Source organism: Mustelus asterias, chromosome 25, assembly GCF_964213995.1.
Source record: "Mustelus asterias chromosome 25, sMusAst1.hap1.1, whole genome shotgun sequence".
NCBI classification, from domain to species: Eukaryota; Metazoa; Chordata; class Chondrichthyes; order Carcharhiniformes; family Triakidae; genus Mustelus; species Mustelus asterias.
In genome coordinates this window covers 28542459-28614547 of record NC_135825.1, presented here as the reverse complement: position 1 = coordinate 28614547, position 72089 = coordinate 28542459, and the positions used below count along the sequence as shown (strand labels likewise).

Genomic DNA, 72089 nt, shown 5'->3' with positions numbered 1-72089 from the left:
TAAGGTGTCACCAATCTTTTGATTGCTTTGAACATCTGACTACTCACGAGCCAATGCCTCAAGGTCTGTACCTTGCAGCACTTTCTTTAACTGAGTGCCTCTCTTCACCCCTTACTTTAATTTCTCTTGACTTCACAGTCTTTCTGGGACTTTCCTGTGTCTCATTCCATAGTTCCTGGAACTTTCTGTGTTTTAGATTAGGACTGGCTTTCAGTCCCTGTGCATTTTCCTGCCTGTTCTAGCAGTTTCTGTGAGATGCTTGTTACCTCTGAGTTACCTGGTTCCAAATTGAAACTCAAGTGCTATCAGTGTGGGTGTTTGTTTGCTAAGCAACTGCTTAGTTTTTTTAAAAAAACCTTGCAATTGCTTTTACATCCTAAAACCTTTATTACAATGCAGATAAAAGCTAAAGTGAAACTAAGCCTAAAAACTTGCAGACGCCTTTGTTTAGCATGAAGCTAAATTGAAGTTTTAATCTTTTCTTAGCACGCAAATAGAGAAACACAAATTAAGCTTGCTTAAACGTATCCTTATTCCGAATACAAATATAATCTATCCCAAAGTGCGGTGGATGCTGGGATAGTGAGTAAATTTAAGGAGGAGTTTAACAGATTTTTAATTGGTAATGGGTTGAAGGATTAAGGGGAGAAGGCAGGAAAATGGGGATGAGGAGCATATCAGCCATGATCGGATGGTGGAGCGGACCTGATGGACCGAATGGCCCAATTCTACTCCTATATTTTATGAATTTAGGAACTATGAATTTATAAGTTACTTAAACTATTTTTTATTCCCTACACTATCTAAACCCTTTTACAAGTTAAAAGATTGGAATTTTGAAATAAATAACCAATTTCTCCAATTTTTATGCATTCGCCTAGGGAATTAACTCTGCATATATGGCAGTGCAAAAAAATACAATTTTAGAAAAATAATCTGGGACTTTACAACAGCATTAGATGAAGATAATTTGGGGATGATATCACTCCAGCAGCTGGAGCATAGTGAGTTGTTAATTTGATTCATTCAGAGAAACTATTAACGCATATTTTTAGAAGAGAGAATTTAAACTGCTAAAGGATGCAATGTACTCTGTAAAGTGCTAATGCTAATTTTAGCAGATCAGCAATGAGTTAAAAGCCATCTGAACGCACCAGGCTGTCATGAATTATGTACTCGGCATTGTTCTTTCAGCACCCACGAGCGATGGGATTATTTTGCATTGAATCAACTGTTCATAACTTTGAATATCTGCCCATGCAGGCAAAACAACTTTTACCTATTCTTGAGTTGTCAGGGCAAACAAATTGTCTCACAATTTGACAAAAAGTAATGGTGAATTCAAGATGCATGCTATTACCAGTGTGTAAAAATTCCAGAAACGTTGGTGAGGAAGAGGTGTGTCACAAGTTGCTGGATAAGTTGCACTGCTCTGCCAACAGCCTTGCAAAATTGGGAGCCCACCACCAACATCGCCACAAATATCAAGAAACTGTTGAATTAACACCATAAGTACAAATGAAACCTGCCACAGAGATGCCCGATTGCTAACTCATAATATAATGATCCCACTAATGGGGTGATCAATGGTCCCAACATGTGTCTCAAACTTGGAGGCCTGAAGCAATTGGAACTTGTAGAGCCTCATTGAATCATAGAATCCCTACAGTGCAGAAAGAGGCCATTTGGCCTATCGAGTCTGCACCGACCACAATCCCACCCAGGCCCTATCCCCATAATCCCACATATTTATCCTAACTAGCCCCCCTGACACTCAGGGGCAATTTTGCATGGCCAATCCACCTAATCCATACATCTTTGGACTGTGGGAGGAAACCGGAGCACCCGGAGGAAATTCACGCAAACATGGGGAGAATGTGCAAACTCCACACAGACAGTAACCCAAGCCGGGAATTGAACCCAGGTCTCTGGCGTGTGAGGCAGCAGTGCTACCCACTGTGCCACTGTGCCGCCCCATGAAGTTAGTAAATTGTTTTAATATTCTCATCTTTGATTTCAAATTCCTCCATGGTCTCTCCCCTCCATTCCTCTGTAATCTCCTACAGCCTTCCAACTCTCCATGAAACCTACCTTCTTCCAATTCTTTTGAGCACCCTGACTTTAATCACGCCACCATTAGAGGTCTGACCTTCAGCTGACAAGGCCCAAAAATCTGGAATTCCTCTCGGAATATCTCCACCTCGCTCCCCCTCTTTCTTTCTTTAAGATGCTCCTGATCCTTATCTCTAACCAAAGGTCATCAATCTAATATCTGTTTATATGGTTCAGTGTCAAATTTTGTTAAATAATACTTCTATGAAGCATCTTGGGACATTTCTCTACATTAAAGGCAGTATATAAATTTACATAGTTGTTAATTTTGTTCTTAGTTCTGCTTTTTATTTAATTTTTTCAACTTTTATTTTACTTTTCCTTTCTGCCTCTCTTCTTTCTCAGTTCAATATTTCTTTCCCTCCTTATTTCTCTTTCTGTACCTAATTTGACTCATTTCTTTCTTTAACATTTGCTCTGTTTCTTCCTCCATCTTTAAAATTTGATTGGTTAAAGAGCTTAAGGTCCATTAGTCCTGCCATTCACCAAGGTCTCAGCTGCACCATTGATTGCAATTAAATTTCCAGCAATTTGCCACTGTGAAGATACTGTGCCTTTAAGAAATGTATTTGTGTCATGTTTCTTGTGCAGGACTTGTTTTAGCAGTCAGTTGTATTACTGGTGCTGCTTTGTCTGTACCTGGCATCCTACATGTTGTTACTGCAAAAGCATAATTGATCTGAATTGCTAATACGTTTGTTTCAATCCTGGCTAATACTGCTCTGTTATTTTAGTGTTTTCCCCTGGGGTTTTTCAGAGTCGGGCTTGATTAGATTTATTGACAGGAGAAGTCATGTGACTGGGCAGGATTAGAAGCACAGAGAGAAAAACAAGCTCAGTTGCTGCTTGGGAACTGTAGAGAGAAGTGACTCTTTCTCTGAAGTTTGGAGACTGGGATCTGCCAGAAAATATGTCTCTTTTTCTGAATTTCTGCTGTTTGAAGTTAGATCTTCCTCTGGAGACTGCTGTATGGGAGTCAGAAGACAGGTGTCTGTCCAGAGGTGTTAAAAGGCTGGAAATCTAGCATCCATGAGGGCATATCTGTTTATGGTGCTGATTGATTCTGAAGAAGGATTTATGTCTGTGGGGATATTGCATAAATTGGAACAATAAGCTAGCTAGTGAAGAATTAGACCTTGTCAGATTGAAGTATCTCAATTGGTAAAAGTTATGCTAATGCCTTTTGTTGTACTTTAACTGTGTTCTTAGATAAAGTTTGTTTTGATAAAAGTTTCTGAGAGGGTCAATAGAATCACATCTGGAGTGAAACATCTTATGCTTGTACTAATGCCAAAATCAAGTAAAGCTGGGGAATAGGCTAACTTCATAAAATACCTTGGTCTGGCCCCTAACACCACGCAAAATAATTGGGGCTGAAGGGTGAAGAGGGAGAAAAGGACAGCTTTCACACCAGCAACTTTGTTTCTTTCTCTCCATAGATTCTGCCTGACCTGTCAACTGTTTCCAACATTTACTGTTTTCATTTAAGAATCTATTACCTGTCCGATTTTAAAGGTTGTCTTATCTGGCAATTGATGGTTTGAATGGCTTCATTGGTGTAAAAATGTAATGCTGTGGTAATCTTCACAGTTACAGAATGTCACAACTCTGTTCAGTCAGTTGATTGCAATAGCCCGAAGCAGAAAGTATAACATTGTTGACAGCCTCTCTATTGAAGAGAAGGTGATGAAAAAGGCTTTTGTCGGTGCTGAGCAGATAGGAATAGTTGGCTCTCTAAATGGAGGCCTGGCACAGACAGATAAATTTTTCACACCTACTCCCAGATGGATTGGATCGCCAGAGCACATTCCCAGGAAAATCTTCCCAACACCTCAGATATTATTCCACCTGCAGTTGCAGAGCTTTCGTGAACTTGTCTGTAAATCACAGCAAAAAGGAACCACAAAGAAGTTCTCCTGCTGAGCACTTTGCTTGCTGTAAGTTGTTTGGCATCAACAATACTCTGAGGAAGTGTACCTAATAAACAAAGTTAATATGCAAAAATAGTGCCATCCACAGGAAAAACAATTAAAGCAGGGTGCAGAGTGTAACTAAATATAAATGTCCTTCCCAAAGAAAAATCCCCATATCTCTTGAGCAAACTTTAGAAATGTTGACGCTAAACTGTGGACCTGCCTGCCCTCTGAGGTGGGTGTAAGGATCCCTCGGCATTATTTCTAAGAGGAGCAGGGGGGCTGTCTCTGATGTTCTGGACAATATTCTTGACAACAACATCATCACTGAAAGCAGACATTCAGGTATTTATCACAATGCAGTCTGTGGCACCTTGTGTGCACAAACTGGCCGCATACTTCCCATGTTATGACAGTGATGATACTTCAAGTGTACTGAATAGCCGTAAAGTGATTTGAGAGATATCCTCAGGTCATGAAAGACACTCAAGACACTGTGGGGGCGATTCTCCCATCCTGACACGCACGCCTTTTGGCGCATCGGGATGGGAGAATCCCGTGTCGGCCAATTTGCGGGATTTGCGCATGCTATCCCAATGCATGCGCGTCTCCCAGAGCCAGGGAACAGGCGCAGTCGGGACCGCACAGGAAACTGGCGGGAAGAGAAGTAAGTCCTTTAAATCTTTTTTTAATGCATTTTAAACCTCATTATTGGGCCCGGCATGGAATTCTCTGGGCCCAATAGCATCTCCCACCCTGCCAGGAGTATTTCACTTCAGTGAGGTTTAGAGTAGCTCCTGACTTGCAGGGAATTGGCCGCTGGACTGAAGGGGTGGGAATCAGGGCCCCCCCAGGGATCGAGTGGTGGGGGGGGTGGTGTCCCCTCGGCATGGGTACCCTGGCAATGCCCAAGGGGTAAAGTGTCCATGCCCAGGGGGCATCCTGGCACTGCTCATTGGAGATCGGGCAGTACCAAGAGGGCGTGGACAAAGGGGTGTGGCCTTGGTGGAGGGGTGGGGCCAAGGGGGCAGTGCCTGTGGGTGGAATCAAGGGGGTGCATCTATTGTGGGCGGGGCTTGGGGGCGATCATTGGGGGTGGGGCATCCTGCTGCCACTCTGCATTGGGCTCGGCCGAGGCTGGAAGGAGGCCAGCGATCGGGGCAGGCTGTGGTAGGAGGGTGGGGGGGGGGTTTTGCCCGGGGGTCTGCCTCCTGGAGCTGGGGGGGGGGAGTCAACGGGAGGGGGTCTGCCAGGGTGGGGGCATGGGGGAATTGCCACTGCTGGTTGGGGGGTGGCTGGAGATCGGGTCGCTCCGGGACGGGGTGGGGGGAGGGGGCAACCGGGCTGGCCCGGGAATGCTTGTGTGGGCCACGATCGGGCCACAATCGGGCCATGGAGGGGTGGCGGGGGAGCAGCACCGCGGGGGTCCTGTGCTGGCCAGCAAGCGGGGAGACTGCCAGATTGAGGCCACTGCGCATGCGCAGAGTTCAGGAACTGACAGACTCAAGTGTGAATAGGCCACGCCCCCAAGCTTTTAATGAGATTCACGATTGTGACCTCTGCATTGCACAGAGTGGGGAGATTCAGGTCTAAAGTTGCACTGAAAAAACAATCATGATTTGTACCAGTGTTCTCACCAATTCAGCACTTTCAGCAGAATCGTCCCTGTATTTCCTGTCTTTGCCACCAATATCCATCTTTCTCTTCTTTATTTTCAGGATGTGGTGAACAGCATGTGGTTGGTAAAGAATCCATAAATAGCTTTAATTTGCACTGTGGTTGGATGTTGCAGGAAAATACATACAGCAGCTTTCTTCCCATTCCTTTCCAAATCATTCATGCTGCTAACCCCTTCACTCCCATCATGTCCTGTACCTCCTCACCTCCCCAGCATCCAGCCCTCTTCCTAACACCAACTCAACCCAATTAACACACTCATTGCTTCATTAATTGCAACTATCTACCCAAAACCTGCATCCTCCCCGACCCCCTGCTCTGCTGTCGCCACTCCCACTCCCAATGGCTTCCTCAATTTGCGGTGTCGATGGTAGTCATGATGTGGAGATGCCGGTGTTGGATTGGGGTAAACACAGTAAGAGTTTTAACAACACCAGGTTAAAGTCCAACAGGTTTATTTGGTAGCAAATGCCATTAGCTTTCGGAGCGCTGCTCCTTCGTCAAATGGAGTGGAAATCTGCTCTCAACAGGGCACAGAGACACAAAATGTAACTTGATTTTGTGTCTCTGTGCCTGTTCCATCTGTTCCATCTTCATCTGGGACCTAGTCGAGAAGAAAAGGAAAGCATACAAAAGGTTCAGAGAGCTTGGCGAAGATAGGGATCTAGATGAGTATACGGCTTGTAGGAAGGGTCTAAAGAAGGAAATTAGGAGAGCCAGAAGGGGTCACGAGAACGCCTTGGCAGGTAGGATTAAGGAAAACCCTAAGGCGTTCTATAAATATGTGAAGAGTAAAAGGATGAGACGTGAAGGAATAGGGCCTATAAAAGGTGAAGGCAGGAAAATCTGTACGGAACCAGTAGAAATGGCAGAGGTGCTTAATGAGTATTTTGCCTCGGTTTTCACAGAGGAGAAGGACCTGGGTGGATGTACTGCAGGTTGCGGTGGACTGAAAAGATTGAGTATGTGGACTTTAACAAAGAGGTTGTGCTGGAATCTTTGAATGGCATCAAGATATATAAGTCGCCGGGTCCGGATGGGATATACCCCAGGTTACTGTGGGAGGCGAGGGAAGAGATTGCAGAGCCTCTGGCGATGATCTTTGCGTCGTCAATGGAGATGGGAGAGGTGCCGGAGGATTGGAGGATTGCGGATGTGGTTCCTATTTTCAAGAAGAGGAATAGGGATAGCCCAGGAAATTACCGATCGGTGAGTCTAACCTCAGTGGTTGGTAAGCTGATGGAAAAGATCCTGAGGGACAAGATTTATGAGCATTTAGAGGGGTTTAGTATGCTCAAGAATACTCAGCATGGCTTTGTCAAAGGCAGATCATGCCTTACGAGCCTAGTGGAGTTCTTCAAAAATGTGACTAAACACATTGACGAAGGGAAAGCGGTAGATGTGGTTTACATGGATTTTAGCAAGGCGTTCGATAAGGTCCCCCATGCAAGGCTTCTAGAAAAAGTGAGAGGGCATGGGATCCAAGGGGCTGCGGCCCTGTGGATCCGGAACTGGCTTGCCCAAAGGAGGCAGAGAGTGGGTATAGATGGGTCTTTTTCTAAATGGAGGTTGGTCACCAGTGGTGTGCCCCAAGGATCTGTTCTGGGACCCTTGCTGTTTGTCATTTTCATAAATGACCTGGATGAGGAAGTGGAGGGATGGGTTGGTCAGTTTGCCGATGACCCGAAGGTTGGTGGGGTTGTGGATAGTCTGGAGGGATGTCAGAAGTTACAGAGGGACATAGATAGGATGCAAGACTGGGCGGAGAAGTGGCAGATGGACTTCAACCCAGATAAATGCGTAGTGGTCCATTTTGACAGGTCAAATGGGATGAAGGAGTACAATATAAAGGGAAAGACTCTTAGTACTGTAGAGGATCAGAAGGACCTTGGGGTCCAGGCCCATAGGACTCTAAAATCGGCCTCGCAGGTGGAGGAGGTGGTTAAGAAGGCGTATGGTGTGCTGGCGTTTATCAATCGAGGGACTGAGTTTAGGAGTCCGGGGATAATGATGCAGCTATATAAGACCCTCGTCAGACCCCACTTGGAGTACTGTGCTCAGTTCTGGTCGCCTCATTACAGGAAGGATGTGGAAAAGATTGAAAAGGTGCAGAGGAGATTTACAAGGATGTTGCCTGGATTGAGTGACATGCCTTTTGAGGATAGGCTGAGAGAGCTCGGTCTTTTCTCCTTGGAGAGACGTAGGATGAGAGGAGACCTAATAGAGGTCTATAAGATGTTGAGAGGCATAGATCGGGTGGACTCTCAGAGGTTTTTTCCCAGGGTGGAAATGGCTGCTACGAGAGGACACAGGTTTAAGGTGCTGGGGGGTAGGTACAGGGGAGATGTTAGGGGGAAGTTTTTCACACAGGGTGGTGGGCGAGTGGAATCGGCTGCCGTCAGTGGTGGTGGAGGCAAACTCAATAGGGTCTTTTAAGAGACTCCTGGATGAGTACATGGGACTTAATAGGATGGAGGGTTATAGGTAGGCCTAAAAGGTAGGGATATGTTCGGCACAGCTTGTGGGGCCGAAGGGCCTGTTTTGTGCTGTAGTTTTTCTATGTTTCTATGTTTCTATCTCAGGAGGAAACCCATCTTGTTTGAGAGGTGGCCACTACTGGGGCTACAGCCAGAAACTGAAGAGGGGGATATGGAAGCCAAACTGAAGATGAGTCCAGAATATCAGCGGGGCCTGGCTTACAGACCCCACCGATCAAGCTGAGGGAGGTGGGTTCCCAAGTTTGAGAGGCCAGAGAGGATGTTAGGCGGGGACGGGGTATGGAGTTTAAAGGAGAGGGCAACGTCTGATCTTGGGGGAGGGGATGCCGCTGATGGGCATGAAATCTTCCAAAGAATGTCTCACCTTTCTTCCCCAACACTAGCTAAAACCTGCCATCTAGCCGCTTGGCTGAAGTCTTCCCCTGCTGTGGATAAAAGAGCAGTGAGGAAGGGGTTGAGACACTTAAGTAGCATTTAATTGGCCCCTTAAGTGCCTCAGTAGACCCAAGGGTGAGAGGTTCAGCCAATACCTCCACCGCCCATGATAAAACAAAAGACATGGGGCAGCATGGTGGCACAGTGGTTAGCACTGCTGCCTCACAGCGCCAGGGACCCAGGTTCAATTCCAGCCTCTGTCTGTGTGGAGTTTGCACATTCTCCACGTGTCTGCATGGGTTTCCTCCAGGTGCTCCGGTTTCCCCCCACAGTCCAAAGATGTGCAGGTTAGGTTGATTGACCATGCTAAATTGCCCCTTAGCGTCAGAGGGACTAGCAGGGTAAATATGTGGGGTTACGGGGATAGGGCCTGGATGAGAATGTGGTCAGTACAGACTCGATAGGCCAAATAGCCTCTTTCTGCACTATAGGGATTCTATGATTCTATGTTGGGGTGGGCAGGAGGGCAGTAGGCAGGCCATTCATTGCATTTTCTGAGCCCATCCTTCCTTCAGGAATGTGGGCGGAATACCATAAAATCTAACCCATAGATGCTAGAAATCAAAATCTCTGGCTCACAGTTTTAAGTGATTAGGACAGATGTTTTCAAACAAAACACAGGTGAGATAATTAACTGGGTCCATAATTCAATGGGTCTGTTTTTGGAAAACTGAAGTAACATTCAATAAAACCACATACATGTACATGTTCATTCCATGTACTCACTGGAGCCTCTTTCTCACTGACTCAGGCAGCTTAATACATTTTCTGCCGTTTATCCAAAATAAAAGCTACGACAATCAGAATAGTCAAGTTTTATTTCTCTCTCCCAAATGCACACCCATTTGATCTTTTTTTAAAGAAAATCGACATAAATGTTACCTCAGTAAAGCTTTTGATCATTGTCCCCATTTTCAAAATTATTTGAAAACATAACTTCAGAGTAAAAAAGTACAAAAAGTTATCGAAAAATACATCAGCGGTACAGTTAAAATACTGGGTAATCGATGTGGCTGTTGACGTCAAACCCTCAGTAAAGGTGCTCACCAGCACCAACTATGTTACTGAAGATTCACACAGGTGAGCAGGATGTTAAGCATCTTTATGTTCTGCATTAAGCTGCTCTTTTACAATCATCAAACTGTTTGACAAAATGAAGCATGCACATGCATAAACAAAATGCTTATTGCTTCCTGAAGTTGGGATTTATCCCACACATAGGGGGAACTACAGAATTATTCATTACATTCACAGAATCATAGAATCCCTACAGTGCAGGAGAGGTCACTCGGCCCATTGAGTCTGCACCGACTCTCTGGCAGAGTATCTTATCCAGGCCCTATTCCCTGCCCTATCTCTGTAACCCCACACATTTTCCATGGCAAATCCATTTACATAGAAACATAGAAGATAGGAGAAGGAGGAGGCCGTTTGGCCCTTTTGAGCCTGCTCCGCCATTGATTACGATCTTGGCTGATCAACCAACTCAATAGCCTAATCCTGCTTTTTCCCCATAACCTTTGATCCCATTCACCCCAGGTGCTATATCCAGCTGCCTCTTGAATATATTCAATGTTTTGGCATCAACTACTTCCTGTGGTAATGAATTCCACAGGTTCATCACTCTTTGGGTGAAGAAATGTCTCCTTACCTTCAAAGAAACATAGAAGATGATAGATACCCATAGTTATCCTACACATCTTGGGACACTAAGGCCAGAATTCTTCCATCCCTCCTGCCACTGGAATTCTAGTGGGCGGGGGGTTGGGGGGGCAGACCATGTAAAGGTCCATTGAAGTGGGGCGGTGTTGGTGAGCACTTTTACTGAGGGTTTGATGTCAGCAACCACATCGATTACCCAGGATTTTAACTGTACTGCTGATGTATTTTTCGATAACTTTTTATACTTTTTTACTCTGAAGTTATGTTTTCAAATAATTTCGAAAATGGGGACAATGATCAAAAGCTTTACTGAGGTAACATTTATGTTGATTTTCTTTAAAAAAAAAGATTGAATGGGTGTGTGTTTGGGAGAGAGAAATAAAACTTGACTAGTGGGTTTTCAGGCAAGCACGGCTGGGGAATCCTGCCCTCTGGGGGTAATTTAGTATGTCCAATCCGCCTAAAGTGCACATGTTTGAAATGTGGGAGGAAACCGGACCACCTAGCGGAAACTCACACAGACACTGGGAGAGTGTGAAAACTCCACACAGACAGTCACCCAAGGCTGGAATCGAACCTGTGTCCCTGTGAGGCAGCACTGCTAACCTCTGTGCCAACATGCCGCCTTGGCAAATAGCCGGTAATAAGTTGTTCCTACCCTTCCAAATCTAACAGAAAGTTCCACACAACACCTGCAAGCTTGAATCAAAAGTTAATACAATGATTATTATGCTGGCACGCACAATCTTTACTTGAATCCTGATAAACACAACTCAGCTGAAAATCTTTTGGCCACAATGAAGGCAATTAGATAAAAAATCACACCCACCACTGACCTTGCCAGAGCCTGCAGGGTCACTGGGAAATGTCTCATTTAAATGGTCCAAGGCAGGGCCCACACGATTAGAGGAATATCCCAGGTACTCACATAGCAAAAGAAGTCAGGAATCCCAGTAGTGAACAATGTCCTAGGACATTCATCCCTCAGAAATAGCACTAAAATGGTCAACCTTGTCCCAAAGGGATTCAGAAAGTTGTTCAAAAATATTTAATGCCTCTAATCATAACACCCAGGTAAACCAGCAGGCCTCTATTTGATTTGATTTATTATTGGCACATGTATTAATATAGAGTGAAACATATTGTTTCTTGCGCGCTATACAGACAAAGCGTACCATACATAGAGAAGGAAAGGAGAGGGTGCAGAATATAATGTTACAGTCATAGCAAGGGTGTAGAGAAAGATCAACTTAATATGAGGTAGATCCATTCAAGAGTCTGATGGCAGCAGGGAAGAAGCTGTTTTTGAGTCAGTTGGTACATGTCCTCAGACTTTTGTATCTTTTTCTCGATGGAAGAAGGTGGAAGCGAGTATGTCCTGGGTGTGCGGAGTCTTTAATTATGCTGGCTGCTTTTCCAAGGCAGCAGCAAGTGCAGACAGAGTCAATGGATGAAAGGCTGGTTTGCGTGATGGACTGGGCTTCGTTCAAGACCCTTTGTAATTTCTTACAGTCTTAGACAGAGGAGACGCCATACCAAGCTATGATACAACCAGAAAGAATACTTTCTATGGTTTGACAAAGGGTCATCTGGACTCAAAACGTCAGCTCTTTTTTCTCCTTACAGATGTTGCCAGACCTGTTGAGATTTTCCAGCATTTTCTCTTTTGCTTTCTATGGTGCCTCTGTAAAAATTGGTGAGAGTCATAGTGGACATGCCAAATTTCCTTAGCCTCCTGAGAAAGTCAAGGCGTTGGTGGGTTTGTTAACTATATCATTGGCATGGAGGGACCAGGACAGATTGTTGATGATCTGGACACCTAGAAATTGTCCACTACACTTCCTGAAGTCGATGACTATCTCCTATATGTTGCTGGATGTTCCACTCAAACCTTCTCTTAGACCAGTGAGTCTCTTTGCATTAGTGGACTGTTTATTGAGACTGCCAGAGGTGGAGCCAGTTAGCTCAGTTGACTAGATGGCTAGAATGTGATGCAGAATAACACCAATAGCGCAAATTCAATTTCTGCACTGGCTGAGGCAGTTTTTGAAGCCCGCGCCTCGCCTTGCCTCTTCGTGATATCACCTAAGTCATGATTAGCAACTCTTGGACAATGCAGATGCTACATGAAGAGGAACCAAACACAGACCTTTGAAATCCCAAGGTAACACAAGTACCGGGCCGACTCAAGTCTGGGCCTATTTTCAGGGCCCATCTACCACAATCCTCCTGGAGTTACAGCTCAAGTGCACTGAGATATTGGATCACTTTTAGCCCTGAACTATTTACCAAGCAATGTTGTAGAATCTATGCACAACACCAAACAATAGTGTGTCAGTGCCGTATTAGACCCTCATCTTCCCCATCCGTGTACCTAACCAGAATAGCTGGGAAAATGTGTTTTTTGTTATTTGGAGATTGCACCCCCTTTTCTTCCTGAGTCACATCAGTTATGTATATAATTATGCATAGATTATAACATCACATGCATAAGGGCTATACTGGAGCTTAAGTGTTTGTACAAGTAGACATGAGATAGCATAACATTTCAGTAACAGAAAGTCAGCTAGTCTCAGGGATATCTCTTAAGATTCCACACACTGACAGATGCTCCCCAGTGTTGCCTCACAGCATGAGATCAAATAGTGGGTCAGGACTGACAAGAACACCATCACAAGCACTGAACTTGCAGATGGCAACTTGCTATCATTAAAAGAGCATCTGTTACCAAGGGATTTGGGCTGTGTCAAAATATATTAAATTTCATTCTGCAGGCTACAATTAGCAGCCGACGAAAATCCACACAGTCATTTCCACAGGGCAAATACTGTAGGTTTTGACTTTTATACGTTAATGAGTAGTGTCATCCATCTGTTGGCATTTGTTGGAGGGACGAAGAAGTTAGTTTGAATATGATCTATAGCCAGATATAAGTCATAACGAATGCTTTGATCTGTCAATCATAATTGCTTAGAAAAGTTTGAAAGATAATATTAATTACCAGTAATGGGCTGCCAGTTAACACACTGCATTAGAGTTAGCTGAACTGTGAAGAAGTTACCTTGATTATATTAGTTAGTTGCCGAACTGTTATATCTTGGAGTAAAGTATTTCACTCCAAGGGCACCAAAAAGTGATGCTGTCCAACCATTGGCATTAGAATCATTACTCATGTGTCTGATCATGTAATGTAACGCTGACAGTGATGTTGCAATCGGTCTTAAAGGGAAAATTAAAGAAAAACTATGTAAATCTTTCTATTTATTTTGGGCAGCAAGATTTAAATTAATCAGAAAGTGGAAACTAACGTCACTTCTCCGTGGGAATTATAAAATGAATTTGACATTTCCAACATAATTGCTAGATTTTGGAGGTGAAATGCAACAGTCATTCATTTTCCAATGTAAATGACTAACTGGAAATGCTTAAACATTACAGAAAACCTCGGGATAAGGAACGTATAAAATTACACGGCATTGATAAAACATACGTTTCCACTCAGCATATTTGAATTTTTCAAACCTTCATTCACCAAAAAAGGATGCTTAATATTAAATTTGGCAAACAGTGCGTTGCACTGAGACACTTCGAATAAATGCCAGTATTCACACCTCATCTCAGTGTGGCACAGTGCTGCCGCACAATGCCAGGGGCCTGGGTTCGATTCCCGTCTTGAGTCACTGTCTGTGCGGAGTCTGGACATTCTCCCCATGTCTGCGTGGGCTTCCTCCAGATGCTCTGGTTTCCTCCCACGGTGCAAAAGATGTGCTGCTTAGGTGCATTGGAAATGCTAAATTCTCCCTCAGTGTTCCCAAACAGGTGCTGGAGTGTGGCAACTAGGGGATTTTCACAGTAACTTCATTGCAGTATTAGTGTAAGCCCACTTGTGGCCCTAATAAATAAACTTTTAAAATGTCATCAATATTTCGGAATTTCGACAACAAACGGTTCGGATTGAAACCTAGATTTACTATTTTTTATACATGTGCACTTTTTGCTTAGATTTTAAAGTTCTAAAGCAGGAACAGGTTACTTATTTGGATGATCAGCCATGAGCATAATGAATGGCGGAGCAGGCTCAAAGGGCCAAATGGCCTACTTCTGCTCCTATTTTCTATGTTCATTGAAACATATAAGGTACCCTGAGGGGGGCTTGGCAAAGTGGATACAAGGAAGGCATTTCCTCTTGTGGAGTGACTGAACACTATGGGACACTTTTTAAAATAAGAAGTTTTTTAAAATGGAGGTGAGGAGAATTTTCTTTCTCTGAAGGTCATAAGTCTATGGAATTCTCTTCCCCAAAAACTAGTTGTGGCTGGGTCATTGAATTTATTCAAGGCTGATCTAGGTAGATTGTTGGTAGACAAGGAACTCAAGAGTTATAAGGGTCAGACAGGAAACAGAAAATAGGAGCAAGAGTAGGCCATTTGGCCTATTGAGCCTGCTCTACCGTTCAATGTGATCATGACTGAATTTCTATCTCAATGCCATGCTCCCTTTATCCCCATATATCTTGATGCCTTTCGTGTCTCAAGATCTACCTATTTTGTTTCTTAAATACATTCAGTGACTTGGCCTCCACAGACTTTTGTGGTAGAGAATTCCACAGGTTCATCACCCTCTGACTGAAGAAATTTCTCCTCATCTCAGTCTTAAATATTCTGAGACTGTGACCCCTTGTGCTAGACACGTCCCCCCACCCCTCCCAACCAAGGGAAATATCATCCCTGCATCCAGTCTGTCCAGTCCTGTCAGAATTTTATATGTTTCAATGAGATTCCCTCATTCTTCTAAACTCATTAATACAGGCCCAGTCAACACAATTTCTCCTCATATTACAATCCTGCCACCCGAGGAATCAGTCTGATGAATATTTGCTGCATTCCCTCTGTAGGAAGTATAACTTTTTCTGAGGTAAGGAGACCAAAACTGCGCACAATACACCAGATGTGGTCTCACCAAGGCCCTAAACGACTGCAGTATGACATCCATGCTCCTGCATTCAAATCCTCTTGCAATGAAGGCCAACATAACATTTGCCTTCCTAATTGCTTGCATGCTTGCTTTCAATGACTGGTGTACAAGGAGACTCAGCTCCCTTTTTACATCATCATTTCCCAATCTATCACCATTTAAATAATACTCTGCCATTCTGTTTTTTCCTACTGAAGTGGATAACTTCACAGTTGTCCACATGCTGCATCTGCCATGTATGTTCCCATTCACTCGACTTGTCTACGTTGCCTTGAAGCTGCTTTACGTCCTCTTCACCACTCACAATTCTACTTAGTTTTGAATTGACAGCAAACTTAGAATATTTGATTCCCTCATCCAAATCATTCAAATATATTATCAATAGCTGAACCAGGCACTGAACCCTGTGGTACCCCACTAATTATTGCCTTCCACTCCAAAAAAGACCCATTTATTCCTATTCCCTGTTTCCTGTCTGCAAACTAATTTGAATCCATGCCAATATATTACCCCCAATCTAATGAAGATTAATTGTGCACACTAATCTCTTTTGTGGGACTTTACGACAACTTTCTGAAAACACAAATGCATCTTATCCACTGGTTCTCCCTTATCTGTTCTACTAGATACGTTCTCATAAAACTCCAGTATGCTTGTCAAGTATAATTTTCCTTTCATAAATCAATGTTGACTTTCTCTAATCCGTTTGATGTTTTCTCAATGTCCTGTTATCACATCCTTTAAGACAGATTCTAGCATTTTTCCTACTACTGATGTTGAGCTAACTGGTCTGTAATTCCCCATTTTTTCCCTCTCTCCCTCCTTTTATGAACACTGGGATTACCTTTACCAATCTCAAATCTGCTGTGACTGTTCCAGAATCTACAAAATGTTGAAAGGTGACAACCAACACATGCATTATTTCTATGGTCACCTCCTTTAGTATCCTGAAATGTAGATTATCAGTCCCTAGGGATTTATCAATTGTCAGCCCCATTCATTTTTTTAACGGATACTAATTTCCTTCAATTGCTCCTTCGCACTAAACCCTGCCTTCCTTAACATCTCTGGGAAGTTACTTGTGTCTTCCTCCACAAAGATGGAACTATCTTTTAGAACTATCTTTGTGGTGGCATGGTGGCACAGTGGTTAGCACTGTTACCTCACAGCACCAGGAACCCGGGTTTGATTCCCAGATTTGGTCACTATCTGTACGGAGTCTGCACATTCTCCTCCAGGTGCTCCGGTTTTCTCCCACAGTCCGAAAGATGTGCTAGTTAGATTCATTGGCCATGCTAAGTTATTCCTTAGTGTACCCGAACAGGCGCAGGAGTGTGGCGACTAGGAGTTTCATAGTAACTTAATTGTAGTGTTAACATAAACCTACTTGTGACACTCATAAATAAATAAAAAGCCGTTGTATAATTGCTCCGCCATTTCCTTATTTTCCATGATCAATTCTCCCATTTCGGACAGTAAGGGACCTACATTTGTCTTCACTAATTTTTTTTTTGTAGTTACATAGTTACATCAGTTTTTACAGTGCACTTTTATGTTTCTTGAAAGTTTATTCTTATACTGTATTGTTCCCCTTAAGCAATCTCCCAGTCCTCCTTTGCTGGATTCTAAACTGCTCCCCAACCTCAGATTTGCTACTTTTTCGACCAACGTTATATGACTGCCCTTTGGATCTAATATTAGCCTTAATTTACTTTCTTAGCCATCATTCATCCACTTTGCCGGTTGTGTTTTTGCTCCAGAAAGGAACGTACATGTGTTGCAATGCAAATATTCATTCCTTAAATATTAGCCATTGCCTATCCACTGTCATGCCTTTTAATGAAGTCACCTAATTATATGGCAGGACTGACATATGAAGAGGAACTGGATTGACTGGGCTTACACTCACTGGAATTTAAAAGAATGAGAGGGGATCTCATAGAAACATATAAAATCCTGATTGGACTGGACAGGCTAGATGCGGGAAGAATGTTCCCAATGCTGGGGAAGTCCAGAACCATGGGTCACAGTCTAAGAATAAGGGGTAAGCCATTCAGGACTGAGATGAGGAAGAACCTCTTCACTCAGAGAGTTGTGAGCCTGTGGAATTCTCTACCATAGAAAGCTGTTGGGGACAGTTCGTTAGATATGTTCAAGAGGGAGCTGGACGTGGCCCTTGTGGCTAAAGGGATTAAGGGGTATGGAGAGAAAGCAGGAGTGGGATACTGAAAGTGCATGATCAGCCATGGTCACATTGAATGGTGGTGCAGGCTCAAAGGGCCAATTAGCTTACTCCTGCACCTATTTTCTATGTTTCTAATCTATCACAGCCAACTCACAGCTCATACCTTCATAGTTTCCTTTGGTTAGATTTAGGATCCTACTTTTGGAAATTGGAGCTGAGACAACAGCCAGATTAGCTATGATTTTATCAAATGATAAAGCAGGCTCAAAGGGCTAAATGGCCTATTCTTGTTTCTAAGTCCCTATGTTCGTAGAGTCATAGAGGTTTACAGCATGGAAACAGGCCCTTCGGCCCAACTTATCCATGCTGCCTTTTTTTTCAAACCCCTAAGCTAATCCCAATTGCCCACATTTGGCCCATATCCCTCTATACCCATCTTACCCATGTAACTATCTAAATGCTTTTTAAAAGACAAAACTGTACCCGCCTCTACTACTACCTCTGGCAGCTTGTTCCAGACACTCACCACCCTCTGTGTGAAAAAATTGCCCCTCTGGACACTTTTGTATCTCTCCCCTCTCACCTTAAACCTATGCCCTCTAGTTTTAGACTCCCTTACCTTTGGGAAAAGATATTGACGATCTAGCTGATCTGTGCCCCTCATTATTTTATAGACCTCTATAAGACCATCCCTCAGCCTCCTACACTCTAGAGAAAAAAGTCCCAGTCTATCCAGCCTCTCCTTATAACTCAAACCATCAAGTCCCAGTAGCATCCTCGTAAATCTTTTCTGCACTCTTTCTAGTTTAATAATATCCTTTCTATAATAGGGTGACCAGAACTGTACACAATATTCCAATGAATTCCTCAGAGTTCCATTCCACTGCACCTGTGTCAGTGGAGTGGGCCCATCAGAAATATGGGCCAAGTATAACAACCCTTTTTATTTTTCATTCAATAAGATGAATTATTTGTACATGTGTACAATAATTCCATGGTAGGTTAAACTGTTAGGAAACAAAGGTAGCTTTAAGTAATCTATATTTGTATTTTTGCATATTAGAAATAAAGTAATAAATAAGTTTAATTTTTGTGGTTTTGTATTTGAAAGGATTAATAACTTTGGTTTTGGTTTAGATGCAGGTATGATAATGAGTTATGACATGAAAACCAATAGGGTTTAAAGAAAGATGAGGCTGTTGCTTAGAAACCAGGGGCCACCCTCTGTTGGAAAGAACTTTTGAGTTTAGTTTTAAGCTTGGCCCAGAAGAAGCTAGACAGACAAGGGAGCCACAGGGAGCCGACTTCCCAAAAAGAACAAAACAAAGTCAAGAAACCAGAGTTGGGACAAAAAGAACATCTCAAGAAGACAATTACATTAAAGGAACAAAGAAAAAGAAGTTGAACACGGTCCTAATGGGTGAAATTAAAGTAAAAAGCAGAGTAAGTACTCTGATTTAAGATACAGCTGCAAGACCAAGATTTAAAGTAAGAAGCTGGGCATCTGAAGTAATCCTATAATTCATGGCATCTTAATATAGCCTGTGAAGAAGTGGTGTTCTGTTGGCATTGTTAGGTAGCTGAGAGATTGCGTGGAAGCTTGAATGAACATGGCGATCCAAGGCAGAGGAATGCTCAATAGAGAGGTTGAAATCCTGGATGTGGATCATTGGTAAAAGCACCTGAGAGAAATCCTTGTGTAGGGGAAGATTTCCAAGTGCATTCTTTGAGAGTGGTGATTGGAAACCCCCATGTGGCAGTCAGAGTTCCAGTGAGACCAGATTGCTCACAGTGTGATAAACATCTAGGGGGAATTGATCAGAATTCCACAAAAGTTGAATTAGGTGGCATCTTGGTTTCAGAGTGTGGTGCCTGACCATATTTTGTCTATTGGTTTACATGACAGTGTACTTTTTCAGAACATTCGAGTGCAAGATATTTTGTAACTTGTATGAAGGTGTACTGGGAGTGAAGAAATAGTGAATTATAGCTAATCTTTTTGTTGAATAAATGTATTACTCTTTTGTTAAAAATTAATCAATAGTCCTGTTCATCTATATCTCTAAACAAAAAATAAAAGTTTGAGCCAGGTTGAGTCGGGGATCTGACTTTCCAGTAATAATATCAGTTTGGATCATAACCAAAGTGGGGGCTCTTACAGGATTTGAAATGTGGAAAGCAAGTTACTGGATGCTGAATATTAAAATTTGGTCTGGAATTTATTGTTATAAGGTGGGATCTGTGAATCCTTTTTAAAATAAATGTGTGGTGGTACAGAATTACTAGACATAGGAGTTGGATTGCTGAGAGGTGTATTATACAGGTTGAAATCCAAAATGCTGGTGGAAATTGCTAAGACTTTTCTAAAGACTTTTGTAAACTTGACTTGTTTACAGAAAGTAACCAAGAGTCAGTGAATTGAATTGGCAGATAGATTGTAGTTGGGACTACTTGCAAGGATAAGGAAAGTAGACATAATTGAAAGTACAGCTAAGCTTTGAAATTACAAGGGATATGAGAGAGATTGAGACTTGGCTAAAATTCAGTCACAAATGGAACAATTAGAAACAGAAAGAGAAATAGAAATGAAATAACTTCCAGTGGAGGAAACAGAATTGGGGAGGCAGTGGCGCAGTGGTATTGTCACTGGACTAGTAATCCAGAGACCCAGGGCAATGCTCTGGGGATCCCGGTTTGAATCCCACCATGGCAGATGGTGAAATTTGAACTCAACAAAAATCTGGAATTAAAAATCTAATGATGACCATGAAACCATTGTTGATTGTCGTAAAAACCTATCTGGTTCACTAATGTCCTTTAGGGAAAGAAATCTGCTGTCCTTACCTGGTCTGGCCTACATGTGACTGACTCTTGAATTCCCTTAAGGTTGGGCAATAAATGTTAGCTCTGCCAGCAACACCCACATCCCGTGAACGAACAAAAAAAATGAGAGAAAGAAGTCAGGAAATTGGAAATGGAAAAGTTAGCAAAGGAAGAAAGAGAAAAGGAGAGAGACAGAGAATTCCAACTTAAAATGCTGGCAGTTAAAAGAGAAACACCAGAGGAAGGTGAGGAAGACCTTTCTTCCAAACCATAACCCAGTGGGAAGATGTTTAAACTCATACTAATTCATCCAAAGTTTGAGGAAAGGGATTTAGAAGCATTCTTTATTTCTTTTGAAAAGGTAGCAAAACAGATGAAATGGCCAAAAGATATCTAGACTTTGTTAAGTGTTTTCATGATAATAATGTAGGACATATTCAGGCAGATTGTTGGAAATTAAATGGGAGGAAAGCAGAAAAGGTAGCACAGAAAGGAAATGGTTGCTAAATCTGTAGCAGTGGTACAGGTGAAACATGTTCCCTCAGAATCTATGAGAAAGGGGAATAGGGCTCAAGGCTCAAAGAATGTTTCTTTGAGAATTGGTGAAGGAAGTCAGGCAATTAGAGGTTCTGGAGGATTTGTTTCAAAGGCTGAAGCATTCCCTTACTTGTCCAATAAAGTAAGTAAACATATCAAAATTTTGATGGGTAGAAGGGCAGGTTGATCATTGATGGTGGCTAATAATAACATTTTTGTTCCAGATAGTTTTGTGAAGGAAAAAATATTAAGAAGGGATATTAATGGGATGAATGAACCTATTTATTTGTGTAAAGTGAATTTAAGAAGAGACTTTATAAATTGAATTATTTTAGTGGGAATTATTCCTAAATTACCTATTGAAGGGATAGATTTCATTCTCGGTAATTAGTTGGCTTGTGGAGACAGTAATGCAACAACAACTGAATCACAGCAGATGTTAATCATATTGACCTGAACCAACTTTCGAAAACTACTGTGGACAAAAATGGAGGCATTTATTGCAGAAAACAAGCAGTTGAAGGAAAACCTGATTAACATAAAAAACAAACTTTCACATACCAAATCGGGTGGCACAATGCTTGGTGCTGCTGCCTCACAGTGCCAGGGACCTGGGTTCGATTCCGGCCTTGGATGACCACCTGCATGTTTCCTCTGGATACTCCAGTTTCCTCCCACAGTCCAAAGATGTGCAGGTTAGGTGGATTGGCCAAGCTAAATTGTCTCTTAGTATCCAAAGATGTGTAGGTTAGCGGGTGGGATAGCCTGGCTTAAATATTTCAATTGGCAAAAGTTAAGCTAATTTGTTTGTTATACTTAAACTGTATTGTTAAAATAAAGTTTGTTTTGATAAAAGCTGCCTAGTGCATCAATAGAATCATACCTAGAGTGAAGAACCTTATCCATACAATGATGTCAAAGTGGAAAATAATTGGGGTCTAGTCTAACTTCATAATATAGCTTTGGGTCTCTGATCTGGTCCCTAATAAATTACAAAATTATATTTCCATATCAATGACCAAAGACACCAGTTTAAAAGTGTTTGTCAGTAATAATGCACAATGCAACAGTTGGAATACAGGCAATTGGATATTTTACAAAAGAACATTCAAAACTTGTAGCGGACTGGACTCATGTAATTCATAAATAATGCAAAAGATTAGAACGAACTATGAAACTTCAAAGGGAGAAGGTAATTGACAATGCTCAAAAAGAAATGGTAAGGATATGGGGATCTTATTGAAACTTACAGGATACTGTGAGGCCTGGATAGAGTGGAAGTGGAGAGGATGTTTCCACTAGTAGAAAAACTAGAACCAGAGGGCACAACCTCAGACTAAAGGGAAGATCCTTTAAAACAGAGATGAGGAGGAATTTCTTCAGCCAGAGAGTGGTGAATCTGTGGAACTCCTTGCCGCAGAAGACTGTGGAGGTTAGGTCTTTGAGTGTCTTTAAGACAGAGATAGATAGGTTCTTGATTAATAAGGGGATCAGGGGTTATGAGGAAAAGGCAGGAGAATGGGGATGAGAAAAATATCAGCCATGATTGAATGGCGGAGCAGACTCGATGGGCCGAGTGGCCTAATTCTGCTCCTGTGTCTTATGGTCTTATAGTACAAAGTGGGATTTGGAGAAACGAATCATAAAATGTTCAAAGAACAAACGAAGCAAGAATACAAAACCATTTTGAGTGAATATAAGAAGCATCTCAACAACATAATTGAAACAGCTAAATAAAAGATCTTACTAGTGATAAATGAGATGTTCAAGCACAAAAATGCCATTCTGACTTCATTAAATCAAAATGAAGATTTATTACATTTGAATATGCTCAAGAATGGAACTATGCTGACAAGTAACGTAAAGGACAATTGGATCGTGGACTTCAATGATATTTCCTTTGTTGAGTTAAAAACTGGTAACAAGAAGGTAAGGAAATTGTGAATTGCTGTTACTTTAGACAAAAAAAAATTGTTAAACGTCTTTAGATTTCTGAAGGTTAGATTTTACCGCCTGAAACCTCTAGCCAAGCCCACGGCTGGGATTCTCCAGTCCCACTGCAGTGAATGGAGTTTTGGCTGAGCACCCTGTATTTGGATATACTCAAGATAGGTGATGCATCACCATTGATGATTCAAGCTGCAGCACAACTGCTGTGAAAATGAAGACAACTAAAATTTGCCATTAAAGGTGAAGAAACAGATCAAGTAACCACAGTGGAACAATTGCATCCATTGTCAGAGGGAGAACAAATGAGTGCTTTGAAAATTATCAGCTAATTAAAGAGAATCAGCATGATTTTGCAAAGGTAAGTCTTAACTAACTAGCTTCATAGAATTCTTTGAGAGAATCATTGAGGTGACAGATAAAGGAAAATCAATATATGCATGATCATTCAAAGGCTTTTGATAAGGTTCCGCACAAAAGATATTGAGATGCTTGGAATTGAAGGCAAACTGAGAGCTGGGATCAAACAAAATAGTTGAAAGACAAGAGGCACAAGTTTATAACAAGGAAACATTTACTGATAGTCAGTGACAAGAGATGTTCCCATGGATCAATGATGGGGACCCAACGTATTCTACACATTTGAAAAGATTTGAGAAGAGAAAGGATTCTATCCATCATTGCAGATGATACTAAGCTAAAAACTAGAGTCAATTATGAGGGAGAATGCAGAAAATTACAATAGGAAACAGTGGACGGGACTCTTCCATTTTGAGGCTAAGTGCCGTGCCGGGGGCAGGAATGTGGAGTGTTTCCCGGCTTGGTGGCCAGCGGGAGGACACACCATATTATTCACCCGAGTGTTTCACGCCATATTCAGTGGTGGGGAAGGCCTGGATGAGACATAGTCTGCTGTCTGGGTGCCATATTAAAAAGGCATCCAACATCACGGACCCACTATTGATGAAAGAAGATGAACCCCCTGAGAATGAAGATGGATCTCCACACACATTCTGAGGCTGGGAGATGGATGCCCTCCAGGACACCAAATCTGGAAGGTCCATCTGCAGATGTATCCTCGGCCCACTGATGTGGTGTTCCAGGATCCAGGGTCCAGGTTTGTGTGTGGCCTCCATCGCGAACTCCAGAAGCAGTCCCAGGTCTTGTGCAGATGAGCCCCAACATCTGCACACCACATTGTTCCGAAAAAGTTTCACCCCATCGTGTTTTCCCGCCGGAATCGCAGAGAATCTAATGTGGGGTTGTGCCTTCATCTGCATCCCTTTGCTGAGGTTCACGCCAGTCTCTGGCAGATTTTCTGACCCGCCATGGTGGGCATCAGCAGAAGAACCCGCCGGCATGAAACCAATTTCTGGGCCTCCCACCATATTCTCCTGCCATGCCCACCATCTAACTAGTTGGTGGGGGCTTGGGAGAATTCCAAACAGAAAGATAGCAGATTCAATTTGAGGAAAGTGTGAAGCAATGCATTTTGAATGTAAGGATGGCAGTTGAAACTAATCTAAATGTGGAAGCACTGGATTGGGATAGTAGGGTTCAGAGAAAGGCAAACAAACAGATTTGGGCTTCAAGTGGATAAGACATTGAAAGTTACTTTACAGGTACAAAGTGCGCATTAAAATATGAATTGGATGCAGAATCATGAGAAGCATGGAACAGAAAGCAAGGACATCCTGTTGTAATTAACAGAGAGCTGCTCCTTCATCAGGTGAAGGAGCAACACTCCGAGAGCTCGTGATTCCAAATAAATCTTTTGGACTTTAACTTGGTGTTGTGAGACTTCTTACTTTGCCCACCCCAGTCCAACGCCGGCATCTCCACCTCATAATTAATGGACTACTGGTCAATCCTCATTTAAAATATTACTTTTAAGGCTGGGTATTGCTGCTTACAAAGATATATTAGAAAAGGGAGGAAGATCAGCCATGATTTACATGGGACAAGGGATTGAGCTTTGACGAGAAACTGAGCAAACTTGGTTTCTGATGCAAGGAAATCAGAAGATTAAAGGAGATACGACTGATATATTAAAATAATGAAGGGAACCAAGAAGGTAGAACAGTTCTTCAGTAAGGGAATTCAAAATTAATCTGGTTCAACCAAGAAAAAAGCAAATCTTCATACCAAAAGCTTTGGAAGTATGAAAGGTCATTGGTGCATTGTCAATTGAGGTACTTCCTTTGAAAGTAAAATATTAGTGGACACTGCAAAACAGCAGAGAGTTGAGATTAAAAAGATAAAAGGTGCCGTGGTTAATAAAATGGTAGAAAAGGCTTGAAAGGCCCACATTTAACATCTCTTGCTCCTGACTAACCTAATACTTGAGAGTTAATTTGAGCAAAATGATACAAGTTTACTCTACCCCAATGCTGTAATTTCCATTCTATAGGCAAGCACAGGGACGGCACAGTGGTTAGCACTGCTGCCTCACATGTGCCAAGGACCTGGGTTCATTGTCTTGGGGAGAGTTCGCACATTCTCCCTGTGTCTGTGTGGGTTTCCTCTGGGTGCTCCGGTTTCCTCCCACAGTCCAAAGATGTGCGGGTTAGGTGGATTGGCCATGCCAAATTGCCCTTTAGTGTCAGGGGGACTAGCTAGGGCAAATGCATGGGGTTATGGGGATAGGGCCTGGGTGGGATTAGTGATCGGTGCAGACTCGATAGCCCAAATGGCTTCCTTCTATTCTGCATGATCCTAAGATTTCAACCTACGTGCGGTAACCCTAAGCACTACGAAAACATCGATAATTTTAATGGAGAATGTCATATTTTTATGATCTTTGTAGCTGTTGCATGAGATCCACAAGGGGTATGAGTTTCAACTTCATTAACCCACAGTGTCTAAATTTTACTATATCAAGTCATCATATTTTAAGCAATATTTAGGGTGGAATTTTTCCATGGCCCTGTTGGCAGATTCAATGTCGGTTGGGGCAAGGGGGAAGAATTTGGGGGGAAGCGCAAAGAATCAGTTTCATGCCAGCATGAATTTCCTATAGTATCTTCTGCTGATGCCCACAATGGCAGATCGGGAAACCTGATGGAGGTTGGCATGACTCTGACTTGCATTCACTAGTGGGACACAGTTGAAGGTCCACCCAGATTCTTCCACCCACACCCAATTCTCCGTGACGCCAGCAATAAAACACGCCAGTGCAAAATACATCTGGAACAACGTGGCACGCAGATGTTGGGACTCAACCAAAAAGTGCCTCCGGAGTTCGAAATGGAAGCTGCCAGCAAGCCTGGACCCCAGAACAACACATCAGCGGGTGGGGCGGGGGGGAGCAGCTACAGCTGGATCTTCCAGATTCATTGTCATTAAGGAGGTCTATCTTCCAAGGGTTCACAGAGAAATATCTTCTTTCTCAGGAGAAGCAGCTTCTTTCTTCGATAGTGGGTCATGATGTAGGGCACCTTTTCAAGATGGTGCCCAGGTTCAATGGCGGACTATGTGCCATCAAGTCTGCCCTGCCACAGAATACGGTGCAAAACCCCAGTTGCATAATTAATGAGGTTGAGCCTGGAAGATATGGTGTATTTTCCCGCTGACCTCCACAGCGGGAAACAACCCATGCTGCTGCCACTGCCACGGGACATATTTCCCAGCTGGGGAAATTCTGCCTAAGTAGCCATGGCTGACTTACTTTAAATGGGCCTGGAGGCATTAAGCACGTGTTTATAATATTTGGATGGAAATATTGCCATTTTAGTTGAAGAATTTGACCTTTAAAATTCACAACTCAGGGGAGGCGATGGCTGAGTGGTATTATCGGTAGACTATTAATCCAGAAACTCAGCTAATGTTCTGGGGACCCAGGTTCGAATCCCACCACAGCAGATGGCGAAACTTGAATTCAATAAAAAAAATCTGGAATTGAGAATCTACAAATGACCATGAAACCTTTGTCGATTGTCAGAAAAACCCATCTGGTTCACTAATGTCCTTTAGGGAAGGAAATCTGCCATCTTTACCTGGTCTGGCCTACATGTGACTCCAGAGCCACAGCAATGCAGTTGACTCTCAAGTGCTCCCTGAATAAAGGCAACTGGAGATGGGCAATAAATGCTGGTCAGCCAGCGACGGCGATGTCCCACGAATGCATAATAAAAAGAAAATCACACTTATAACCCAGTAACACTGATTGCTCGACAATATTTGGTCAGATTAATAATATCTGGATAATGAAAATTGATGGTTGTCACCTGGAAATAATGATCTTAAAACAGACAAATGGAGCCACCAGAAAGTGTGTTAGGGGGGAATCTAAAACAGCTGTTAAACTTTGATGCATGTGGATCCTGCATACTGTAACATAATAAAGCAAATCAAAATGATAAGGAAATAAACATAAAACATTGCGACAACAAAAGCAAAATATTGTGGGTGTTGGAAACCTGAAATAAGAATAAAAGAAAGGCTGGAAAAACTCAGGTCAAGCAACGTCTGTGAAGAGAAACAGAGTGAATGTTTCAGGCCGATGACCTTTCATCATCCAACTTTTGTGTTTCTTACATAAAAACATTGCTACTTATTTGCTATTGTAGACAAGCAATTATTTCTAATGAAGGACATAAATTTAGTTCATTGAAAGGAGTTTAAAACTTTGGAAAAGCACCAAAGGAGGGGAAATAACCCAAACATTGTCACTATTCATCAAGCTATTTTGCACAAATGAGACAACCCACGAACGTCTCTACTTTCTCTGGAGGCTAAGGAAATTTGCATGTCAGCTATGACTCTCACTAACTTTTACAGATGCGCCATAGAAAACATCCTTTCCGAATGTATCACAGCATGGCATGGCTCCTGCTCTGTCCGAGACTGCAAAAAACTACAAAGGTTCATGAACGAAGCCCAGTCCATCACACAAACCAGCCTCCCATCCATTGGCTCTGTCTACACTTCCCACTGCCTCAGAAAAGAAACCAGCATAATCAAGGATCCTATGCACCCCGGACATTCTCTCTTCCACCTTCTTCTGTTGGGTCACGTACCAACCAACTCAAGAACAGCTTCTTCCCTGCTGCCATCAGATTTTTGAATGGACCTACTTTATATTAAGTTGATCTTTCTCTACACCCTAGCTATGACGATAACACTACATTCTGCACTCTCTCCTTTCCCTCTCTATGAGCAGTATGATTTGTCTGCAGAGCGTGCAAGAAACAATACTTTCCACTGTATACTAATACATGTGAAAATAATAAATCAAATCAAAAATGATTGAAAAGGACATTAATTTAACTGGGTGCAATATTTTGATAAGATGTTGACAGTCCCACCACGTAATCAGAAAACACAAATATGAGCACATTCTCAGCCATATGCTACAGATGTAATGTACAGGATTATAACTATGCCACATGTTTGTCATAACTCTAAACCATCTGGAACATCACTGGGGCTCAGAGAGATGTGAGGATGTTTAACATGGACTCTCATTTGTCTTACCAAACTTCAGCAATCACATGACATCGCTACAAGAGGTACAATTTTCAGCTTCATCAACCCACAATGATTGCCTTAATGCAGATTTATGACAGCTATCAAGCGCTTTGTTATGTTTGGTTTTGAATAACTCACTGTTGGCATGCTTGAAGACACAAGTACAAACCACCAGAGTGAAAATGTCATTCAGATGAAGGATACAGTTCTTTAAAATTTACCCTGACATTTGTAACCCGAAGGCATCGTTGTAGAAAGATGGGCACTGAAGTGATTTCTGAATTTATTTGATGGGAATTGGATCAATTAGGAATTACTCAGATAGAGAAATTTGAATGACTGAATATTTGAATGACTGAGATGTCCTTGTCCCATGATTAGTGAGACATTTTGCTTTGTTGTGACAATTCAGATTGGACATAATGGGTGGGATTTTATGGTTTCGCTCGTCCCGAGGCCATAAAATCCCACCTGAGGTCAACAGACCTTTCAGTTGTCCCCCTCCCCTTGCCCGCTACGATTCCAGGGTGGGTGTGGCGGTAAAATTCCAGCTAATATCTTGATGTCGGTTATGTACATAAAGTTAGTGTAATTTCATGTTTCTGGGAATGCAGGAGTTTCATTCCTTCAATTTATCTTAAGGGGTTAATCACTTCTTAAAATTTTTACCCAATTAGCGAAGATGCAGAAATAAAAAGGGTAAATGCTGGAAATACTCAGCAGGTCTTGCAGCATCAGACAGGGAGAGAAACAGAACCAATCTCCGGTCTCGCCTGTCCCGCCACTGCTGCCAGCAAGAACAGAGAATTTGGCACTCAGCCAAATCTCCATTTACAGTCGCGGGACCAGAGAATCCCAGCTGCTGGCGAGGTCAGAGAATCCTGGCTAATGTTTCAGGTGGATGGCTTTTCACCAGAGCTAAGAAGCAGCCTTTATTAGAGGATGCTGCACATCTAGATTATAGAATTAATTCCATTTTTTAGTTTCACATTCATATAAAGGGTAAAACTGAAGTGTGAACCCCAACTTCGAAGAAACCCAACTTAGATTCCGCTACCATCGACATGGAACATTTACAATGCAGAAGGAGGCCATTCGGCCCATTGTATTTGCACTGGCTCTCTGAATTAGCATTTTATCCAATGCCATTTTCCTGCCTTCTCCCCATAACCCTGCATCCTGCTTCTTTTCAAATAATCATCGAATTTCCTCTTAAAGTACCTCAATGGAACCTACCTCCACTGTACTCCCAGCCCCCCAGATCCAAACCACTTCTTGCTGTTTCTCATCCCAATTTTGCTTCTTTTATTAATTATTTTAAATCGCTGCCCACTTATTGTCGAATATTCCACCGATGGAAACAGATTCCCCCAATCTAGTCCATCCAGGCCCTCATGGTTTTGAATACTTCTATCAAATCTCTTCTCAGCCTCCTTTTCTCCAAGGAATAGACCCAACATCACCAATCTATCTTCATAACTGAAGTTCCTCACCCTGGAAACATTCTTGTGAACCTCTTTCACACTCTCTCCAATATGCCTTCACATCCTTCCTACACCCAGAACTGTATGCAATACTCCTGTGGAGGTAGAATTAGTGTCTTATACAAGTTCAACATAACCTCCTTGTTCTTGTACTCTCTGACCCAATCAATAAAGCCTAAGATGCTGTATGCTTTATTAACTGCTTTCTCAATCAGTCCTGCCACCTTTAATGATTTAGGTTCATATACACCCAAGCACCTCTGTTCCTGCACTCCCTTTAGAATTGTATTCTTTATTATATACTGTCACTCCATGTTCCTCCTTCCAAAATAACCTCATATTTCTTTGCATTGAATTTCATCTGGCATCTGTCCTCCCATTCCACATGTATTATATGTTTTTTTAAAGTTTTACACTGTCCTCACAGTTTACAAATTTTGTACATCCGCAAATTTTGAATTGTGAATTCCCCTGTACACCAAGATCTAGATCATTAATACATACCAAGAAAGGCAAGGGTCCCATTACCAACCCCTGGAGAACTCCACTACAAACCTTTACACATCTTTACTCTGGTCAATACACCATTAAAACTTCGAAAACTATAGAGTCCTTGATGTGAATGGCGTGTGAACATGGATAAAAAGCTCTTTATCATTTACCACCAAGGTGAGCTGATATTTCACATTCAGATATTTCATAATCAGATACAGCATTGGCAGTGGTATCACTCTGGATCACATCTGGCTTCTGAGATTATTCTGAGAAAACAGAACTGGTAATTATTTACTTCGAAAGCACTACACAAAACTCAAGAAAATGATGGAATATTCATCACTTGCCTGGGTGGGTCTGACTGAGTCCCCACGGGAGTGGGTTGTGGAGTTCCTGTCAGCGTGTGTAGTCCCTTGGGAATGTGGGAAGCTTCATAGGGGTATCACAATGATGGGGGGAGGCTCCTGAGGAATAGGCGGTCTGGGGGGATGTACTGTTGAGGATTTATAAGGCTTTGGTGAGACCACATTTAGAATATTGTGGGCAATTTCAGGCCCCATATCTAAGGAAGGATGTGCTGGCCATGGAGAGGGTCCAGAGAGGTTCACAAGAATGATTCCAGGAATTAAAAGCTTGACATACGAGAAGCGTCTGAGGACTCTGGGGTCTGTGCTTGATGAAGTATAGAAGGATGAGGGGGGATCTCATTGAAACTTATAGAATAATGAAAGGCCTGGATAGAGTTGATGAGATGAAAATGTTTCCATTAGTAGGAGAGACTAGGATCCGAGGGCACAGCCTCAGAGTTAAGGGACAATCCTTTGGAACTGAGATGAGGAGGAATTTTTTCAGCCAGAGGGCGGTGACTCCATGGAATTCATTACCATAGAAGGCTGTGGAAGCCAGGTCATTGAGTGTATTTAAGACAGAGATCAATAGATTCTTGATTGGTAAAGGAATCAAGGGTTATGGGGAAAAAGGGTTATTGCCTTCAAACAACCGCACAACCTCAAACAGACCATTGTCCGCAGCAAACTACCCAGCCTTCAGGAGAACAGTGACCACAACACCACACAACCCTGCCACAGCAACCTTTGCAAGACGTGCCGGATCATCAACACGGATGCCATCATCTCACGTGGGAACACCATCCACCAGGTACACGGTACATACTCTTGCAACTCGGACAACGTTGTCTACCTGATACGCTGCAGGAAAGGATGTCCCGAGGCATGGTACATTGGGGAAACCATGCAGACGCTATGACAACGGATGAATGAACACCGCTCGACAATCACCAGGCAAGACTGTTCTCTTCCTGTTGGGGAGCACTTCAGCAGTCATGGGCATTCAGCCTCTGATCTTCAGGTAAGCGTTCTCCAAGGCAGCCTTCACGATACACGACAACACAGAATCGCTGAGCAGAAACTGATAGCCAAGCTCCGCACACATGAGGACGGCCTCAACCGGGATCTTGGGTTCATGTCACACTATCAGTAACCCCCATGACTTGCCTGGACTTGCAAAATCTCGCTAACTTTCCTGTCTGGAAACAATACACATCTTTTTAACTGGTGCCTAATGCTCTTTCCACACACATTGTCTGTACCTTTGAGACTTGATTAGCTGTAAAGACTCACATTCCAATTATTATTCATGTAAATTAAGTTTGTGTCTTTGGGCCCTGTTTGTGATCAGAACTCCCACCCACCTGACGAACAGCGTTCTGAAAGCTAGTGGCTTTTGCTACCAAATAAACCTGTTGGACTTTAACCTGGTGTTGTTCGACTTCTTACTGTGTTTACCCCAGTCCAACGCCGGCATCTCCACATCCTGTATATCGTACATACTACAGCCACAGTATGTGACTGGTGCAGTGAGTGAGTTTTGAGTTCAGTAGTTGGAAGGCTGATTACTGAAAGACTCTTTCCTTTGAGTGTCGTAATAGATGCACACATCCAGATGAGTGGCAAATACTTCATCGGTCTTTGATATTAGTCTTGAAGATGGTGGAGGGGCTGTGAGAGGTTTGTAAGTGAGTCACTCAACACAGAGTATGGGATTCTTCCTAGCTTGTGTAACTAATCCAGTTAAGTTTCTGATCAATGATCACTTCCAGGATGTCACTGGAAGTCAGAAGGAAAATAATTAGACTTTCTTCTGATTAAGATGATGATTTCTTGGCATTTGTCTGGTATGAAATGGTCCCAGCCACTTTTTCAGCCAAGCTTGTATATTGTCCAAGTGTTGAAGTTGGCTGGTGCAAGCTGCTTCATTACCTTAGGACTCGTTAAATGGAGTTCAGCACTATGAAATTGTCAGATAATCGTTACACAGCTGAGCTTCCGATGGAGGGAAGATAATGAAGGAAGCAGCTGGAATGGTTGGGCCAAGAACATTTCCCTGTGACCAGCAGCAACATCCTGATACTGAAATGATTGACATCCAGCAGCCATAATTACCTCCAGTTGGATTGGGTAGGATTCGAATCAATGGAGGATTCTCCCCACGATTGACCTCAGTTTTACTTGGGGTCCTTAGTAACATCCTCTTTTGAATGGTGCCTTGATGTCGACAGCAATTATTTCCATTTCTCCTCTGACATTCAGCTTTTGCATTTATGTCTGGACCAAGGCAGTGATAAGCTTGAGAACTGATTAGTTCTGGCAGAACCAAACTCCGCATTGACAAGCAGGTTACTGGTAAGTAGGTGTTGCTTCAAGGAGCTATATACTAATGATTTGGAGAAGACTGATAGGGTGGAAATTGGCTGGTTTCATTTGTCCTGCTTTCTGTCAATTGGACATAAGTGTGCAATTTCCACGTTATTACAGTCAATTCTGGGGTGGAAGCTGCAATAGAACAGTTTAGCTAAGATAACAGCTAATTCTGGTTCACAGAATTGTTGTCAGAGCCAATAATCATTGCTGTAGCCAGCGTACTCAGCCAGTTCTTAATGTAATGTGGAGTGAACAAGACACTGGAATCCATGAGAGTTGGGAGGAGGCCAACTAGGATCATCCACTCAGCACTTTTTCTGAAGATACTTGCCTGTCTCTTGTACTTGCATGCTGGACTTCAATGGTGACCTGCATGCCTGAGCTTCCACCTTCGTTTCCAACTTTGCTGATGTTCCTAACTTTCCCAAACATGAGAATCGAATTGATTTGTTATTATCACATGTATTGGGATACAGTGAAAAGTATTGTTTCTTGTGAGCTGTACAGAGAAAACATACCATTCATAGAGTACACGGGGAGGAGGAAAGGTGTGGATGCAGAATATAGTGCTGCAGTTACCAATAGGGTGTAGAGAAAGATCAGCCTGATATGTGACAGGACTATTCAAAAGTTTGATGACAGTAGGGAAGAAGCTATTCTTGAGTTTGTTGGTACATGACATCAAATCTTTGTACCTTTTTCCCGACAGAAAAAGATGGAAGAGAGTATGTCCGGGGTGCGTGGGGTCCTTGATTAAGCTGGCTGCTTTTCTAAGGCAGCAGGAAGAGTCAATGGATGGGAGGCTGGTTTGCGTGATGGACTGGGCTACATTCAGAACCTTTTGTAGTTTCTTGCAGTCCTTGTCAGAGCAGGAGCCATACAAAGCTGTGATATATCCGGAAAGGATGTTTCAATGGTGCATCTGTAAAAATGGGTGAGAGTCATAGTGGACATGCCAAATTTCCTTAGCCTTCTGAGAAGATAGAGGTATTGGTGGGCTTTCTTAACTATAGTTGATGCGCGATTAATTCACACGGGAGGCTAGGACGTACCCGGGAATAAAGGCTTTTATTCACAACAAGAATAGAGCATACTGCTTAACAATACTATCCCAGACTAAGGGCTACTAGGAAGTAGCAGTGACCTTTATACTCCTGTAAGAAGGCGGAGCCAAATGGAGTGTACCACAGAACAATGCTAACAGGTGGAACACCCCAACCCTAACCCCAACAGTAACAAGAGCAACATATGTACAAGTACCCATAGTGGTAACCATCTATGGTTCACCACAATAGTGTTGGCATGGAGGGACCAGGACAGATTGTTGGTGATCTGAACAGTTGGGAACTTGAAGCTCTCAACCATTTCCAGTTCATCAACTTTGATGTAGACAGGGGCATGTCTTCCACTACATTTCCTGAAGTCGATGACTCTCACCTTCATTTTACTGACATTGAACAGACATTGAGAAGAGATCAGGGCACAGGCTGGAAAATGAAGTTGCCCATCTCGTTAGCTGGTAGATGTCATGAGAAGCTCAGTTTAGCTCCCCTTCTGATTTTCCCTGATTTTCACAGTAGCAGGGGGATGGTGGGAATTCTGCAAAGTTGACCAGCCTCCAGGGGGGGGGCGGGTGGGGTGGGAAGCAGGATTGACAACATTCAAAAAGTTTTGTCCGTTGGAAAAATAATGTAAGTTTGAACAAACAAAACCACCGAACGGAAATGAAATGATAATAATCAACATCATGTTGCCCTATCTCAAGTCCCAGCTGTCCATTTGTCCCAAACATTTTGAGGATGAAGGTACTCTCATTTTTTTTATTCATTCATGGGATATGAGCGCCGCTGGCTGGCCAGCGTTTATTGCCCCTCCCTGGTCACCCTTGCACTGAGTGGCTTGCTGAGCAATTTCAGAGAGCAGTTGAGAGTCAACCACATTGCTGTGGCTCTGGAGTCACATGTAGGCCAGACCAGGTAAGGACAGCAGATTTCCTTCCCTAAAGGACGGTCATAAACCAGATGGGTTTTTCCAACAATCAACAATGGTTTCATGGTCATCAGTGGATTCTAATTTCCAGATTTTTAAAATTCAAATTCCGCCATCTGCATTGGGGGATTTGAACCCGGGTTCCCAGAACATTAGCCGAGTTTCTGGATCAATAGTCAAGTGATAATACCACTAGGGCGTCGTCTTCCTCATCAGATCCCATACAGAGAGCAGCCCAGCAATGGCTGCCGATTCAGGTCAGAGTGTGGCCTGCTTCACTGGTGTCCTGCCTCCATTCCTGCCCTCCCGCCATTAATTGAGCAGCAAACCACCTCTAAGGTCAGTAAGGCTCCAATCCCATGAAAATCCTGCCTCCTGGCAAGCTGGCGATGGAGGTGGGAATGTGAGCTAGGATAGGTCCAGCTTCCCAACACCCACCTCCAGTGAGGTCATCCTCAAAAGAGAATCTGAGAGTGATATAAACAGGGCAAGCAACTGTGTATCACCCTATCCAATCAAATTAAAGAATCATCACTGAGCAGTGCCATGTCTGAACCAGGAGTCAGTGTAAGCTGGAACATTGAATTCATTGTGTTTTGTATGAATATTGCTTCTTGGTAGCTGCACTAAACACTGTATATTAATATATTCATGTATTCAGCAGGCTTGGGGTGGCAAGGTGGCATAGTGGTTATTACTGCTATCTCACAGCGCCAGGGACCCAGGTTCGATTCCCAGCTTGGGTCACTGTCCATGTGGAGTTTGCACATTCTCCCTGTGTCTGCGTGGGTTTCCTCTGAGTGTTCCCGTTTCCTCCCACAGTCCAAAGCTGTGCGGGTTAGAAAGATTGGCCATGTTAAATTGGCCTTAGTGTCAAGGGGACTAGCTAGGGTAAATGCATGGGGTTATGGGGATAGGGCCTGGGTGGGATTGTGGTCAGTGCAGACTCAATGGGCCGAATGGCCTCCTTCTGTACTGTAGGATTCTATGATTCCATGGTTCCAAGTAACATCATAGGTCACTAGTGCAGGAAACGGCCAGAGTGAAGAAGCAGCCATGTTGTGAACATCACCTTGTAAATAAAGCTCCATTATTTTTAACCCTCCGGGCTTCCTAGAGTCAATTTTCCAATACACAACATTGTCAAATCAGAAAGAGAAATTGAGGGAGAGAAAGGAAGACAAAAAAAAAATTTGGGAACATATTTACATCTTTAATTTTTAAAATTTCGAATAATAGAATTCCTACAGTGCAGAATAAGGCCATTGAGCCCATCGAGCCTGTACCAACAATGATCCCACCCAGGTCCTATCCCCATAACCCCACACATTTCCCCAGCTAATCTCTCTGACACTAAGGGACAATTTAGCATGGTCAATCAACCTAACCCACTGTGATGACTTCAGCCAGGCTAATGAGGTTAGCTTGCTAGAGTATGAACTACCTGATGAGACCTTGCCTACAGCCATGCTAGTCTGAAAATGCCTGATCTTGCCTGATCTCAGAAGCTAAGCAGATTCAAGCCTGGTTCGTACTTGGATGGGAGAATGCCTGGGAACACCAGGTGCAGCAGGCTTTTGCTGCCGCCAAAGACTGCTCAAACCTCGCCCCCCCACCCCCCCACCCCCACCCCCCCCACCCCGCCCCCCCCCCCCCCCCTCACACTGACATTCAGCACTCAACAAACATCCTTTTTCCCTAAGTTAATTTGAGTTAGTTTATTTGGTTGGTATGAAAAGACATACCTGATGAGTCCTAATTGATGGTTAAATCAGGGAGCCTCATGCTCCCTATTTAAAGCAGGTGTGTCAGACTCCCAGCCTGCATTCAGCAGGGAGCAACTGGAGAGCTGGCTGTGTGCAGATGTATGGTGTTAATAAAGTAACTTGGTGACTGGACTTTTGCCTCCGTGGAGTTATTATACCCACACATCTTTGAACTGTGGGAGGAAACCGGAGCACCCGGAGGAAACCCACGCAGACATGGGAAGAAAGTGCAAGCTCCACACAGACAGTGATTGAGGCCAGAATTGAACACGGGTCCCTGGCACTGTGAAGCAGCAGTACTAATTATGGTGCCATATTGCTGCTCTCATTTCTCCAACATTAATTAAAATCTGAAAAGTTTAGTTTTCAGTGCCAGAGAGGTTGTTCAGTCATAAGTGAGATTTATCACACAGTTAAAAGCTGGTATGGATTAGTCCCAATCTTTTTGGGTGGTTTCCATTGATATCTATTGCATAAGTATTATGTTCCATGTATTTGAATGACGAATGTCTCAGCAAAATACTGATATCGCGCAGCCTCTGGAGGGACAAGGCAACTCAGATAGCAACTTTAGGATTTCCACTGTACATGTGCAGTCACTGAAATAGCTCTCTGATTCACAGGTAGATAATGTGAGCCACTGTCAGCACCATTATTTTCACAGCAAAACCCAAGCCATTGGCAATATTCAGCCTTACAGGCAATATAATGAGGTGTGGCTGTTCACATCTTACTACTTCATTCTCCACTCCAATATTAAATTCTTTAGGTTATTCATTATGGATTAACTTGTGGATTAGAAGCCATTTGGGAAAGTCAAGATTGGCAAATGAGATTCGAGAATGGAACAGCTTTAGTTCACTTCATTTTCAAAAAGCCATTTGCTTTTTTGGCCACAATTCATTTTTTGGGATGAACAGCATTATCCTTTCACATTCTGTTCTGCTGTGTTATTTACTCTATTCGGAGTAAACTTCACCAATTGATTTCAATGGGAACAAGGAACAGTAAAGGTGCAGGATGAAGAAGGTCAAATCATTTCACCAGAGGTGACAAAGTAGTCGCTTTTGCAAATAATGCTTTTTTCATCTAATTTCTTTCAAATTTGTTTTTGATCATAAGGCAATAGTTGTGAATATTAGAAAATGGCATTATTTGAACTATATATTTAGGGAAAGTAAAATGCTTATTTCTTTCAATGTAATTTTGATCAAAAATAAAGTGTTCTGAAAGATGTTTCAGTGATCAGTAAAATAAATATCCATAGTGAGTATTTAATATAAACTTACTCTGCCCTAAACATTAACTGTCGCACCTAGGAGTCACTAGTGAAAGGGGTGTTGGGGGCTTGTGGGATTCAACTATGGTTTGCCCAGTTAAAAGGCTTCATTTTAAGGTATTTCTGCCTAAAGTGTTGTGTTATGCTTTAAGCTAACTTTCATCAACCCCACAGCTCTCCAAGACCTTTTCAATGCTGGCATCCTGTGAATTCCCAATTTTCACCACTCCACCAATGGCAGTCATGCCATCAACTACCTCAGATAAAGCTCTGGAAATCTGTCCCTATATCTCTCCACCTTTTCTTTCCCTCTTCTGAAGAAGCTCCTTAAAATCTATTTTTGGTTATTGATATTTTATTTATTTACGTGGCTTGGTGTCAAAATTGGCTTAATAAGACTCCTGTGAAGTTCCTTGTGATGCTTTGCCACATTAATAGTTTTATATAAAGGAAAATTATTGTCATATACAGGTTGAGTATCCTTTTGGATTTCAGATCATTTTGGTTATTGAATACTGCATATAATACTGCATATAAACTTACATTACAATAGCCTCGGTCGAGACTAGGTACCATCTAAAGGAAATAAAATGGCTAGAGAAGTAAGGTGCATCACAGAATAATAATTACAAGGTGCCTGAGGCATCATAGAATTCCTACAGTGTAGAAGGAGGCCGTTTAGCCCATCGAGTCTGCATAGACACTCCAAAGAGCATCCCACCCAAGCCCACCCCCTCTCCCCCCAAACCCATTCCTGCAACCCAACATAGCAAATTCACCTAACCTACAGACTGAGGGGCAATTTAGCATGGGCAATCCACCTAACCTGCACATCTTTAGAGTGTGGGAGGAAACCAGAGCACCCGGAGGAAATCCACACAGACACAGGGAGAACATGCAGACTCCTCATTTTCCTTCAAATTTTTCCTTCCTGTCTTTTTTTGCCTTTCTCTCTTAATCCAATCTTTCTTTCCCTCTCTTTATTTGGCATATACTATCTACAAATGCACTGCAGCAACTCACCGAGATATCTTTGGCAGCATCTTCCAAATCGGTGACTTTTACCACCTGGATGAACAAGGGCATCAGGTGTATGGGAATGCCAGCAGCTGCAAGTTGCCCTCCGAGTCAAACACAATCCTAGCTTGGAACCACATCATCGTTCTTTCCCTGTAGCTGAGTCAAAATCCTGGAAATCTCTTTCAAGCAACATAGTGGATATAGCTACACTACATGGATTACAGCAGTTGAAGATGGCAACTCACCACCCACCATCTCAATGGATAGTTTAAAAATTACATTGAATTCACCCACTTTAATTAATGCTTTCTTCTCAGTCTTTATGCTGCTTACATCATAAACCTTTATCTGATTGTTGAAGAGATACCCAATTGGTTGACCTATTCAATCATGATTTCCTCATCGTATTGTTATCAGTTCACACTTGCACCAACTCACTATGTCAATATATTATTATTTTATTAGTGTCACAAGTAAGCTTACATTAACACTGGAATGAAGTTACTGTGGAAATCCCCTCGTCGCCACACTCTGGCGCCTGTTTGGGTACACTGAGGGAGAATTTAGCATGGCCAATGCAACTAACCAGCACGTCTTTCGGACTGTGGGAGGAAACCGGAGCTCCCGGAGGAATCCCACACAGACACGGGGAGAATGTGCAGACTCCACACAGACAGTGACCCAAGCTGGTAATCGAACCCGGGTCCCTGGCGCTGTGAGGCAGCAGTGCTAATCACTGTGCTACCGTGTTAAGGCCAAGTACAACTCGTGGCAGGTGGCACCACCACAGCTAAATCTGAGCCATTGTTTCATGTCATGCGAGCATATCATGCAGTAATTCAACATATTTGCACGTGTAACAATGTTCACCTGCCGGTTTGTTCTAACAAGGACATTAGTACTTTTTTTAAATGAAGAATTATGCTTGAAACATAATTTGCACAGGCAGTTCCTTTTTGTTCGAAAACAATCTGTAAATTGATTGAGTGTACGGTCCATTCAGCTGAGGAGGATCAGGTGGCACACTGCATTAGCACCCTTTGATTCGGGAATCCAGATTCAATTCCTGCACAGATTAATGGAGCTGAAGTATTATTCTGAAGGCTGTCAGGATCACAGGCAAAAAACACTGCACAGAAATTGACGTGTAGTGCCCCAAAGTGGGTAGCAAACTGAAATCTCACTTGCCCTGGGTTTGCTAGTGGACACACACTGACATTTCTGTAAATGATGGCATGCCGGCGGGTCCACAACATTAACCTGTCTTCACGTTTTAGCTACTGATTGATCTGTTGTAAATTTCCACCAGTTTCTGTTTCCTGCCACATTGTTATGCTGGCAGTCATCAACTGGCATGAATAAAATCAAACACTGCCCCCTACAGTGATAAAACTGTGTGATTTATTGACAGTTTATCCGTAACCAAGTCATCTGCAGCGTAAACCAACCAAGGAGATATATATATATCAGAAGAGCAGTGCACACCAACTCTGTCATATTTTTACATGGTATTATCACAATGGACAAAAAACAATATCACTTCAAAACTTACTAAAACAAAAATAGTTCAACTCAATTTCAGATTTTTACCACTTTAAAATCAACTTGATTTTAATCTGTTATCAAATTTGATTAATCATCAACAGAAGATCAGCATGAGCCAATTTAAAAATGAATGCATCCAAACCAGGTTTATGCCCACAAGTGCCCTCCAGTGTTAACATCCCGGTGTACGCAAGTGGCAGTGGAAAAGGCATTTTAGGTGTGTAGGGTTGGCAGATTCCTGCACCATGATTGATACATCACCTGAGTTTGTAACTGAAGGCTTTTAATAAATTATGAGTCTGGATTTAATGGTAGGAATGTGGGTGAAACTCTCAGTATTGCCATCATAAATCCTTTGAAATTGAAGGCAACTTTCTGGGAAGAGGGGGGCATGTGCAGGTAAGGGTGGAGGAGGAAGGGTCATGAAAATGGAGGGTGGGGGGATATCGCATGAGATCAGCTCCATCACATGTTCCTGCCTCCAGGAGATGGGAGTGATGGTGGAACTGGTTACCTGACCAACCCTGGCAATTAAGCCCCTTCATGACGCAGTAAAGGGCACTTATTTGACATTCTGTAGATTTTCTAGTCAGTGCTCAGCTTACCAATCAAGCCATCATGAAATGGTGGCGCCACCCCCCTGCCCCCACTCCTCACCCCCTCCACACCCCCAGCAGCAGGCTGTGTAGGCATCAGAATCAGAGGCCTAATTAAATTGAGAAAGAGCAGTGCGAATAAATGTAAAATTGTGGCAGTACTCATTACTGCAGAGCTTTCCCCCTATCCCTTCTAGTCTTTCTTGTAGCCTCCCCTGGTGGCTGGCAACCAGGAATGGAGGTGCCCTCTCACCCTACATACTCAGCAGCGCCTACACCTAATGGTGGAGTTGCCAATCTCTCAGCACACGCTAACATTCTACAGGTCCTCTAGCATTGGGAACTCACCCACTCTCATTTTTGGGTGGGGCTCCTGGAAATGGCTGCTCAATTGGCTGTCTCCAAACCATTTCTTGGAGTCCCGCTGCTGGCATTCATGATTCTGAGCCCACATTTCATCCCAGTGCTGTGTTTAGGATCTGGGAGCAAAAGTACTGTTCGTAGTACCCAGGCATACATAGTTAAGCTTAGAAATTTCAGCAGCTGTCAATAAGTCTACTCTTCTCCAGAGAGGAACACTATCAATGATAGTGTTACATCTTCTTGTTGTGGATTTTTAATGGCCTGTAAGGGTGCACAGTTAGTAGTGAGAGAGTGAGACAGAGCCTGAGTACATTGGGGAATTTGGTTCAAAGTGGGAATTCGATGCATCGGGGGAAAGAGGTGCTTTAGGTAGGATTTACTGCAAGAAATAAAGTGTGCTGAGTGGGGAGTTCGGCAAAGGATGGGAAGGAGGTGCTTTTCTCTTTCAGCTTCCAGTATTTGAGTTCCACTTTGTTGCAGCAGAAGGAGTGGGTGAATCAGTAACTGGTATAATCTGAAGCTGTAAGTTTAATCAGTATTGTAAGTACCGTATTGTTTTATCAATATTGTAAATTTTACTGGAAATGACCAAACCTATTGGGAGGTGTAGGCTTTATTAACTATAAATTAATTCATTAGAAATTATTAATTAATTATCACATATTGGAGATGGCAGGGCAGCTGATGGACTGTGATTGTAGGATGTGGGAGCTTCTGGATACCAGTGTGATTCAGGGCAGACACGTCTATGTAAGTGTTTGTGGCTGCAGGAACTTGGGTTTTGAGTTACTGAGCTGGAGGCCGAGCTGCAGACACTGCAGCACATCGGGGAAGGGGAAAGTTACCTAGACACTTCATTCCAAGAGGCAGTCACACCCCTGAGGATAGGGTCTTCTGCTTTGGTCAGTGGTCAGTGACAGGAGGTGTGACTGCAAGTGAGGGAGGTAAGGGGACCCAAAGAGCAGGATCACAAGATCTTCAGCCCTTGCAATTGTCCAATAGGGTTTGAGGTGTTTTTCAGCTTGCTTGAAGGAGAGTGGGGGCTAACTGGCCATGTCACCATGGTACAGGAAAGCATTCCAGCAGGAGGAGTAACAAGGAATGTAGTGGTAGTAGCGGATAATATAGTCAGAGAGATTGACATCGTCCTTTTCACCGAAGAACGAGAGCCCAAACGACTGTCTTTTCTGCCTGGTCCCAGGGTTCAGGACATCTGCTCAGAGAAGAATTTGTCTTGAGGGGGGAGGACCCAGTCATTGTGGTACAGATATCTAACAATGGCATAGGTAGGACAGACAATTTGGTTGTGCATAGCCAATATGAAGGCTTGACACCAAATTAAGAAGCAGAACCTCAAAGGTCAATCTATGGATTATTACCTGAGGTGAGTGCAAATTGGCATAGGATCAATCAGATTAGAGAGATAAAGGCATGGCTGAAAGATTGGTGTGGGAGAAATAGGTTCCAGTTCATGGGCCACTAGCACCAGTGCTGGAGGAAGAGGGATCTATTGGGACGGTCTTCACCTGAACCATGCTGGGACTGGTGTTCTTCCGAACCTCATAACTAGGGAAGTAGGGAGGGTTTTTAAATAAGTTGTGGGGGGAAAATTTGGGAAGATGTATATATCAAAGAGTAGAGATGAGGCAAACAAAGAAGGCATCATAACGGGAAATGAAAAACAGAGTGTGACAGGAAGGGATAGAGATTTTGAATCAACATTAAATTAACAGATGAGACTAGAGGTTATAAAAAGAATAAAAGGATGTAATGATGTAATTGCAAGCTCTGTATCTGAATGCACGAAGCATTCAACACAAAACAAATGTACTGAGAGCCCATACAGAAATAATAAGTACTAATTGCCAACCATTACGGAGACATGGCTGCAGGAGGACATGGATTGGGAACTGCACATTTAAGGGCACATGACATTTGAGAAGGACAGGAAGTGAGAAACAGGTGGAGGGGTGGCTCTGTTAGTTAATGATGGTCTTAGCACAATAAAGAGGATGGAGTAAGTTCAGGAAACCAGGATGAGGAAATGGTTTGGGTAGAGGTGAGAAATGTTAAAGGCAAGTAGTCACTTGTGGGAGTTGTGAACAGGCCCCCTAATAGTAACCAAATGATTGTGTGGAACATAAAGGAAGAAATAATGGGAGCTTGTCAGAAAGGAACGGCAATAATCATGGGAGATTTTAATCTGCATTCTGCCTGGAAATGACGTCAGCATTCGATGTAAAGAGTTCCTGAAACTCTCACACGTACAGAATCTCAGCTTTCTAAATGGAGGCACTGAATACAAAAGCAAGAAAGTTGTGATTAATCTTTATAAAACACTGGTTTGAACTTAATTGGAGAAACATATCCTTTTCTGGAAACCACACTATCAGAAACATTAGACGCCATTGGAGAGGATACAGAAAAGATTCACAAGTGTAAGATCATAACATATAGGAGCAGAATTAAGCTATTTGGCCCACCGAGTCTGTTCCGCCATTCAATCATGGCTGACATGTTTCTCAACCCCATTCTCATGCCTTTTCCCTATAACCTTTGATCCCCTTACCAATCAAGAACCTATCTATCTCTGTCTTAAATACACTTGATGACTTGACCTCCACAACCTTCTGTGGCAATTAATTTCATAGATTTACCACCCTCTAGCTGAAGTAATTCCTCCTCATCTGAGTTGCTCTGAGGCTGTGCCCTCAGATCCTAGTCTGTCCTACTAATGGAAACATCTCACTGGACAACTGGTGATCAATTTGCATTAGGTTCCATGTTGTTGGGGAAGCAGGAACTCCAGTGCACAGGGGTCGTATTCTCTCTGACACGGAGGACTCTGGCAGAATTATTATAGGAGTGCACTGGAAGAACCATCTAATTCATGACAAACACATCTCATCACCTGAGAAATAAATGTTTACTTGCCTCAAATTTAAGAGTTACATATCGGAAAACTGAAAAAAAACACTGACACACTTATGATCTTTCATGACTGTCACTTTATTTAAAGTGAAGAACCTCATTTCAGCCATGATGTAGCAAAACAAAACGTGTGAACACTTGAAAATATGCCACTGTAAAAGGGTATATTTTTCTCTGTGTACAATCATAGAATCATAAAATTCCTACAGTACAGAAGGAGGCCATTTGGCCCATCAAGCCTGCACCGACAACAATCCCACCCTATCCCAGTAGCCCCATATATTTACTCTGCTAATCCCCCTGAAACTAGGGTCAATTTAACATGGCCAATCAACCTAACCCGCACATCTTTGGACTGTGGGAGGAAACCAGAGCACCCGGAGGAAACCCACTCAGACACAGGGAGAAAGTGCAAACTCCACACAGACAGTGATCCAATAGAGATGACAAACTCTTGAGGCACAGTGGGTAATGTCCCTGCCACTGAATCAGAAGCTCCGGGTTTGAGTCCCAATCCAGAACTTGATGAGCAAAGGCGTGGCAGATTGAAGATCAACCTACAAATCCACCCAGCATGCCAATGTCAGGCTGTACGATCGGAAGGGATTCTTGGTCGGTCTTGTGGCGGAAAGAATATTGGGAGCCTCTACCACCCACTATCCATAGCCCTAGTCTACAACATAAATTTATAAAATGCATGTTGCCACAGCAACTCAGACTCTGAGTGAACTGTGACACGCTACCACAATAAAGATAAATTATTTTATTAAATTGTGGTGGTTTAGTGAAGCAGCTCAGTGAATGAATTTTACTTTAACTTTACACAAAGGAAAAACGTACCTCAATACAGCTTAGGGCTAGTTCTCATTACCCATTATCATATTGATAGTTCTGACCACTGAATGAATGCTTTAAATGTTTAATTAAGTAATGTTTTAAATGTCTGCAACATTTTTCCAATTCTCCACTCTCACGTATAAATTTAATCGTTCTGTCTCTTCTTGTTTTCTTTGATTTCTTGATCAATTTTGTTTCCAAGCTTTCTTTCAATTTATTGGTTTCTTTTAACAATCCATGTTATATTGTACATTTAGTTTTGAAATTGAGTGTGACAGTAATGAATGGACTTTGTTGTGCCATAAAAATGAAATTCAGTAACATTATGCATTCAAATTAAACTCTGGTTAACTACAGGCTATCATGCAATTTCAGATTTGTCTCTTCTGTAATCAATGTGTGACAAGGTATCCTGAAAAATGTATTAAGACTAATGATGGAAAGATAGAATTCTCTCCGCACCCATCTTTATTTTCTCTCTGGTGACTTTTTTTTTCCAGTGATGTGAAAATGAATGACTGCTCTTTATATGTAGTACGTATACGTGTGTGTTTAGCAAGTCATCTGCTCAATTTGGATTCCAGTCTCCATCTGTTTCTTTTGATTCATGAGAGGAAAAAAGTCCTACAGACGGCACGGTGACACAGTGGTTAGCACTGCTGCCTCACAGCGCCAGGGACCCGGGTTCAATTCCGGCCTAGGGTTACTGTCTGTGTGGAGTTTGCATGTTCCTCCCGTGGGTTTCCTCCCGGTGTTCCAGTTTCCTCCAAAGATGTGCGGGTTGGGTTAATTGGCCATGCACCCTAGTGTCAGGGGGATAAGCAGGGTGAATATGAGAGGTTATGGGAATAGGGCCTGGGTGAGATTGCGGTCGATGCAGACTCGATGGGCTGAATGGCCTCCTTTGGCACTGTAGGGAATCTATGATAATTCTATGAATTATGAATCAAATTGCCTCTTTGAGATAATTTCTCAATAGATCATTAAAAATTAATTTACTAATTTGATTGCCTACAATAGCCTCGCTTCATCAGAACCCTGAGGAATTTCTGTAAGACTCAGGATTCCTGGAAGAAGGCATCTTTCCAAGCTTTATCTTAAAATCAGGAAAAAAAAATTCAATGAAACACTCCTCTCCCATGCACATACTTCAAGCAAATAATTTTAATTTAAATAGGTTTTTCCAGAGGATTAGAGTGAAGAATTAAACGCTTGAATAATGGGTTACAGCTCGCCCATATTAACTATTGTAATCACAGCCACGGTTCTGTTTTTATCGATGTCCTTGTGCAATGGCTGAAACAGCAGCATTCCTTTTCCAGAGCTTCATGTGTCGATTTGAGATCAATTTAACACAACCAACCCATCTAACTGGTCAGTACTGTTTCTTGAGGCTGATCGGAAAGAAAATCTACCAAAGAAAACTAATGATTGCACTAAATTGTCATCATTCTTCAAAACAAAGAAATTGGTCACAATGAGAGGTACCAATAGACAAATTGTTCAGTTTTGCTTCAATATGCATGTGTTTTATGCTCACAAACATTCATTTAATTTTTCACTCAATCCATTACTCCTACCTTTTCCCCAGAGTCGCCATTAGCCAGATAACTGCCTCAGCCAAGCCTGTTGGCAGCCACATGACTTAATGGGCCAAATGGCCTCCTTCAGCGCTGTAGGGATTCTATGATGATGTGTGTAGCCAGGCCCTATCTGCCTAACAACACCAAAAATAATACATAACAAAAACTTTGGTATGGAACGTGGCATGGGAGAAACTGAAATAATGGAATTCATAGAATCTCTACAGAATAGATTCCCTACAGTGCAGAAGGAGGCCATTCAGCCCATCAAGCCTGCACTGACCACAATCCCACCTAGCCCCTATCCCCGTAGCCCTACATGTTTACCCTGCTAGTCCCCCTAACACCAAGTGACAATTTAGCATGGCCAATCAACCTGATCCTCACATCTTTGGAGTGTGGAAACAAAGGAAACCCACGCAGACATGGGGAGAATGTGCAAACTCCACGCAGACATGGGGAGAATGTGCAAACTCCATACAGACAGTGACCCAAGCCAGGAATCAAACCCGACCCCTGGCGCTGTGAGGCAGCAGTGCCAACCACTGTGCCACCCCACTTACTTACAGGAAGCAGGTGGGATGAAATGCAATCAAAGTAGCTGTAAGAGTTACTGGGCTTTCAGATGATGTTGGTCAACAACCTATCCCCAAAAATGGAGATGCCTATAGAGAACACAAGAGAAGAGTTAGAGATGGGCCATATGCACATCCGAGCATAAGAAATAGGTGCAGGCGTAAACCATGCACCCCCTGAGCTGACACCACCATTCATATGATTATAATGATCTTTTGCCTCAACTCCACTTTCTCATCCACTTTGCATGGTGTTTGGTCAGAGACCAAAATCCATCTATCTCCACCTTAAATACAGAAGGTTAAAGAATGGTCAAAATTGGAAACAAAATTGATACAATGTTTGAGTTTGGGGTGAGAACAGGAAACAGCATAGATACATCATGAATGTACAGGAATAAGATGTGCGGGAAGGAACCTGAGTGGGACTGGAATAAATAATGTTCCATATATATCCCATAAAAGACAGGCATAGCTTGGACTATACAGGTTTCCATAGGAAGTCATTTTAATTCAAGGAAATGAGTGGTCGAAAGGCTGGATTTTACCACTCCCCCCTGACCACCTACTCCACTCCCAAGCACCCCCGGCTATGGGTGGCCTTCTGTCAGGTGCATCCACTGCTGACAAATTCTTGCAATGTTGGTTGGGGGAGGGGGGAGGGGGTGGTGTGAGCAATACGACTACCCATGAAATCCAGCCCAAAGGAGGGATTGTTCAGCACGAGAGCAAAATCAGTCAAGCAGAAGAGGGTGGTGGTGGGTGTGAGCTGTGTGCACCGCTGTTCAAGGAAGAAGTGGAAGAACCTCAGGATGCGCTGGTGGGCAATGCAAGTGTGGTGATGCCCACAATGAAAAGGAAACAGGACCAATGAAATGCAAACTGTGAAAGTGGCAGAGGGTGTTGGAAGATTCAGAGATGGAGATGTAACTTGTGTATTGAGTCAGTAGAGATAGGCGAGGTGATGAATGAATACTTTTCTTCAGTGTTCACCAAGGAGAGGGGCCATGTTTTTGAGGAAGAGAAGGTGTTACAGGCTAATAGGCTGGAGGAAATAGATGTTCGGAGGGAGGATGTCCTGGCAGTTTTGAATAAACTGAAGGTCGATAAGTCCCCTGGGCCTGATGAAATGTATCCTAGGATTCTTTGGGAGGCAAGGGATGAGAATGCAGAGCCTTTGGCTTTGATCTTTGGGTCCTCACTGTCCACGGGGATGGTGCCAGAGGACTGGAGAGTGGCGAATGTTGTTCCTCTGTTTAAGAAAGGGAATAGAAATGACCCTGGTAATTATAGACCGGTTAGTCTTACTTCGGTGGTTGGCAAATTGATGGAAAAGATCCTTAGGGATGGGATTTACGACCATTTAGAAAGATGCGGATTAATCCGGGATAGTCAGCACGGATTCGTGAAGGGCAAGTCTTGCCTCACAAATTTGATTGAATTTTTTGAGGAGGTAACTAAGTGCGTTGATGAAGGTAGGGCAGTTGATGTCATATACATGGATTTTAGTCAGGCGTTTGATAAGGTCCCCCATGGTCGGCTTATGATGAAAGTGAGGAGGTGTGGGATAGAGGGAAAGTTGGCCGATTGGATAGGTAACTGGCTGTCTGATCGAAGACAGAGGGTGGTGGTGGATGGAAAATTTTCGGATTGGAGGCAGGTTGCTAGCGGAGTGCCACAGGGGTCAGTGCTTGGTCCTCTGCTCTTTGTGATTTTTATTAATGACTTAGAGGAGGGGGCTGAAGGGTGGATCAGTAAATTTGCTGATGACACCAAGATTGGTGGAGTAGTGGATGAGGTGGAGGGCTGTTGTAGGCTGCAAAGAGACATAGATAGGATGCAAAGCTGGGCTGAAAAATGGCAAATGGAGTTTAACCCTGATAAATGTGAGGTGATTCATTTTGGTAGGACTAATTTAAATGTGGATTACAGGGTCAAAGGTAGGGTTCTGAAGACTGTGGAGGAACAGAGAGATCTTGGGGTCCATATCTACAGATCTCTAAAGGTTGCCACTCAAGTGGATAGAGCTGTGAAGAAGGCCTATAGTGTGTTAGCTTTTATTAACAGGGGGTTGGAGTTTAAGAACCGTGGCGTTATGCTGCAACTGTACAGGACCTTGGTGAGACCACATTTGGAATATTGTGTGCAGTTCTGGTCACCTCACTATAAGAAGGATGTGGAAGCGCTGGAAAGAGTGCAGAGGAGATTTACCAGGATGCTGCCTGGTTTGGAGGGTAGGTCTTATGAGGAAAGGTTGAGGGAGCTAGGGCTGTTCTCTCTGGAGCGGAGGAGGTTGAGGGGAGACTTAATAGAGGTTTATAAAATGATGAAGGGGATAGATAGAGTGAACGTTCAAAGACTATTTCCTCGGGTGGATGGAGCTATTACAAGGGGGCATAACTATAGGGTTCATGGTGGGAGATATAGGAAGGATATCAGAGGTAGGTTCTTTACGCAGAGAGTGGTTGGGGTGTGGAATGGACTGCCTGCAGTGATAGTGGAGTAAGACACTTTAGGAACATTTAAGTGGTTATTGGATAGGCACATGGAGCACACCAGGATGATAGGGAGTGGGATAGCTTGATCTTGGTTTCAGATAAAGCTCGGCACAACATTGTGGGTCAAAGGGCCTGTTCTGTGCTGTACTGTTCGATGTTCTATGTAACTGGACAAGGGGAGGAAAAAACATTGTCAAGATAAAAATAAATGACAAGTGGGTTATTCTAAAAGTAAGATATTCATATAGAGGTGCTGCCTTTCAGATCATCCATTCAACTAAGACGCTTAGCAGGGTTTTCCACCCCACCTCATGGCATATTTTCCAGCAGCAGGGGTGGTCCACCATTGGCCGGTGGCGGGATCTTTTTGAAGTAGTACAGGATGTTTTGTCAGTGGCACAGTCAATATTTCCCCTGTAACCAATACATCCTAAACAGATTAATTGGCGATTTATCTCACTGCTTTTTGTGGGCCCTTTGTATGGGGGGAGCACTTGCCACATTTGCCAAAAAACAACAGCGATTACATTTCAAATGTAGTTCATTGGTTGTGAAGTTGACGACATATCAACACAAATCTTTTGCTTGCTTTCACCATCTCTGCGCATATCAGAGATCAGGATTGGGATAGTATCAGCCATGGGGATGGGCTCACATCCCGAGAGGCTCCTGGCGACAATTTCCGGATTCCTCTCTTCTTCCCACCATCATCTCCATGTTCTTCCCTTCCTTATTTTCCTGTCCAGGAACAGACAAGCTATGGAATTCCTTGCCTGGTGTAATGGGTATTCCACATGTTGAACTGTTTCTCAATCTGGGCAATTTGCTGTTCAGGTGGATCATCTCAACTACCAAATGATGTAGGTGCATATTGTTGCAAATATGTGATTCATGTGGTTCAGGATGTAATTTTTAGTTTGTGGAATTAAGGTTTAAAATAAGCTTGAAGCCTGCTACATTTAAAAGGTGGGTGCCATGTTGCCTTGAAAGGTTAACAGTTGGAAAGGTAGAGTAATTAATTGGCTTTTGAATTTCCAGAAGACCTAAAGAAATGACGGTTCATAAGGTGACTTTCCCCGCAATGTGTTTCTCGTGGCAGGAGAGGGTCCATTGACTCCATCCCATGCTGCAATGGGGTGAACTGTCGGCGAGACCAGAAGATCCCCACTGGTGCGAACAGCCGGAAAATTCCAACAGTATTGGCAGTCCAGAGGGATTTTGTTTTTGGTTTTGAGAGATGGGGTTAAATTAGTTTAAAAGCATTTGGTAAACTCTGAAAAAAAACCCCACTTACTTCATCAAATCAAAGAAGAAAGTGTAAAGTATCAATAATTAAATTAAAGGTCAGTTTGAGGACAGCCCAGGGCAGACTATATTGGAATTTGTGACAGGTGGAGATTAGGAAAGTTTTCTGGTTTCAGTTTTCCATGCTTGCTGAGAGAATTGAGTTGCAGTTTGGATCTTGTATGATTTGCAGCTCAGAGAGAGAAAATAGCCACAGTAAGTGACGGTTGGATAGACCTGCTCTGTAAGCAGAATAAAGAAATAACATCATCGTTCACCATGTAGCAAGTGGGTGAGGATTAGTCTCAGTTTGAATCTTGTGAGGGGACATAAGCTAGATGATTGGCTAGTTTGGAGTTAGTGGGTGAATCTAAACTGGGCCTCAAGGTGTCTTATCCCTAACGAAAATAATCAGCTGAATAGGCAAGAACTATTGAAAAGAAACCAAAACAGGGAACAGGACAGCTACAGTCAAGAGAAAGTAAATTAAAGTTTTACCTCTGAGGATTACTGGAGCTGAGGAGAATTCTCCAGAGGACCATGGTATAGTAATGATTATTTCTTCCAAAAGTAAATAACTTTAAGATTGATGTGCCTTATAAGAGAATTCTTGAGGGAAGTAACAGGTAACCCTGAGATGATAACAAACATGGTTTCATGCTAGAGTTAACTTATGCATATTTGTTTAATTTGTCCTTTATACAATACGTTTGTGTTATGTTAAAATAAATTGAAATAGTTCTATTGGTTAAAATGAGGGGTTTTAATTGCTATTTAAATGTTAACAGTCCCTAACTGGATCATACATAAAGTCCACTACAATACAGCTACAGGTCGAGTATTCTTTTTTCAAATTTCTTGGGGCTGATTGATTTTCGGTATTAAGATATTTTTGGTTTTCAGGTCTATTGTAGGCCTATGCCTACTTACATTACAGTCACCTAGGCTAGCTTTAGTCTACAAACACTTTGGCCGGAGTTTTCCAGCCCTTCCCGCCGATAGGATCTTCCAGTCTTGCTGTAAGTGAACCCCTGTGGCATGTTCCCTGGTGGTGTGGTTAGTGAGGAGCCACAAATGGCCATTGACTGGAAGATTCCACCGGCATACAATGACAAACCATCTCTGCCGCCAGAAAACCTGCCACGGAGGGACTGGAAAATCTAGGCCTTTATTTCTTCGTTTGCCAGCTCTCGCACACACACTCAACTTCTCTCCTGTTAATACTTATTACACCTGTAACATAATATTACATTGCTTTATTAATATACAAATTAACCGCACAGCCATTCAACAATTTTTTTTTTGTTATGTGTTCAGTTTTCGGTTGACTGGTTAAAGGATATTCAACCTGCACAGATTGCTTGAGATAGGGCCTGGGCGGGATTGTGGTTGGTGCAGACGCGTTGGGCCGAATGGCCTCCTTCTGCACTATAGGGATTTATGATTCTATGATCAGCATTTGCCAATGCAATAAACTATCTTGATCATCTTGTTCAAAATTACAATCAAAATAAATAACAAATTAAACTTAAAACAAAATTAAACTTCTTAGCATTGGTGTTGTGACAGCATTTGGAAAATTCTTGGTAAATTTGCAGCAGAAAGTGATCCATAATCTGCCAATGGTTATGAGCAGTTTTAAAAAACAAATCTGCATGTTTTCACTGAACAAGAATTGGAAATGTGGTGTTTGGTCCCTTTGAGGGTAACATAAGGGGCCAGATTGGATGTTCACCCCAGTGTGGATGGAGAAAGAACGGCTGCAACAATAATTTAACAACAATAAAGGCAGTAGTGGCTTTAAAATGGCTATTCTGGCTGAGAATGAAGCATGCTGGGAATTTTTGTCAATTTATGGATTAAAACCAGATGTAGGTTGTAAAGAGGCTCTGGTCTGGGAGCTGTGATCTGAAGATTCCTGTGCTGGTCAGATCAGGGAAGTTGTTTACATTGACCCAGACATTGCATCTCCAATTTATGGCTGCTATGTATGGGACATGTAAAATGAACTAAGCATTATGGCTTCGTTCAAAAGTAATTTCATTGGATGTTCGAGCCATGTGATCAGGTTCTGATTGGACAATTGTCTGGATGGCAGAGAATCTTCCGGAAGCAAGTGGAGACTGGTGGATAAAAAGACATGTGAGTCCTTTGTTTAGCAGCAATAACTCAAAGAGACCAACCATCGCAACAAGACCTTGTACCCTGAAGGATGCTTCAGAGAAGAAGATAGATTCTACATCGTGGATATTTCTTGGCCAAGGTTTTCCTAAACTCGAAAGTATCTATTTTCACTTAAATAGTTAAAGTTGATGTTTAGTTAAAATTAATATGCAGTTTAAGAGTTAAAGTTCAGTTGAAAGTTGATGTTCAGTTAGAGGTAAAATTCAGTAAAGAGTTAATGAGTTGCAACTGTTTATGTTTGAGTTCGTACTAGAAGTGTTAAATAAAGAAATAATTGAATTACTGTCCTTGTTTGTCTCATTAAACTGGAATGCTTGGAAGGTGTTTAAATTAAAGCTATATAACACCAGTAAGCAGGGGCTTTTGTTCTAGAACCATCTCGGGAGCTGGCTGCAGCCATGAGGCTACAAGCCTTTATGTTGCTGTTTTCCCTTTAACTGGTGAACACAAATTATTAAAGGTAGATTCTTGCGTATTTGGCTCAGCTTTTTGAAGGATGATATTTAATTGAGTGATTTCCAATTATGTAAGATCTATAAATCATTTGACTTTCTTAAGTGATGTTAATGAAGCCGGTTGTTTTGATTTAGGTGCAGGGACTTTTTTGAAAGATCACTGTAACGATAAACAAAAAGTTGGAGTCATTCTTTCTCAGCTGCACTGCACAAACTAGACACAGAAAATCAGAGGCATGTCTAAATTTGGAAGCTTACTGTTTACTGTTGGAATCAGTGGGAGTAGATGCTTGGCACCGACAGCATACAGGTCGCAGAATGCCATCATCAACACATAGGCAATGCTAACCGTCACTGGAGTAATCAAGGTGGCCTTGATATGAGCAGCATTACTCCACTTTACCATGAAACATTTCCCCACAGTTGTCGATCTCTCTTGGGTGGCCAGACGAACATAGAGCAAGAAAAAGAAAAATCAAAAGAAAAATGTAATGAAAATGGCTTCATTCTTGTTCTTCCTGTGGATTGATTCGATAGTGCCAGCTGCTTCACGGTTCCGCATTGATTCACGGTGAAAAATGTCAGCCCTGCTCTAATCATTACCAAAATATTCCCTCATTATAGCACTGCTTGACCTTGGTCCCTTCATTTTTTTTTGTATTACATTTAATGCTATCATTTGGGAAATTCACTTGCCAGCGCAGCCTTATAATGTCAAGAGCATGGGCAGAGAATATTGTTAGGTTTTTGAAACTGGGGATTATATTTTGCTTTGTAAAGAAAAGTAGGAGAAATGATTATTTCTAGTCTAAGTCTAAAGCTACAGTCCTCAAATCACAGATTTGGGTAATGCAGAAATGTGCAATTCCAGAGAAGGTGATTTTAATCGTGGGAATAGGAAGAATGCGTAACATCACAAAATAGATTGGATGTTTGTTCTCTTTGCCAGTATAGCACAGCCGTAAAACATTGTTAGTCCAGCTATAGGATGTATACTATTTTGAAAAATGGCTCAGGGGGCTTTCATCATTCCTGCATCAATGACCTCATTGTCATTGAAGGAGCAGCGCTCCAAAAGCTCGTGATTCCAAATAAACCTGTTGGACTTTAACCTGGTGTTTGCGAGACTTCTTACTGTGCCCCACCCCAGTCCAACGCCAGTATCTCCATATCCTGAATGGTCTTGGAAAGAGGTCCAAGAGCATTTGCACAATTTGCAAAAGTAAAACATGATTATTGTTGTGAAACAGTAACACCAGACATAAGGAAAACGGTATTTCTCAAGGGTATATTCAATGATACTACATTGATGTCGAATAACGTTGGCAAAACTATCGCAAGAAGGGTAGAATTTATGTTTTATGTGTCACAACGGGAAAGAGAAAGGGTTTTGTGAGGGTGCTTTTTCTCCTGAGTGAAATCTTCCCATTTCAATCTCCCACTTCTCTGACATTTCTAGGCAAAAGAGGACATTTTCTGGAACATGTATTGGATCCCACGTGCTGGATCCTGTGATAAACACATAAGGAAGCAACAGTTGAGTTATTTAGGGAAGAATCTAAAGATATTGGAACCTTTGAGATTGGAAGGGTGCAGATAGTAATTAACACGCATCATATTCATTATATATTTTCTGCTTTAAATGGAATGATACCGACAGAATATACCTCCAACACACACACACGCAAAGAGGGCCCAATCAACTCCCTTTGCAAAATTCAATTGCACAGTGCATGCAGCAGTCAGCTTCTTCAGATATTTGTTGTAATGATAAAGGCACCTCAGAAGGCTGCCACCAGAAAGAGAAGTTTATACTATTTTTTAGTTTGCCTTATTGTGGAGCCGGGAGGAGCTGGAACGTTTCCCTGGCTCCACCAGCAAGCTGCAGGCTGCTGTCATCCTGTTTCACCAACCCGCCTGACCTGAGCTTTACCATGGACCTTGAGCAGCATCTGAACTAGCCCATCTTGCTGCATCCAAAGGACCAGTAAGCAAGCTCTAAGGCCATAAGACCATAAGATGTAGGAGTAGAAGTAGGCCATGTGGCCACTTGAGTCTGCCCCGACATTCATTAAGATCAGACTGATCTGATGTGACAATCCTCAATTCCACTCTCCTCAATAAGACTGTCAGACATAGGGACAGAATTCATGCACACAACTCATTGGTAATAAGGAAATGAGGCTAACATGGCAAATTGATGTGGTTCTGCTATCAGTCCCATGAGGTATGTGTGGGGATCATTTCTAAATTCAATTTCTATGATACTGTTCCCACTATAGGTTTCAGATCCTATCTCCCCAGCAATCATCTCAGGCTGAACCAAACTCCAAGCCCAAGCTTCTGACTTCTGTTTATCCAACACCGCTCTATCCATACCCTATTCCACACCAAGTCACCCTGTCTGAGCAACAGTTGTTCCTGTTCAGCCAATATCTCTCATTTTAAATTCTCATGCTCTGTGTAATCCTCACCTCTCCTTATCTCTGTAACCTCCAGTTCTATAATCTACCTCTTTACAAGGTTGTTCAAGCAATCTTTCCTAATATCTCCCTTGGCTTGACAGAATTTCATTCCCATATCTCCATGAAGCACCTTAAGATATCCTTGCAGTGTAAAGACATTGTTGTAGATCTTTGCTTTTGGCTTTGACAGATGTTTTATTTCTTTATGTAAATCTGACTATTGACTCCCCATTTTTTATTTCCATGAAAGGGGAGGGAAAGAAATGAAGACTTGACTGCAGAAAGGAAAGATGCAGAGCTCCTAGACACAGAAAAGGGAATTAATAATCAGGTACTCATTTTTAAAAATTTATACTATGCTGCCTGAGTTCAAAAGTTCACACCCTCATCCTCACCATGGAATCTGGGCAATGAGTGAGAAAGGATCGATCAAAGCAGGGTGAAGCATGATGGGGCTCCTTTTGCCCTGGGCAGCTTTGATTACCATGGAAGCCTGTCTAGGAACCCTGGAAACATTCATCAGACAGGGCTCAGGTAAACAGATCCTCAATCGCAGAATAGGCGGAGAAAGATGCACCATCTGAAATATTTCAATGGTTGCTCTGGCGTTCGAAGACGGCAGCAGAATAAAACAACTAAATATTTTGGTTTCCTTGCCATTGGGTCAAGATTTTGCTCTGTTAAGACACATGTGGAAACTGGTATGCAAAAGGTTCCCCAGGATGTCACGCACACACGTCTTTCTTTCCAAGCAGATCTCTTTCGGTGAGCTGCAAATGGTGACAAGAGCAGGAATGTTTTGTCTGAAAGCTTCTAGTATGATCTGATACAGAGGCAGCAATCACAGGTTGGTCACCTGGCATCAGGTGAGGCAGGGCTGCCTTTCAGCAGCTGTAACTACTAATGATCAGCACTCCAGGATCCACTCTATTTGGGAGCTTGAATATTAGGACTCTCAGTGCCATATCCATGAGTGAATATTCCAAGCATCACACTGTGTTTGTTGCCCAAACATTATGGTGATATGACATAAACATCACCGTTCTGAGTGAGACCTGACGAGTTGGAGAGGGGCAGATCAAGGAACTCCGAGGCAACTATGCTTTCCTTTGGAGGAGGAAATCAGAAGAAGAATGCAGATTTCCTGGAGTTGGATTTGCCATCAAGAATGAACTTGTGAACTGGCTTCATGAGTCCACTCTTTGAAGAAATAAACCTCTCATGACTGGCGAGGAGTCAATTCACAACTCAAGAGCAGAATAAGTATCGACAGTGGTTGGAATGTTTCTAAATCCAATATCGTCAATGCCTGCTAAGGGACACTTGGATTTTCATTCAGGAAATATCAGGATTAGTTTGATGAAAATGATCAGGAGTTCAATGAACTGATTGATTGCGAGCACAAGACTTTCTTGTGCACCTGGAGGAATGGACTCAAACGCAAAGCAAAGAAACTGGCTTACCAACAAGTAAAAGCTGAGGTACAAAAGTGCACATGTGGCATGAAGAACATGCGGTGACAGACAAGACGAAAGGAATTTAACATCTCACCATGATTCACTATGGTTTCTTCACTGCCACAAAGACCATTTATGGCCAAAGAACTCAAGGTCCAGTTCTTCTGAGGCCTAAGGATAGGGAAGATCTAATCAAAGAAAAGAAAGCTGTTCCCAACCTTTGAAGGGAGCATTTTAGAAGAGCATTTAAAATCAAGAATGAAATGCTGACAAGCATATTTTCAATCCCATCCCACAATATTCACTTAGGGACGTGCTCAGAATTCCACCAATGCCTATGGAAGTGATGAAAGCTATCACACAAATGAAGAACAACAAAGCAGCAAGAAGTGCTGGAAGCCCCACTGAAATCTTTAATCATGAAGGAGGGGAACTAACGTGAAAGCTCCAGGCACTCATCCTACAGATCTACAATGAAGAAGAGATCCCGAATGATCTTAAGGACAGCATGATTGTGACAATCGTCAAGGAAGGGGACAAATTCAACTGTGTAAATTACAGCAACATCTCCCTGATTTCCATTGCAGGAAAGATCATGACAAGAACATTTCTGAATTGACTTATTGCACTTGCTGAAGAGTTACTCCCTGAATCTCGATCGGGGTTCAAGCCATCAAGAGGCACGGCCAACCGACTCACCAACTACAAAAAATAAGTAATGAACATCAAACTTTCTACATAGTGCTCTATGACTTGACAAAGGCCTTCGACTCTGTAAACTGTGAGGCACTCTGGAAGATTCCACTGAAGCATAAATATCCTCCAAAATTCTTCACCATCCCTCATCTGCTTCATGTTGATATGCAAGCGGTAATCCTTAACAACAGATTCATTACAAATCCTTTTACAGATACAACAAGGGTCAAACAAGGTCATCCAAACTCTTTTTTCAATCTTCCTCATTGTTATGCTCCTTTTAACTGGAGACAAGTTCCCTGCTGGAATGCAGCTTATTTAACAACTGGGTGGTAAACTTTAATCTCAGATGGCTCCAATCAAAAACTGGGACCTCAGTCATTGCTGATGATACCGCAGCCAGTGCTGTGTCAGAAACAGACCTCCAGAAAATCATCTACATCTTTACTGAGGGGGCTTAAACTCAACTTTCAAAAGACAAAAGTCCTCCGTCAGCAAGCTCCAAATTCAACCCCTCACCCCATGCCCATTAATTAGGATTCATGATGCTTTTTTAAAAAATTATCTTTCACGGAAGGCTGACAATAACAGAAATAAATCCAGCTTCGCCTGAAATCAGTTGATGTAGCCTTTGGCCATCTGAGGCAGTGAGTGTTTCAACATTGCAACATCAAAACTGAAACCAAACTCAGGGTCTACCATGCAGTTATGATCCCTTCCTAAATGTAGGGGGCTGAAATGTGGACAAAATATTGGAGGCAACTCAAATCACTGGAGTCAAACCATCAAGGCTGCCGACAGAATCTCTTCCATATTAAGTGAGAGGATAGACACACAAATATCAATGTCCTCTCACAAACAGGTAACACAAGCACGGAGGTTACAATCATCCACAATTAGCTTCACGGGGCTGGATATTGGTTGTACATAATTCAGACGTCAGGTACCAGGCTCCATTAACATCTTCTCTCAGCTCACTCAGGGCAGACGCACCAAAGGAGGACGCTTCAAGGATGTGCTGAAAGCCAACATGAAGAAATGCAACATTGACATGGGGACGGCTCAGCGGCCCAGTGGTTCGCACTGCTACCTCACAGATCCAGAGACCTACGTTTGATTCCCAGCTTGGGTCTGTGTGGAGTTTGCACGTTCTCCCAGTGTCTGCGTGCTCCGGTTTCCTCCCACAGTCCAAAGATGTGCGGGATAGGTGCTTTGGCCAAGCTAAATTGCCCCTTTGTGTCCTGGGATGAGTAGGTTAGAGGGGTTAACGGGGTAAATATGTGGGGTTACGGGGCTATGGCCTAGGTGGGATTGTGGTTGGTGCTGATTCAATAGGCCGAAAGGCCTCCTTCTGCACTGTAGGGTTTCTAGGTTTCTAAGACATTAACTCCTGGGAGACCATTGCCTTGAATTGAACCAAACTGTGGCAGTGAATATGGGGAGGATCCAGCATTTTGAGACCCAAGATGATAAAATGAAGATGAAAATCGAGAGCAGCAAAAAGAGGACGCCATGACCTGAACTGATAACACACGACCAGACATCTCACATGACAACAAATGCCCAACAAATGCTACAACAAAGATGTAGAATCAACATCATCAGCCACCTACAGACTCAGGCAAGACAGTCATCCTCAGCAGCGAGGGATAGCCAATACTGTGCTGCAGGCAAGGACTATAAATAGAAACTTATGTAATAACGAAGCACAGTAATTTCACAAAGCAAGCACTGTAATAATTTAATAATAGCAGGAAAGTGCTACAATATTTCCAGTGATAGTAGAAAATTAAATATTTCTAATGAAACTATAAAATGGAAGGGACACCCAAAGAGCAGCCTGTATAATAATTCACCGCATTGAGATATGAATTAAGGGAAAGGCTTCTGAAATGAAAACCTTTTTTAATTTGGAGACAGCAAAGTACCAAAAGGATCATGAGTCATTCAGATTTTATTTGCGTATGGCATAATGATAACAGTTTGCTACGAGTTATGTCATTCCCTTGTGTGAGTGCAAGGACATTTTAAAAGGTTGTGGCCATTAACACTTTAAGAGTATCTTTTTAAAATGTAAAACTAAATCACCGTGGACTAACACAGCCCAGTGAGTTAGATTGCATATATTCTCCTCTCTGCGTTTTGGGTTTGTATCCAGTTCAGATTTATACACAGGATAAATTAATTATCTTCCTGATGAGAAAAGGGGCCAAAGTGAATGAATTTTTTTACGACTGCAACTTCCCATCTTGGACAATTCTCTTAAGAAGCAGTTTCTAAATTGGCAATACATTGACAGCTTTATTCAAATCAGTTGGTCGGTTAGCTCAGTTTGTTGGAGGGTGGTACTAATAACACCAAGGTCATGGGTTTGATTCCCGCAGATCCCCTGTGCTTAGAGGTGGCACAGTGGTTAGCACTGCTGCCTCACAGCGCCGGGGACCGGGGTTCTATTCTAGCCTCAGGTCACTGTCTGTGTGGAGTTTGCAAGTTCTCCCTGTGTCTGTGTGGGTTTCCTCCAAGTGCTCTGGTTTTCTCTCACAGTCCAAAGATATACGGGTCAGGCTGATTGGCCATGCTAAATTGCCCTTTAGTGTCAGGGAGATTGACAGGGTAAATACGTGGGGTTATGAGGATAGGACCTAGGTGGGATTGCTATCGGTGCAGGCTTGATGAGCTAAATGGCCTCTTTCTGCCCTGTAGAAATTCTATGACTCTTCTGTAAAATTTGCAGATTGGGGAACATCTTTTTTAAAGGTTGTATTTGTACATTGTTGCAACAGATTAGTAGGAGCTTTACACTGGCAGACTCTCCATCCCAAATTAGGCTCCATCCTGCATAGAAACTGATGGCGAGGTTAAGACATGACGTATCGTGATCCTGGTTCAATTTCTAGTCTATCGACCACAATCCTGCCATAGAGTGAAGTAATGTTCTGAAGGGACCATAGATTGTTCAGTTCTCTGCAACTATTTATCTTTGGAGTGTTTAATACTGACATTAGATGTTTAAAGTGATAGGATATTTCATTTCCCAACATTGTTTTCTCACAGATAGATCTTCACAGAAATTCGCCAAGAAGCTCAAACAATGAATCTTGTGGAATAAATGGATTTTCACACTACTTAGTGATGTTCAATCACTTGCGTGTTGAAGCGCCATCAACAAAATCACTGCAAAAAATTCAAGCAAGTAGCCCACCACCATGTTTTCAGATTTAGGGATAGACAGTAAATGTGAGCTTACCACCATTGCCCACATCCCAAGAGCAAATTAAACAAAAGAATAATTTTGATTCTCTTTTACCAAAAATCACAGAATCCCTACAGTGCAGAAGGAGGCCATTCGGCCCATTGAGTCTGCACCGACAACAATCCCACGCAGGCCCTATCCCCTTGACACTATGAATTAACCCTGCTAATCCCCGTGACACTATGGGGCAATTTACCATGGCCAATCAACCTAACCTGCACATCTATGTTAAAGGGCTATGTTAAACATGTAAAGAAACCATGGCCCAGATCTTCCAGTTAATCAGAGACCGGACATACCCTGGAAGATGTGCAACATGACTCATCAGAAATTCCAATGCAACAAGTCCGTGGGAATTGCCTGGTAAGTTTCAACTTCTGATAAGCAATTCCCTTGATCCCTGGGACCCTCCAATAATGTCCCCAACTCTGAGTTAGAATCAGAGACTTTGGGCGGTTCAGACTTGCTTATCTGAAGAGTTGCTCAGGAAGTGTTTAGATTAGAAGCATAGAATCCCTCGAGTGCTGAAATAGACCACCCGGCCATCGAGTCTGCACCAACTCCCTGAACGAGTATCCCACCCAGGCCCTCCCCTCTGCCCCATCCCCAAAATCCACATCATCCCACACATTTATCATGGCTAATCCACCTAACCCACACATCATTGGACACAAAGGGACAATTTAGGAAGGCTAATCCACCTAACCTGAGTGAGTTTTAAACTGGATCTGGCCAGTGCTGCGCTGGCAATGCTTAATGCCGAATTTGACACTTAATGGAAAATGGGCAAAGTGTTCCATTCCCAAGCACAAATGTCCTTTATCTTGCCGAGACAATAATTCCCCAGAAAAACAGATGGCTGTGCCTCTAACATTTTAAAGCTGCCAATAGGACAGCACGGTGGCACAGCAGTTAGCACTGCTGCCTCACAGTGCCAGGGACCCAGGTTCAATTCCAGCCTTGGGTAACAGCCTGTGTGGAGTTTGCACATTTTCCCTGTGTCCGTGTGGGTTTCCTCCGGGTGCTCCGGTTTCCTCCTACAGTACAAAGATGTGCGGATTAGGTTGATTGGCCGTGCTAAATTGCCACTTTGCCCATTTTCCAGTAAATGTCATATTCGGCATTAAGCATTGCCAGTGCAGCACTGGCCAGATCCAGTGTAAAACTCACTCAACCCTCCCCCAAAATACATTCTAACCGCATTCTTGAAACAGCGGTCCTTCCTCTTCATCCGTGACCATTCCAATTCCCACAACAGTCAGCTAACCAAGACTGCCAATTTAATAGCAAATTGTGCTGAATTATGGGTTTTATGCATACTAGATACCAAGCTAATCTGATTTTGTACGAAACTTTACACATAATGGGCCCCTTGACCCATCAGTTTGGGTTGGAATCAAATTGGAAATGTCCTTGAGTAGAAAGGAGCCTGTGTGGAGTTTGCACATTTTCCCTGTGTCCGTGTGGGTTTCCTCCGGGCGCAATAACATGCTACACTTATCAAGTAGTATTTTTGTTTCTGTTACTACCTGGAGATGAGCGTTACAGAAACATAGAAAAACTACACAATACAGGCCCTTCAGCCCACAAAGTTGTGCCGAACATGTCCCTACCTTAGCGATTACTAGGCTTACTTATACCATCATTTCTGCTATTACAAGAAAAGTTTTTTAAAATGTATTTATTAATTAGGGGGGACTAGCAGGGTAAACATGTGGGGCGACGCAGATAGGGGCTGGGTGGGATTGTGGTCAGTGCAGGCTTGATGGGCCAAATGGCCTCCTTCTGCAGGGTAGAGACTCTTCTGTAGGGATTCTATGAATTCCATTGTTTCAGTTTCTCCCATACCACGTTCCATACCAAAGTTTTTGTTATGTATTATTTTTGGTGTTGCTAGACAGATAGGGCCTGCCTACACATATCATGATGTGGAGATGCCGGCGTTGGACTGGGGCAAGCACAGTAAGAAGTCTCACAACACCAGGTTAAAGTCCAACAGGTTTATTTGGTAGCACAAGCCACAAGCTTTCGGAGCACTGCCCCTTCATCAGGTGAGTGGGAGTTGTGTTAGATCCTCTCCACTTGAAGCTGGCAGTTTGTGGTGTCGATGGTAGCCATGATGTGGAGATGCCGGCGTTGGACTGGGGTAAGCACAGTAAGAAGTCTCATATCATGGCCATGCTAAATTGCCCCTTAGTGTCAGGGGGATTAGCAGGGTAAATATGTGGGGGTTACGGGGATAGGGCCTGGATGGGATTGCTGTCGAGCACGATGGGCTGAACGACCTCCTTCTGCACTGTAGGGATTCTATGAAAATGTATTTTGGGGGAGGGTTGAGTGAGTTTTACACTAGATCTGGCCAGCGTTGCACTGGTAATGCTTAATGCTGAACTTGACACTTACTGGAAAATGGGAAAAATGTTCCATTCCCAAGCACGAATGTCCTTCACCTTGCCGAGATAATAATTCCCCCAAAACAGATGGCTGTGCCTCTAACATTTTAAAGCTGCCACTTCATTTGCACAAATCTCTCCTGAGGAGTTGCCCCTCGTAGATTGGTCTTGCTCCTGCTAATCTGTTGTGACAATTTGAAAATAAAGAAAAGAAAGGTACTGCCTATGACCCAATCTTTTGGTCTATTTGAATGAAACTGCCAATTTGATGTCAATTTATTCACTGGTTGTTTGGATTTTTCACTATCAAATCACGATTTGCTGCTTGCTGCAAGTCCTGATAGAACGTTATTTTACATAGCAGTGCTTCCTTGATACTGTAGTGCTTTGCATTTTTAATTTCGACATTTAATTCTTCTGCCAAAGTATTATTACAATAATAATGAACCGGATTTATTGAAAAATGTTAAGAGTGGCCTTTGTCAATGAAACAATCTTCCCACACACGATGGATGAACAGTAATGCAGCTCAATATACAGTGCAAGTATTACTCACATACTTGATGGAAATTCAATTCACCTCTAATTTCAAAGCGCTTGCAGATTCTAGAAACTTCTGTAACCGTGCAAAATTATTCATCTTAAATTTATGCCTATTCCCACATATGTGTGCTGTCCACGTCACTTCCATTAATAACAGGAAGAGTCAATGTGGTTGGCGAGTTTCAGAAATCAGTGTACTGACACATGAACTTTAAAAAAAATTAAAATGCAAGCAAAATTTCTCCTGACATTTACCCCGACAACAAACGTATTCATGAGGGGAATGACATTCGGAGCTTGCCTGTTTAGTAGCCATTTTATAAGTAGCCCTATTTACTTCCTTCAGAACACTCTCCGGATTTTCTTCCTTATGGAATATTGTGGTGGGAAGCCATTTTATCAACCCTAAGAATCTCTACAGTGCAGAAGGAGGCCATTTGGCCCATCGAGCCTGCACCCGTTAACAATCCCACCCAGGCCCTATCCCTGTGACCCCATATTTGCACCCTGACACCACAGAGTAATTTTAGGATGTCCAATTCACTTAACTCACACATCTTTGGAGTGTGGGAGGATACCAGAGCACCTGGAGGAAACCCACGCATTAACTGGGAGAATGTGTAAACTCTACAGAGACGGTCACCCAAGGCCGGAATTGAGTCCGGATCCCTAGTGCTGTGAGGCAGCAATGCTAACCACAAAATCTTATCTGCTGGCACTGCTGAGATTTTGTGACAATAAACACTGAAGTGATGGGGCATGATTTTTGGATAACTGTGTTCAAATATTAGATTGATACCAAATGAAACAGCAGCCTTGTACTGTGGGATATTTACAAAAAAAAAATTCTTCTTTCACCCAGCACTACCACACGACAGGCTGCGACAGGAACTATTTTCCTCTCCCTCAATGCAAGTGCCCAACAGAGAATGCTAATCATGCTGGAAGCACAGTGGCACAGTGGTTAGCATTGTTGCCTCACAGTGCCAGGGATGCAGGTTCAACTCCGGCCTTGGGTAACTGTGTGGAGTTTGCACATTCTCCCCGTGTCTGTGTGGGTTTCCACATCATGGGTTTCCTCCCACAGTCCAAGGTGTGCAATTTAGTTGGATTGGCCATGCTAAATTGATCCTTAGTGTCAGGGGGATTAGCAGGGTAAATTTGGGGGTTACAGGGATAGGGCCTGGGTGTGATTGTTGTCGGTGTGGGCTCGATGGGCGAAGTGGCCTCTTTCTGCACTGAAGCAATTCTGCGATTGTATGATCCTGGGCTGGCAGCAAGTATTTTGATGAGCCCGAACCTGAGAATTTCCTAAGTGTCAGAGTGTGAACATTTGGATGTACAGTCAGTGGGGGGAATCCTGCCAGCAAATTTTGATTTCCTGATACTTATTGTTGCCCTTTGGTCACCCTTTTGAAATGATTCTCCAATGTTTAAGATTTTCATGATGTGGAGATGCCGGCGTTGGACTGGGGTAAACACAGTAAGAAGTCTCACAACACCAGGTTAAAGTCCAACAGGTTTATTTGTAGCAAACGCCACTAGCTTTCGGAACTGGCTGTTCCTTCGTCAGGTGGGTGGGAGTTCTGATCACAAACAGGGCATACAAAGACACAAACTCAATTTACATGAATAATGGTTGGAATGTGAGTCTATGCGAGGCATGGTACATTGGGGAGACCATGCAGACGCTACGACAACGGATGAATGAACACCGCTCGACAATCACCAGGCAAGACTGGTCTCTTCCTGTTGGGGAACACTTCAGCGGTCACGGGCATTCGGCCTCTGATCTTCGGGTAAGCGTTCTCCAAGGCGACCTTCAGGACACACGACAGTGCAGAGTCGCTGAGCCGAGACTGATAGCCAAGTTCCGCACACATGAGGACGACCTCAACCGGGATCTTGGGTTCATGTCACACTATGTGTAACCCCCACAACTTGCCTGGACTTGCAAAATCTCACTAACTTTCCTGTCTGGAGACAATACACATCTCTTTAACCTGTGCTTAATGCTCTCTCCACCCACATTGTCTGTACCTTTAAGACTTGATTAGCTGTAAAGACTCACATTCCAATCATTATTCATGTAAATTGAGTTTGTGTCTTTATATGCCCTGTTTGTGATCAGAACTCCCACCCACCTGACGAAGGAACAGCCAGTTCCGAAAGCTAGTGGCATTTGCTACAAATAAACCTGTTGGACTTTAACCTGGTGTTGTGAGACTTCTTACTAAGATGTTTCTGACAGCTTGTGACTTGTGCTAAAAAAGTCAAAGAGCATTTTGTCTACCATTTCTGTGGAAGCTCCCATTACCAATCAGCGCTACAAAATGATAGCAGTTCACCCTCCAGATCTGATTTTATTTATTTATGATCATCTATTTTTTTTCATTTTTGTCAGTTCATCCTTTGGTTTCAAAAGATATATGTGTCAATTCCCACCTTCACCAGTGTTACCCCTTCTTGCCTTGACTCATCCTCCAGTCTCTCACATGCTCCAATTGTACCTGCATCCACATTATTTTACTCCTTCCGACAGCTTGAATACAATATCTGCCTTCACTCCGGGGATAGATAAATCATTGTGCAATCCATTAGCCCGTGAGGATGGTGACACATCCCAGCTACTACCAAACAATAAAGGCTGTTCCCTCAGCTGCAGCTGCAGCTATTTCAGATCCTATGAGGAGAAAAAAGAATGGCTATTACAGAGCAGGCCATATGGAACAGTTCAGTTTAATGGCGGTAAAAGTGATGGAGTGCATCATTCTGAGCATCAATCATTAATTCACTGCTAATTGGCATCACACATGCATGAGAATGGTAAACCTGGTCTGGATTTACAATGGAAAATGACACACTAGGGCAGGAGTTTACAGCCTCGCTGGACCTGAGACCAGAAAATCCCACCCAAGGTCAACGGGCTATCCCATTGTCCGCCCTTCGCCCGCTCCGATTCCAATGGCAGGTGGGGCAGTAGAATTTTGGTGTAGGGATTGGCCTTAAAATAACAATTCATACCAACAACACCCTCAGTTCACAAGCTCCGACATATTTAGACAACGCTGACAAATAAGAATCTTGATTTCTATCTTCACTATAGGGACGATAATCTGAGTAAGCGGATCACCACACCCCTTGTGGAATGTTCTTGAGTTGCATCTTTATTGATTTCAAATCAAACAGGTTCTAAAACAGGCCATGATCTGTTCATCCAGATAACTTCTCAAGGGATGGAATAAATTAACCCCTTTGTCTCACCCAAAACATTCAATATTTTTCTATAACATATGAGCATAGCAACATAGAAACTAGAAGCCGGAGTAGGCCATTCAGCCCCTCGAGCCTGCTCGACCATTCATTATGATCATGTCTGATCATCAAAATCAATATCCTGATCCCCCTTCCTCCCATATCTCTTGATCCCTCTAGCCCCAAGAGCTATATCTAATTTCTTCTTGAAATCAGACAACGTTTTGGCCTCAACTGCATTCGGTGGTAGTGAATTCCACACATTCACCACTCTCTGGGTGAAGAAATTTCTCCTCACCTCAGTTCTAAAAGGTTTACCCCTTATCCTCAAACTATGACCCCTAGTTCTGGACCCCTCCACCATCGGGAACATTCTTTCTGAACCTACCATGTTAGAATTTTATAAGTTTCTATGAGATCCCCTATGAAATGCTGAATGTTCCACAAGATGGACAATGGGCATGATGTGGAAACTGAAAGAAGCAGGCATCATTTAGATGTTTGGTTTCATCACTTCAAATTGTCACACACTTTTGTCCACTCACAGGAATTTCAGGCCCATTGGCAGGAGAGTTAAAAAGAAAATACTGTTACTGTTTCAGAAATAGTTATTTTTGTCAGAATTTTAATTTCATTGCTCCACTGAGATGGCCTTTTATAACATTAAAAGATGACATGCTTTTCTATTGAGTATTTTGCAAATCATTCAATCCATAAACTGCCTACTTCGGGGTCATTTCAGCTTACATCACCATATGGGAAAGTTGAAGGATTGGGTGGAACCACAGTTTACATACTGCCCAATATTGACTCCAATGGAGAATCAAAACAGGAATATTGCAAAAGCAACAATTGCAATTGAGTTTTCTGGCTGGTGGATTGGACTAAAATTGGTCTCTTCATCTTCGGAGGAGATGGTGTTTCTTTCCCCAAGCCATCATCTCTAATCTTCCTAAAATAATTCATTATCTTTCACATTCCAGTTCTAACAAGGAGTGTACACTAGAGACATTAATATTTCATTGTTCTTTGCAGGTGTTGAATAGCCTGCTGCGTTTTTCTGGCACATTCTGTCTTTGCTTCTGATTTTCATCATTTGCATTGATGTTTTAATTCTCAAGAGACAAGGCTCAAGTGTTTTCATCCAAACGTGTTGAGTGGGCGATCCGACTGAATCACCCCTGGGGATCTCCAGCCAATTCAGTTCACTCAGCTTGATCATTGCATTCAATCCCAATCCCTTCCACCATTAGCACACTTGTTATGAGGCTGTGCCCCTTTATATTTGAAAGTACGATTTTTCAACCTTCAACTGCCTGGAGATTTTGCAATTTGAACTGAGACAGAGCAAACTGCTTAAAAATGAAGGTGAAGCTGAGAAGCCAACAAATCACCCTCAGGGCAATAGAAGGAGAGAAACATTTCCTACAATCCAGGCACCCATTGAAACTTGCAACTGTCTCAGAAAAATACATTAAAATTGCAAAACACTGAAAATTGAAACATTGGGTGGGATTTTATAGCCTCGTTCGTCCCGAAACCGTACAATTCCACTTGACATCAACGGACCTTCCCATTGTCCGCCCCTCACCCGCTCCGATTCCCGTGGTGGGCGGGACAGTAAAACTCTGGCCAATGGCTGCCACAGAGAACACACCCAAAACCTCTTGGAAATGCACAATGGGTGAAGAATTACAAGGCAAGGCTGCTAGCCACTAGAGGGAGATTGCGAGTGATGGAGGCGGTGTTCAAAAAGTCTTCAGCAGAGTTAACAGTCTCAGGGCTACTCTCTCTCTCCCTCTCTCTCTTGGAATAAGAGTGCTGCCCAGTTCCAGAAGGCAACTTTGCCAGAAACCTATCAGCGAATTGAGATATTATAATAATTGAAACATCTTCTACATCTGACTGCATCCAAGAAACCAGCTAACCCAAATTGACTGCAATATTTAAAATCTATGAGTCAATGTCAATCAAAGGACACTTGACCGCATATTCTTTCATTTTTTAAATTTTGACTCTAACTCCCATTATTTCTGACATATAGATGTGTGTGTGTGTGTGTGCATGCTGTGTGCATGTATGTGTGTGTGTATGCTGTGCACGTATATGTGCATGTGCTATGTATGTGTGTGTATGTAATGTGCGTGTGTGCATGTGTGTATGCTGTGCACATATGTGTGCATGCTGTGTGTGTGTGTATGTGTATCTGCTATACATATATATGTGTGTGTGTGCGCAGTGCGCGTGTGCATGCGTGTGTGTGTCACTAATTATTGTATGAGGGCTGGATGTTTGACGTTACACTTTTATTATTTTTCTCTGATTTAGTGGTTAATAAATTTGCTCTTTCTTTGACTCAAGAAAACCTTGTTTGATTGTCTCCTTATTGCTCACAGCTTAAATAGTTAAAAACATTTTAATTTGGAAAAGGCACATCCTGGTGAAAGGGAAACTGAAACCTTTGTTGTGAGGAATCGAGAGCTGGTTCACCCCTTCTCGCCTGGCTGTAACACACTGTGGATACAAAGTACAGAGTCCGCATGTTGAGCTGCACAACTCCGCTGTTACTTCAATTCCCCCCTGTGAGGCCCTTAGCACCAAAAACGACAAGGGCAGCAAAGTCATAGGAATACCATTACCTCAGAGTTTCCTTCCAAGCCATTCACATTCTGACTTTAACATTTATCACCATTAATTCATTGCGGCTGGGTCAATATCCTGGAATTCCCTACTTAGCATCATTGTAGGAGCAGCATCAGCAGAAAGACTGCAGCAGTTCAAGAAGAATAATTAGGAAACAAAGGATGGGCAGGAAATATCACCAAGTTTGTGCTGTTCAAGTTCTTAGACCAAAAAAATCGCTAACAATGAAGATTTTTGAATAGCCCGAGAAATCACAAAGCGTCCATTAAAAATCAATGTTGTGATTTGATGAAGCAGCAGTTATTTAAATATAGCTTTACTCACCAAGGGCTGAATTTTCACTTCTCAATCAGAAATCCAACATGGGATTAATTGTCAGTCTCAACCATGGACTGTGTGTTATAGACATACCCATCGTTACTTTGCATTAACCCAAAGGCCAGGAAGCGGTCTCACTATCCAATCATGGTTGGGCAGACGTGTTCCTGTCATAGAATCTTTGAATCCCCGTAGTACAGATTTGGCCCATCAAGTCTGTACTGACCACAATCCCACCCAGACCCTATTCTGATAACCCCACATATCTACTCTGCAAATCCCTCTGCTACTAGGGTCAATTTAGCGTGGCCAATCAACCTAACCCGCACATCTTTGGACTGTGGGAAAAAACTGGAGCACCCGGAGGAAACCCACGCAGACACTGGGAGAATGCGCAATCTTCACACAGACTGTGACCCAAGGCTGGAATTGAATCCAGGCCCCTGGTGTTGTGAGGCAGCAGTGCTAACCACTGTGCCACCGTGCTGCCCAACTGACGCTGGGGGGACAATGGGAGGCCATCGAACATTCACTAGCTGGCGGAGGTGGGAGCTGCAGGTATGAAGATGGAGGTCGCGAGGGAGTTGGTCTTATTTTTATTTGAAAACAGCCACAGTGGCCTGTGCATGATCCTGGAGTGGCAACATCCCCCCAGCGAACGAGCAGTAGCCGCAATCCAGCTGACATAATCCAGGTCAATGCGGGCTACCAGGATTACTGACTGAAAATCACATTTGGCATGTGGGTGAGGGTCTTGCCACAACCTCTGAATTAAATTAATTTACAGATAATTGGATACCCGCCACTTGTTGATGAGCAACTGGTCCAGCGCCCCCCCCCCCCCCCCCCCCCCCACCTCCGCCAACCCTGTCACCCCCACCCCTCCCCCCAAGTCAGCTTCCTTGGAAATGGACAAGGGTCTGAATCATTGTGGGGGACTATCGTGGCAGATAGCGGCATCGAATTGTGAGCCAACCAGTCTCTGATCCAGGCATCGTCGGCCTTGATTAGAAAATGACACAGAAAGCTCAGAAAAGCAACACAAAGAAACAAGAACACAACACTATAGCTACAGTTCCCCATTCATTCAGCCTCCAATTCCCATCATGCAATTGTGCGTAATTGTCAAGTCAAGAACCTCCCAACATTGGAACAGAAGTAGATCATTTAACCCCTTGGGCCTCTTCTGCTACTCCGTTAGATGATAAGTTCATAAGATATAGGAGCAGA

At 42.8% G+C, this 72089-nt stretch overlaps 1 pseudogene; it reads left to right on the top strand.

Annotated features, from left to right (window-relative positions):
* The first annotated feature begins 36377 nt into the window (after nt 1–36377).
* LOC144479335 (5S ribosomal RNA) lies at nt 36378–36496 on the top strand (annotated as a pseudogene).
* Nucleotides 36497–72089: the final 35593 nt, after the last annotated feature.